We start from the raw sequence: 72089 nt of genomic DNA, 5'->3' as shown, positions 1-72089 counted from the left end.
GATCGGCTGAATTCAAGCTCCCATTCGCCTGCTTCCCACAAACAAACAGCTGTGACTCAGCACTAATCCATCCGGCTGAAACAACTGGTCAGCCCTTCTGATCCTACGGAGGTAAATGCCAACCGAGCCTTCATAGGTAGTGGCCACAGGTTTGAAACGGGGCTTGGGAGAGACAGTAAGGACCCACCCGTTGCATTGGTCACCCGGCAAAGGGAAACGAACTGTCGCCATTTGCAAGAGATACCACCATGGCAGAGAACTGACGTCATTAGACTGCGGCAGAAGAGATAACTTCATTGAAACCTGTGGCTACAGGTGTGTAATTCCCTAGCCTTCCCTCTCCACACGGGGAAACCTTAAGGGTCCCTCCCAGCTCTCCCGTGAGCTCGATAGCCAGACCGAGGGAATCAGAGGTGGCGCGGGACCGTGGCGCGGAACTACCGCTCCCACCAGTGCTGACAGCTGAGGTCCCTTGCACCAGATACCGGGGGCGTGGCTACTGGAGGGCAAGTAAAATTCACTGAGGATTCTCAGCCCCAAGCTCTACAAACTTAGGGTCTGAGGGAATGGCAAACTGGAAGAGTGTGCCCAGTCGTTCATGAAAAGAGGGCTCCCGGGAGCAGCAGACCTGGCGTGTAGCCAGTATTGTGGTGAGCAGCACCCGTGAGAGGGGCCTGGCTAGAGGAAAAGTGGGAAGTGACTAGGCACAAGAGAAGGCCCTAGGCACTCAGGATTGGAGACTCGCCCAGACTGGGAGGAGCTGCTGCACAGTGATTGGTTCCCGCATATTGACAGGAGAAACTTGGCCTGGTGGGCACAGCGCCACCTACTGGAAGAGAAGTTAATCAAACTCTAAGACTGCATTTATTAGGTTTTTTTTTTTCTTTTTTTCTTTTCTCTTTTTTTTTTGATTTGGGTTTTTCTTTCATTTTCATTTTTCTTTCTTGTTGTTTTTTTAATTTTTTTTTACACTTTAAAAAAATATTTTTCTTCTAATTTGATTTTGAATTTTTTATTATTATTTTTTTAAATACTTTTTACTTTTTTTATTTCCTATTTTTTTCTTCTTTTGTCTTTTCATTTCTTTTCAATTATCTTATCCCCCCTTCCTTGAATTCTATCTGCTTACTCTCATTCTCTTTAGTGACTTCTTCCCTTCCCTTCTAATACCTTTCCTCCCAAGCATCTAATAAATTTATAGGAGTAAACAGTAACTCATCAGTCAAACAGAACAAGAATTAACATGAGCAGCTTCAAAAACCAAGGAACAAAAGGAGTACAAACAATGCAAGACAGCCTAAATATTCAGGAGGACCTAGAGTCATCAGAAAAATGGTTATATACAGAACTCAAGGAACACCTTAGACAGATGGAATGGAACCTTAAAGAGGATATAAGACAGCAAATTCAAGCAGCGAAAGAACACATTGAGAATGAATTACATAAACAGATAAAAGAAGAAGTTAAGTATCTTTATCAGGAGATAGAGATTATAAAAAAAAAATCAAACAATAATTCTAGAAATGAAGGAAACGATAAACCAAATTAAAAACTCAATTGAGAGTATCACTAACAGAGTGGAGCAAGTAGAAGCCAGAACGTTAGATAATGAAGACAAAATATATCATCTTGAAAAGAGTCTAGCCAACTCAGAAAGGCTGGTAAAAAATCACGAGAAAAACATCCAAGAGTTATGGGATAACATAAAAAAACCAAACTTACGAGTCATCGGGATAGAAGAAGGTACAGAGATTCAAACCAAGGGAATGAGTAACCTAATGAATGAAATAATTACAGAAAACTTTCCAGAAATAAAAAAGGAAACAGATATACAAATTGAAGATGCATACAGGACACCGAGCACAAAAAATCACAGTAGACCAACGGCAAGACACATTGTTATGAAGATATCCAATATACAGAACAAAGAGAAAATATTAAAAGCTACAAGAGAAGGAGACAGATTACATTCAGGGGTAAACCAATAAGGTTAACAAGAGATTTTTCATCAGAGACACTGAAAGCAAGAAGATCATGGAACAATGTATTTCAAACACTGAAAGACAATGGATGCCAACCAAGAATTCTGTATCCAGCAAAATTAAGCTTCAGGTATGAAAATGAAATAAAAATCTTTCATGATAAACAAAAGTTAAAAGAATTTGCAGCCAGAAAACCAGCATTGCAAAGCATTTTGAGCAAAACACTACACGAGGAAGAAATGAAAAATAATAACCAAAACCATCAGTGGGAATTGCCTAGGTAAAAACAGAGGGCAAGGGGAAAGATAATCATGGAGAAATAAACTAAATTTTTTTAAAAAAAGGATAAATAATCAAACATGGCAGGAAGTACAAACCATATATCAATAGTAACTCTGAATGTTAATGGCTTAAACTCTCCAATAAAGCGACATAGGCTGGTAACATGGATTAAAAAAACAAATCCAACAATATGCTGCCTCCAGGAGACACATATGATTGGAAAAGACATACACAGGCTCAAGGTGAAAGGTTGGGAAATAATATACCACACACACGGTCCTCGAAAGCAAGCAGGGGTGGCCATCCTCATATCGAATAAAATCGACTTCAAGACTAAGTTAATCAAAAGGGATAAGGAAGGACATTATATACTGTTAAAGGGAACCATTCACCAACAAGACGTAACAATTATCAATGTTTATGCACCAAATAATGGCGCTGCGACATTCATAAAACAAATTCTTCTCAAGTTCAAGAATCAAATAGACCACAACACAATAATTATGGGTGACTTCAACACAACTCTCTCACCATTGGACAGATCCTCCAAACAAAAGTTGAATAAAGAAACTATAGAACTCAATATCACAATCAATAACCTAGACTTAACTGACATATATAGAACATATCAACCATCATCAAATGGATATACTTTGTTCTCAGCAGCACATGGATCCTTCTCAAAAATATACCATATATTATGCCATAGGGCAACCCTCAGTAAATATAAAGGGGTGGAGATAATACCATGCATTTTATCTGATCATAATGGAATGAAACTGGAAATCAATGATAAAAGAAGGAAGGAAAAATCCTACATCACATGGAAAATGAACAATATGTTACTGAATGATCAATGGGTTACAGAAGACATAAAGGAGGAAATCAAAAAATTCTTAGAGATAAATGAAAATAAAGACACAACATATCGGAATCTATGGGACACAATGAAAGCAGTTTTAAGAGGAAAATCCATTGCCTGGAGGTCATTCCTCAAAAAAAGAAAAAACCAACAAATAAATGAGCTCACACTTCATCTCAAAGCCCTAGAAAAGGAAGAGCAAAACAACAGCAAATGTAGCAGAAGGCAAGAAATAATTAAAATCAGAGCGGAAATCAACGAAATTGAAACAAAAGAAACTATTGAAAAAATTAACAAACTAAAAGTTGGTTCTTCGAAACAATAAATAAGATCGACAGACCTTTCGCCATGCTAACGAAGAGAAGAAGAGAGAGAACTCAAATTACTAACATACGGGATGAAAAAGGCAATATCACAATAGATGCTACAGAAATACAGAAGACAATTAGAAATTATTTTGAAAACCTATATTCCAATAAAATAGAAGACAGTGAAGACATCGATAAATTTCTTAAGTCATATGATTTGCCCAGACTGAGTCAGGAGGATACACACAATTTGAACAGACCAATATCAATGGATGAAATTGAAGAAGCAATCAAAAGACTACCAACCAAGAAAAGCCCAGGACCGGATGGGTATACAGCGGAGTTTTACAAAACCTTTAAAGAAGAATTAATACCAATACTTTTCAAGTTATTTCAGGAAATAGAAAAAGAGGGAGCTCTTCCAAATTCATTCTATGAGGCCAACATCACCCTGATTCCGAAACCAGGCAAAGACACCTCAAAGAAAGAAAACTACAGACCAATACCTCTAATGAACCTAGATGCAAAAATCCTCAATAAAATTCTGGCGAATCGAATACAAAAACACATCAAAAAAATTGTGCACCATGATCAAGTAGGATTCATCCCTGAGATGCAAGGATGGTTCAATATACGGAAATCAATAAATGTTATTCACCACATCAATAGACTTAAAGATAAGAACCACATGATCATCTCGATAGACGCAGAGAAAGCATTCGACAAAGTACAGCATCCCTTTATGTTCAAAACATTAGAAAAACTAGGGATAACAGGAACTTACCTTGACATTGTAAAAGCTATCTATGCTAAGCCTCAGGCTAGCATCATTCTGAATGGACAAAAGTTAAAGGTATTCCCTCTAAAATCTGGAACAAGACAGGGATGCCCTCTACCACCACTTCTATTCAATATAGTTCTCGAAACACTGGCCAGAGCAATTAGACAGACGAAAGAAATTAAAGGCATAAAAATAGGAAAAGAAGAACTTAAATTATCACTATTTGCAGATGACATGATTCTATACCTAGAAGACCCAAAAGGGTCTACAAACAAACTACTAGAACTAATAAATGAATTCAGCAAAGTGGCAGGATATAAAATCAACACGCATAAATCAAAGGCATTTCTGTATATCAGTGACAAAACTTCTGAAACGGAAATGAGGAAAAACACTCCATTCACAATATCCTCAAAAAAAAAAAATACTTGGGAATCAACCTAACAAAAGAGGTGAAAGATTTATACAATGAAAACTACAGAACCCTAAAGAGAGAAGTAGAAGAAGATCTTAGAAGATGGAAAAATATACCCTGTTCATGGATAGGCAGAACTAACATTATCAAAATGGCGATATTACCAAAAGTTCTCTATAGGTTTAATGCAATGCCAATCAAAATCCCAACGGCATTTCTTGTAGAAATAGAGAAAGCAATCATGAAATTCATATGGAAAAATAAAAGACCCAGAATAGCAAAAGCAATTCTAAGCAGGAAGTGTGAATCAGGCAGTTTAGCGATACCAGATTTCAAACTATATTACAGAGCAATAGTGACAAAAACAGCATGGTACTGGTACCAAAACAGGCAGGTGGATCAATGGTATAGAATAGAGGACACAGAGACTAATCCACAAAGTTACAACTATCTTATATTTTATAAAGGGGCTAAAAGCATGCAATGGAGGAAGGATAGCATCTTCAACAAATGGTGTTGTGAAAACTGGAAATCCATATGCAACAAAATGAAACTGAATCCCTTTCTCTCGCCATGCACAAAAGTTAACTCAAAATGGATCAAGGAGCTTGATATCAAACCAGAGACTCTGCGTCTGATAGAAGAAAAAGTTGGCTCCGATCTACATATTGTGGGGTCGGGCTCCAAATTCCTTAATAGGACACCCATAGCACAAGAGTTAATAACAAGAATCAACAAATGGGACTTACTTAAACTAAAAAGTTTTTTCTCAGCAAGAGAAACAATAAGAGAGGTTAGTAGGGAGCCTACATCCTAGGAACAAATCTTTACTCCTCACACTTCAGATAGTGCCCTAATATCCAGAGTATACAAAGAACTCAAAAAATTAGACAATAAGATAACAAATAACCCAATCAACAAATGGGCCAAGGACCTGAACAGACACTTCTCAGAGGAGGATATACAATCAATCAACAAGTACATGAAAAAATGCTCACCATCTCTAGCAGTCAGAGAAATGCAAATCAAAACCACCCTAAGATACCATCTCACTCCAGTAAGATTGGCAGCCACTATGAAGTCAAACAACAACAAGTGCTGGCGAGGATGTGGAGAAAAGGGTACTCTTGTACATTGCTGGTGGGACTGTAAATTGGTGCGGCCAATTTGGAAAGCAGTTTGGAGATTCCTGGGAAAGCTGGGAATGGAACCACCATTTGACCCTGCTATTGCCCTTCTTGGACTATTCCCTGAAGACCTTAAAAGAGCATGCTACAGGGATACTGCCACATCGATGTTCATAGCAGCACAATTCACAATAGCTAGACTGTGGAACCAACCCAGATGCCCTTCAATAGATGAAAGGATAAAAAAAAATGTGGCATCTATACACAATGGAGTACTATGCAGCAATAAAAAATGGCAAAATCATAGAATTTGCAGGGAAATGGATGGCACTAGAGCAGATTATGCTTAGTGAAGCTAGCCAATCCCTAAAAAACAAATACCAAATGTCTTCCTTGATATAATGAGAGCAACTATGAACAGAGCAGGGAGGAAGAGCAGGAAGAAGAGATTAACATTAAACAGAGACATGAGATGGAAGGGAAAGGGAGAGAAAAAGGAAATTGCATGGAAATGAAGGGAGACTCTCATTGCTCTACAAAATTACATGTAAGAGGTTGTGAGGGGAATGGGAAAATAAACAAGGAGAGAAATGAATTACAGTAGATGGGGTAGAGAGAGAAGATGGAAGGGGAGGGGAGGGGGGATAGTAGGGGATAGGAAAGGTAGCAGAATACAACAATTACTAATATGGCATTATGTAAAATTGTGGATGTGTAACCGACGTGATTCTGCAATCTGCATTTGGGGTAAAATTGGGAGTTCATAACCCACTTCAATCTAATGTATGAAATATGATATGTCAAGAGCTTTGTAATGTTGTGAACAACCAATTAAAAAAATAATTAAGAAAAAAAAAATAAAATAAAATGAAGACTAGCAAAGACCCCATACCCTGTTGCTATAAAAAAGGAGAGGAAATGGTTACCCAAGCTCACTACAAGAATTACAAAAAGCTGGGTTTTTTTTCCCTTAAAAAGAAGAAGAAGAAGAAAAAGACAAAAGTCGTGAAATAATAACTCAAATCAAAATTAGAGAAACTTCAAAGCAAAATTACTAAGAAATCAGAAAATTTAGAAAAGAGAAGAAAGAACGAAGAAAAGGATTAAATTTAAAAAATGCGTTGAAATATAAGAATGATATAAAGAGCACCCACTGAATAATGTATGACATCTTAAAAGGTAGTAAAAGGAGAAAAATATTTAATATCAAAAAGAAGACCAGCTGGACTTGAGGAAATTGCTCTGATGACATGTGATCAGATTTTAGCCCTTCCTGAAGATTTAGCATGAGGTTCTAGTTCTAAGAGAATTAAAAGTTAGATGATAATCACATTTTCAAAAGCTAATATCTGAAAGATATTTCATTTTTTTCACATATTCATACCCATGACTTTATGAGTTACCCTCTCTTGGCTTCACTTTACTTATAAATAGGAATAAAATAGTACCTATTTCAGAAAGCATTTGGTGAGTTTGTTTAAAATAGGTTGATATAGGAAATCGCTTATAATTGCTCCTGACACAAAGGCACAAAAAACAATGATAGCTCTTGTTACCTAATCTAATTTTAGTGTTGTCCCTTTCACAGAATGATGTAGATTTGTTCTTCTACTAAAAATTCAGGCAGAGATGGCATCTTACCAATGATGGGTGAAGTAATTCATAATTGCTAAAAGACATTTAGTAAATTACATTCAATTTTTGTTTCCGGTCATACTTTTATATTATCTTTTGCAAATGTATATAAATAGGCTCCTGTTCTTGTTCAAAGACATGAAAAGCAATGCTTGGTAAAGTACAATTGGAGCTTTATGTAGAAACAATTAAGTTAGCAATACTGAAACTTCTGCAATGGCTAATCAATATTTTAGTTGCTTCAGGGTCCAAGGCTGCTCTTAGAGATAAGAAAAACAACATTTCATGTCAATAAAAAGAACAAAAATTACAAACTTGTCGAAAAAAAACACAAAAGAAAAATTCTAACTACCATTAATGTGGTGCTTTGTGCCTTCTACATTTCTTTATGAATCTTTGATTTTATAAGTACATAACAATATCTAAAATACCCTCTATGTGTTTTCTCATTATATTATTGTTGTCAAATCCTTTTGTATCACTTATTTAAAAAAGGCCTAACTCATTTACATTTTAACCTAGTTTCAAAATTTTCCCCAATATTTGCAATTGTCATGTTCCTTATTTTGAGTTTGTCCCCAAAATAAGGAATTGATTTTTGTGGACTTACAAGGAGTGAGAAGCGTGTGACACTAATCTCACTGAAGGACTGTGGTTGGAGTTCAGAGCACAAAGGCCTCTCCTGGTGACCTGCATTCCTTTACAGAGAGGACAGCTTCTTTGCCATTGGATGCTTCTTCCCCCTTTGGGGACTCACTGAGTGTTAGAGACACCAAGAACACCCTTCCTTTCATAAATACAACGGGTTGTGGTGAGAGCTTCTGGGAACCCTGCTCCACCAATGTCCCTGAGAGTAAGCTCTGGTGCCACCTGGTTGGTCCATGAGCAAGAACGCCCTTTGTCTGTGTCTGGCAGAAGACAGCGGCCACCACAATGCTGCCTTTCTCGTCACAAACCTCAAAGTGTACAGAAAAGCAATCTTGCTCTTTCCTGTGCCACTTTTCCTTTCGTGGGAGGGCTCTGATCATGACTTCACTGTAATATCTATTGAGGATAAAAGCTGTCTCTGTCAGGAAGGGAAGAACTTTTATTAATGAAAACATTTTGAGGCAAAGCAAGCTAAGCTAGAGCAGTTAGGAGGAGGCACTTTGATGTAGTTTTCCTCTATTTTCAATGACAATAAAGATGGAAAGCTACTGGCAGGGAGACTCCCCTTGTGTCTGTGAGGGTTGGTGTTGAGACCGAGGTATTTGTCAGATGTTTGCAAAGTTCTTTCTCCATTTCAAATTCTACTCTGAAAATTATTTCACCTAAACAAATCATTGGGAGCTGTGCTTGGGAATCCTAAGAGTGACAAATATTTAAATTATTAAAATTTAGCACTTATGTTTTATGTATGTGTGTGTATGTATGTGTATGTGTATATATATTATATATAATATATATATTATATATACATACATAATCTTTTTCTTGTTTTGATGTCTTAGAAAACATGATAGGAAGACCCAAGAAATAGATATAATATAGAACTATCAATTCCCTTGACTTAAAAATACAAATGAAATTCAAATTATAAAATAGAATAATTTTTATCATATGTGATAAAAATTCTGTATGTACTGGAAATCATGAGAAAGAATTTCATAATGATAAGGAAGCAGGGGATGAATTAGCTGCTTTCAATATGGCAAGAATATGAAAATGTAAGTATATGAAGAAAAAATAGTATATTTTATTACTAAAAAATGCATTCTAATTTTGTGCTTCTGTATATGCTTGTTTCTTTTTTATCCATAAATATCTACTAATGTATAATTAGGAATAGATATTTAATATAAAATATTTGTTATTTTAAAACGTTAATTAACAACAATTCTCAAAATGTGACCTTCATAGAACACCATATGATACTGTTGACCCAATCACATTGTATGACAGAGATCAGCTAAATCTTTTTCTATAAAGAAGAAATGGAAAGTATTTTAGGGTGTAGAGACTATAATCTTGGCAATCACTTGTCTCTATATTTGAATCAACTTTAAGTAATATAAAAATGAATGGGTATGACTATATTCCAGTAAAGCTTGACTTATAAAAATAATCAGAGGGCCAGATTTGTTTTTCAGGTCACAGTTTGCTGCTTCTGGTTCTACAGCATGTGTTTAAAATAGTCATGTGGCATGTGATTTGAAATCATATAAATTTTGGGGGGATGATCTTTTTTTGTGAATGAGCATTATAAATTAGGGAGAAGGTTATTTTTATTTTTAACTTTTTAAAATAAAAATAATAAAATTGTAAGTATAAATTATTTAGGAAAGTGAGTATTTAGGATTAGAAATAATATACTGAATACTACGACATTTTGCAATCAGTAAGGTGAGGCAGAATATCATGGCAGAGAGTGTGGCAGAGGGTAGCAGCTCACGTAATCATCAGGAAGACGAGAGAGAAACTCCACACTCCAGATACAACATATATACCCCATAGCCACACACTCTCAACATGTATACTCCAGCCACACCCCACCTGCCTCCAGTCCCACTCAGTTAATGTTATCAGGGAATAATTCACTGATTAGGTTGGGGCTATAACCCAATCATTTCTCCTCTAAACCTTCTCCATTTTCTTACATGTGAGCTTTTGGGGGACACCACACCTAAAATGTAACAATATTACTAAGGCTTCTCTCAGGGATCTTGAAAGTCATTGTAAAAAAAAAAAAGCTTCTCAACATCAAATTTATCCATAAGACACTAATTTTAAAAAACAAATAAATAAATTGCAGAAAGATCAGTAGAATGAAGGGAGGGGAACGGGAGAGGAGGACAATGGACGTACCAGGAACTGAATTACAGAAAATTATATTCCATGCATCTGTGATTATGTCAAAATGTATCCTAAATTTTTATGTAATTGAAAAGAATCAATTAAAAAAGTAAAATATTATTCACCAAAGCAAAAAAGAAAAAGAAAAAAGGCCTCAAAACATTATAAACTCATAGTGTATTCACTTTCAGATTTCCTTAATAATGGAGGCCTCAATCCTTAACCCGAATCTATTGACTATGAACTACTTGGCTTTAGGATGTGAATTTTTAACAAGCCAACCCTTCCAGTATGGTCTGAAAGCACTATCTAATTATTAGAGAAACATTTTCCTGCTAACCCTCTCCAAGAGCTCTGACCCTCTTCTTGTATTCTGGGTCAATAATTTTTTTTTGAAAAATTGAGGGTGTATTGCATTCTAGATTATTGTTCAAGCACTGTTATTATAGAAAAATTATTCCTGATTTGAATCAGAATAAATTATTAAATTTGGATATGAGTGGTACAACCTTGTATTTTATCAATGAGTTTCATAGTGATTGCTTATACCTTTAAGCTTATGTTGGCATTTAAGTAACCATTATACATTTATATAAAAATAATTTTTCAAAAATATTTAATATCTATTGGATATTATGAGTAATGGGTTCATAAGGAGTATTTTTTTCTTTTTGCATATGTATGTATACATATCACATATATTTAATTATGTAGAGAGAGAGATTTCAGCATCACCTTCTATAATGCTTCATATATTATGCCTTGTGATAAATATTGTTTAATAAATGAATAAATGAATTACATAAATTATTTGAACATAAAATATCTTTGAGATTACTGTATTGCTAATACCTATATTTATAAGTAAAATGGGTTCAGCATGAAAAGAACTTTACTATGATGCCAAAATTATACCACCAAATTTGATCTGCTCCGCAGATCTCTGGACCCCTACTTCTGTTGACCTGTTACTAGTCACCTTCTTAGTCATTTGAACAAGGAGCTTCTATGTCAGGTTTCAAAGGCATGAGTGCAAGTTCAACATTTTATTTATTTTTTAGTTATCAAAGACTTATTGTACTCCATGTCATATATTCAAAGCAATCTCCTAAGCCCTTTACACATAGGGACTTACTCATTATAATGCCATATGGTAAACCCTCTTGCTATCGAATGAGGGAATGGAAACTCGGAGAGGTTTGACCACTTCCTAAGCCCACTCTACAGGATGTCTGGCTCCAGGTTTTATGGTGTCTTTCACCTACCATGCCAATCATATCTTCACACACAGACCCAGGCTCATGGAAAATAAAAAGCCCAGAGTGTGAATTGCATAGATGAATAAGGTTTATTTGATCCTCAATTGCTTATGCTACCCAAGAGCTGCAATATCTCAAGATCTAAAATGTTCAGGCAATGCCTTCTCACACTTATTCTACCAAGTCAGCTTTTTGAATATTGTCAAAGTCAACATAGGTCTTGTCCATCTTGGCTACTAACTATGCTTTGGGGGAAATTTTCTCTTCCTCTCAAACATCAGTTACTTTATGTCTAAAGTACATGGAAAACAGAATATATTTTATAAACTGTCAAGGAGATAAAATGACCTAAGGTAAAATGAACTGTCTCTAGAAAGGTCCCTGCTTTCCAGTGAATGGCAGTAAATAAGAGCTATTCTTAGTATTCATTGGGAGTTTTCCCTTCACTTATCATGGAATTATGTCTGTGAGGTCTCAAGTCATTACAGGGCTATTTTTAAATGCCTCATCACTTTCAAATTGTTTCCCAATCAGACTTGGGAACACTCCTTTAACTTTTAATCTTTTTTGACATTTTTTTGACCCTGCCTGTGTTTGTGTTTTCTCACCATAAATCATCTCTATCTGCGTGAAGCCACTCATCAGTCAAGACCTCACTGCATTTTTACTCCCCCAAGGTTCCTCCTATTTCCTAGGATTAGAGCTAATATCGCCTGAGACCATGTAGATAGTTCAATAAACTGCTTAAAAAAACAATCCTGCCCTTCCCTTACAAGCCGATCTCTGGCCTTCATTTCTGCACAGTTGTTATCCCAATCGATACTGGTATCTGAGTAATTAAAGGCTTCCAGGTTGAGTTTTGGCCTTCTCGCAGGCCCTCCTTATCTGCAAAAACACTGCCTTCTACATTTGCTTCAACTGTCCTTGACTGTGATGCACAATTCCATTGCTGTTTTTTTTATTCTAAATCCACTGCTTTGTCAAATGCCCTATTTAAATGATCTTTGCTCATGCAATCATTGTTGTGACCCACCCTAACAATGTTTGACAGTGACATTTGATTTGTCTTTCTTATCTGAGTACTAAACTAAATTCCTCTCAACTCCTTATACATTTCTTCTCGATAAATAAATACATTCTCATTAAATTATGCTTACTATTTCTTAGCTTTCTGACAAAGCGGTCAGGAAAACACCTTCCCAGGTTCTGCTCTTACCCATCATGGAGATCAGCATCTGCATAAGGAATGAAAAACCTCAGTCAAATGCAGGAATGACTGCAAACACATGACAACGAGATATTACATGTACCCCAGTGTTATGGAAACAACCTGCCTTACTTTACATTTGGTGGCTAACAGTAACTCTGGAGTTATGTGAAGATAATGAGAAGATCTTTGATTTATGAGGCCTTGTAAGAAGCGGAAGAATTCTTAAGACACATTTACTCAGACCTCTCCACTCACAGAAACTGGAAGTTTCTTATAAATTGTGCAAGATGGCAGTGAAATCTGATTGAATTTGCAGAGGCCCAGATGCCCTTTTCCACAGAACTTTTCTGGAGTCTTGCTTAAGAACCATAGGGAGGGCAAGAGGAGGGAAAGAGAAAACCATAAGAAAAATAAAAAAAACAAAAAAGCAGAAGATCCAAGTAGTCAAGGGGAAGGTGACTAAAGAAAGATATCAAACATGGCTCTATAGTTTTATGGTGAGTGATCACCACCCATGCCAACTATCACCATTCACTACTACCAAAATGACCATCCACCACCCTCCACAATCATCACTACCACCACCAATCAACCACTACCAAACACCATCACCTACTAACTCTTTCCACTACCCTCCTCCACTACCAAACACCGCAGGTGCATTTCTGTTAAGAAAACAGACAAGAGTTGGTTCCTACTTCCTGCTTCTGACTTCTCCAGGATTCTTCTGGTTGGAGAGGAGTCCTTCAGAAGTCAGAGAAGGAAGTCAGAAGACAGAAAGTCAGGCAGGTGATGGAGTTCCAAATAATGTGCAGAAATCCATCAGTGCTATCAAGGAGAAAAAAGACCAAACTGGAAAGTTCACATGTAGGAATCCACTACAGAATACATGAAAGTTGTTGTTTTATGTCTTGAAAACAAACTAATTCCAGAAACAGCATAATGAAAAACAGTATAACCATTGTGGGAAGTGATCCATTAAAATTAGAAGATATTAGCTGGGCACAGTGGTGAACGCTTGAAATCCCAGTGCCTGGGGAGGCTGAGACAGGAGGATCACAAGTTCAAAGCCAGCCTCAGCAAAGGTGAGATGCTAAGTGAGAGCCTGTCTCTCTCTCTATATATAATTTCTGTTTTTACTATGATGCAATTCCAAGCCAGTAGACTCAAAAAATAATTGCAGAGGCAATTTACTTGAACCTCCTTTGTATAGATAGGCTCAACAAACCATGTGACCTTCACAAAGTCACAAAGTGTGCTAAAATCAGTGCATTGACCTAGATAACTCTGCTAAATCCCAAAGTGCTTTCACCACCCAAACTACCATGGGTTTATTTTTTAACGGAAGCTATCTGCATGGAACAAAGAGTTAAAACAATCTGCTTTGGGTGAGTGTAAATTTTCCATTTCCATCCTCAACAATCTGAGAACTGCCCAGGTAATTGTACATAATACGAAGGGAGAAAGAAGAAAAAGAAATCAATAAAAGATTATATAATTGTATTTCTTATCTTCCAGTGCTGAAGCTATCCATAGAAAATCTTGTTATCAGAAGACATCCAACCTTGACAAGGTTAGCCTGGATTTGCCATAGAGCAGTTTGTGATTTTTAAAGTATTATTATGATGATCATCATCATTATGGAGTTGTAGCATGTACCTTTTAATTTGGTTGTCAAGGGAGACAGGGAGCAATAATTAAGGCTAAAAGATGGAGAATGGAAGCCTTATTAAAGGATATATTGAAGATGGGAATTTGATCTGAGAATTAGATTTTGATGAGAGTTGCTAATGCAGCTGTGGCAGTCTTGAGTGACAGAGGAACGGAGCAGGCAATTATAACGACAGGCGTCTCCCCTAATCTCCACAATCCCAAACTCACAGTCACATCCATTTAAATTAATTTTTATGAAGCCTGCACATTTATAGCTTCAACAAATTGGAAATTTGTTGTTTATTGTCCACAGGAAATATTTTTGGGGGAGCAAATTGTACTGGAAGCCATTACATGTGTCCTGCTTGTCTTTTTAACTGGTAAAATTAAGAATGTGAGATTCATGTGAGGGATGCTGATTGACCCTCCACAGCCAAATATTGTTATGATTACCATGGGGAAGGTCAAAGGGAAGCATGTTAAAGTCACAGCTGGTTCAGGGGCTCCCTACATTGAGCAGAGAGGCTTTTGGGGAGAGAAAAAGCAAGCTTGTGTTGTTCAGTATTATAAGGGAGAAATCAGTCTTCCTTGCTTTGCTGAAACTGAAATTTTCAGGAAGGATTTTAAACAACTTTAGACATAGTTATTTCAAGATGTCTGTTCGGTAGAGATAGCAATAGTTCATTACCATGAATGCTGAAAACCTATTTTAAAGAGTACTTTGCTGCACAAAGATTAATTTACCACATCATATTTTTTTCCTCCCAGTAACGCTAATGTAAATAATTGTTGTACCTTAAATTGGCATTATATTTTGATAGCCTAGTTTTTAATATACAAAGAACTGTTCAGCAGAACTGGTTGGAAACATGGAAATGGAGGCAGAAAATAGGAGTCTTTGGAAACAGCTCTCAATTTAAATCCCATTTATTGTTCTGATAGAGTGTGTTAGCTGAAGATGTTTCACCATGGCAATAATGATGAGACCATGATTGTTTTGCAAATAAGTTTCAGAAAATATTTGAACATTTTAAGATTTGAATATGGAAAAATCTAAAAAGTGTTCCTTTCATTACCATCTGTTAATATACTATTATTTCCTCTTATATTTACCTTCTTATATTTACCTTTACATACACACACACACACACACACACACACATATATATATATACAAACATACACATATATGCACATATACACATAAATATATATATGTGGAGATACCAATATAGATATGTAATATATTGTATAGATATAGATACTATATATAGACATATAGACATTAAATTAGGCCAAGCTCTATGATTTTACCACATTGTCATTATTTTTTCATAAGCTTTTCCAGTAACAAAAGGGTATTAATGCTATCATCACACGAAGTAGATGCCAATAGATAGTAGTACCTATGCATAATAGAAGACAAAATAAATGTATTATTCAAAGTGAAAGTTGCAAATACTAAAAAAGAGCAAGCTATTTGTATTTTGAGGAGTAATTGGGGAAAATGAAGAGTAGCCAGGTGGTCAGTATAGAAGTATGTTATTATAAAGTCAAAGATGAAACAGTCTAAAACTATTTATCTCTTTTATTTAGGGACATGGAAATTTAAAACTAGAAATACTTGAATGATTTAGAATATATGTTTCTTAAATAGATTCTTAAATGGGAGCTCCGAGTGGGTATGAAGATGCTTCAGAGAGAGAGAGAGAGACAGCAATTACCTCTCTTGACTTTAAATGATGTGTCTCTACTTCAGTGACAAAAGCTTAAAATTATGTATATAAATAGTATTGTTTACTGTGATAAATGTACGGTCACTATGTCAATTGATCTGCTTACTATTTGTGCATGTGTGTGAAAGACGACGTATTCGGTAAAAAAAAATTGTGAAAATATTATATTTTACTTTTTGTAATTTTTAGTATGATGAAGAATAACTCAAGAGATCATTTTAGTTCATTTCCTGCACACGGAATTCTGGTGACAATAAGCCTGTGTGTTGATCTAAATCCATTGGACATATTTAGGAATGAAAACATAGTACCTTATTCTGGGGCTTGTGCTGAAACCCAGTGCTCTAGGTGTCCTGCAGTAGGAAGCACTGTCCTGCCCCATTGGCTGAGTTGTGTCTCCGGGTAAGCGATCCTGCACCATCTCCTCCAGCACCATCAGGTCAGCCCAGAGGTAAAGGACTTTGATAGACAGCTGGTGAGTGGCTCCAAGGAGGAACCCAAGACAGTGGGGTCATCTTCCACTGTCCTCTCAGGACCACCCTCTATCTGTAAGGCTTACTGTTCGATGTCTGTAGCAGCTATCAAGCATCCTTAACTGCATCTTGTTTGGATTCGTGCTTTTAAATAACTCCAAATTCTCTGTATTTGTTCAAAAATATTGCATGGAAAAACATATTGCATGCACATTGTACTAAGGCTTAATTGTTTGTGATTTATTAACCTTTGTCATGGCAGTTTCTCAAATCAATCAGAGAATTAATACTATTAAAGTGTGATGGGGAAAATTTGATGTTGGGAAGGTCTTAGTTTTGGAAGAGACAAATATATTATTTTTCACTGTGCATTTAAAAAGATAGTAAACACTAAATTGAGAATCAGGAGACAAATGTATCTAAACTCCACCAATTGCCAGCCCTGTGATCCTGACAAACTTATTCACTAGAGTGTACTTCTTTCTGATATCTATGCCTGTTTTTACCTCCCTTCATCTCATTTCTTTGTTCAATCAGCCAAAAGATGTCAATACCCACTATGTGCCTAGGCAATGAGGATATGATTGTAAGGAAGTCTGCAGCATTTAACTGGCTTCTTGAAACTTAAAATCTGGGAGAAAGTCAAACATATAAAATAAGAGCTGGGTGACTGCAGAGACAAATTATTTTCTTCGTTGAGAATACCTACTTCTATAAATACTTTAATTCATCCTTTTCCAAGATCTGAAGTACAAAAATCTAAATAAAACTTCATAATTGAGCATAATAAGTGAATTATAAATATTAGGTGGAAGAAAATAAGAATGAAATTAGTCCATAAAATATCAAAAAAGGTAATAAAATGATTTGATATACTAAATATGAGAACATGCCATTAAAATAAAAAATTAAAGTAGTAAGCATCATCATAAACTTTAAAGAAAGAAACTGGAGTCAAAAAGAAATGAAGGATTATTCATGAGTTAGGACAATTAAAACATCTGTCAAAATTTATAATAGCAAATAAACACGAATATGCATTCACACACACTTACACACCACATATATGTAAATGTATGAATGAAAAGGAGACAAATATATAACATTAATATTTCAAGAAAGAATTCCTGATGTTAATATAGGTGATGCAATTGTAAATAAATACTGCCTGTTATTTCATCCAGTAAAATTGCATACATTGGTGAGATATTGACAATTCTAATTTTAAATTGGATTTTAAAAGCTTAACAATCAGTAAGTAAAATTGTTAAATTGATAAATAAAATTGTTGGAAACAACTGATTTAAAGAAACTCGCCCAAGCATATGAACCAAGGTATTTTACCAAAAATTCTCTTGAGTCTTAATGAGAGATGATTATTTTAGCAAAACATTTAAGCTCTTCCTAGGGCATAAAAAACTAGATACAAGAGTATAGATGTATGTGTGTATGTATGTGTGTGTGTGTGTGTGTGTGTGTGTGTGTGTGTTTCTATAACTATAAATGTATATATGTTTGGGAGTATATATATATATATATATATATATATATATATATATATATGGGATTATATGCATACATGGTCTATATGTGTATATATAGTTAGACAATAGCTTTTACTAAAAAGCTTATATAATTAATAACATGGAAGAAGTTTCATTATGTTTGCTGAAGGAAACTAGAACAAATGAGTAAAAAAGGGGATGGGGAAGGGAGGAAAAGGGCAACTACTGGGGCCTAAAATGGAGAAAATTACATTATATGCATGTATGAATATGCCAAAAGGAAACTCACTATTATGTATAATCCACTAATAAACATATTTGAACCCGCCTCAAATAAAACTAAACATCTTCCCATTGATGTGGACTTAGAATTCCTTGTTAAATTATTAGAATTTCAATTTTGTAGTGCTTAAAAAAATGATACCTGACTAGGAAATATGAAGATTCTACACACTAGAATTTTATAAATAATATTAGTAGTAAATTAAGTAAAAACACACATAATTATCTTGATAGATTTCCAAAAAGCATTTGAAAAAAAATCATAAAATTTCAAGTGTATGTCTGTTATAATTATTTAACTGAAAGCATAAGTCATTTTTATGACATTTAATTCTGTTTGTTCTGTTTTGTTCCTGAAATTTCTAATAATTTAATGTCTTTGTCTACATATGTAGAGGCTCATAAGTTTCTTTAAAAAAATGAAGCATGATAAAAGTCATTTTGTGTGGATTTACTCACCACAGCTTCTCCAAGGCTTTTCTTTCCCTCCCTTCCTTCCTTCCTTCCTTCCTTCCTTCCTTCCTTCCTTCCTTCCTTCCTTCCTTCCTTTCTTTCTTTCCTTCTTCCTTTCTTTTTTTGTACTGGGGATTGAACTCAAGGGTACTCACTCGGCCACTGAGCCACATCCCCAGCCCTATTTTGTGTTATATTTAGAGACTGGGTCTCACTGAGTTGCTTAGTGTCTGGCAGTTGTTGAGGCTGGCTTTCAACTCTCAATTCTCCTATCTCAGCCTCCCAAGCTGTTGGGATTACAGTTGTGCACCACCATGCCCGGCTCCAAGGCAATTCTTTCTGAGGATCTGGTGGCACTCCCATGAGCTGTAAGATTTTTCAAACCCTCACAGCTTTTAGCTTACAATTATATATCTATTCACACACATTTGTACAAACACATATAGAACTTCCACTTTCTCCCCGGAACTAGTTGCCTACATAAAATATCAACTATACTTTGCGTCATGTAGAAGGAGCTCACAGGTAATCACAGAGCACATTTATTTGAGACAAGGATGTTAGTAGTTAGAGAGGACACTTTATTGGCTGCTTTGTTTTGCCTACAATATAAATCAGGGCTGCAACTCTAAAATCATCTTCTGAGAACTATGCACAGATTTTGTTATAGAAAAAACCCTTAACATAAAGAGAAAGATCATGATCTTAAAGTTTTAAACAATATTTACAAAAACCACCAAAACCACCGCCACCAAAAAAATAATATCACCTTTTTCATTGGATGGTAAGTATAAAACGTCACTGGTATCTAAAGCCTGATCTTCCACTTGTGTGTGTGCAGATCTTGTGTGGTGATTGATGATGAACTTTCCTGACATGTGCTATTATGTTCAGAGCATGTTTTAGTCAGTAGTGGTTTTAGGATACTCTGCTGGGTGTAGGGTCATTGTACATGCACTTATGGAAAGTAGGACATGAGAAAAATGATTTGTCCTTGGTACTTTTGTTCACTATCCAAAGGTTTTCCAAAGTGAAAGTGGTGTTGGAAGGTCAGAGTGGACAAGGTAAAGGTTTCAGTGAATTAATGAAGTAGCTCATCCACACGGTTGTTCACACTGAATGTCTGAGACCATCTGCTTCATCAAAGCAGCCTCTGTCAGGGGCACAGGATGCCCAGGTGTTTTCCAACAGTCCTCCATAATGCATGTCAATGGCTTGTGGGCTCTCCTGTATAGATAATCTCCTGATGAAGCTTCATTATTTTTTCATGTGATTATCTACATACTTTATTTGCGTATGTTAAAAAAAGGAAAATACTCAATTGCTAACACTTATTCACCATTTTTCTTGCTTCAATATTGGAAGAAAATACTTCAATATTAACATTTTTGCCTTATAAATGCCCCACATTAATTCTTACTTAAACAAGCAAATATTTTCCTAAATGGTTCCTAAAGGTTTGCCTACACTTGGGGAAAAAAAGTAAAAAAAAAAAAAAACAAATTAAGTTTGCTTATGCTAATATTCACAGCACATAAAACATTATCATTACATCTGTTCCCACTGGATGTGCACTGTACAATTCCAGCTTATAACTTATATTCCATATTGCACATAAAACTCAACTTACATATTTACCTTTTATTCAAAATTATTTTTAAGTAATTTGAATGTAGATGATGAATTTACATTCTATATCCAAACATTTGACACAATTGACTTTCCTCAACTTTTTGTTCCTCTTGTGTGTTGATTCCAAAATACCTGTATTGTATCACAGTTAATTATATTTGGCATTACACAAATAGGTACATATTGGAATTAGGCTGTGAGTGACACCAGTTTAGTCCAAGCACACACCAGACTTATGGAATTATTTTCGCTGAAGTATTTGTTACAAGAGAATAAAATAATTTTGCAAGAAATGAACTGAGCTTTCTGGTAACAAATGAACTATGTTGGAAGAATCTGGACTAACTAACATGATCAATACAGAATGAGAGAACAGATATTTCAAGCTTAAAGCCAGTGCAGTTCAGTGTTTGGTCTTGGATTTGTTCCTTCTGACTAAAGTTTGTAGGTTAATTTAATATGGTTAAACACAAAATAGGCAAGAAGAAAAAACTTGCCCGACTCTAAGGGGTTTATCCTGAAGATAAGAGGAGGTCAATTATGAGAAGGAAGGGATGGAAGGTATCCTGGAGAAAAGCACTACAGAGTGACAGTTGTGCCATGGCAAGTCAAGGACCAACCTCATCTTGTCAGAAGGACAAGATAAAACTACTGCATGTTCACAAATTCAATGATCAGGCAGGCTGTGTGGCCCCTAAGCATACAGGGAAAAAATGTGGATTGGATGTCATGTGTCTATGCCTTGAATGTGTTTATGTCAAAGCTGGTAAGTAGCCAAACCTTGTGAACTCCTCTTCCAAGGGAGTTAGCCTTCCTCTCATTAGGAAGTGGAAGACTGCTCAGATTTCTACTTGGAGCTTCCCGGGAAGCCATGCACTAGTGACACCTGGATAATGTATGGTCTCATCTGTACACTTCCATGTTCAGAATAATGCTTTGTCTTAGACTGCTTCTTCGTTCTTTGCCGTCTGGGAAATATTTCTCATCTCTAGAAATTATAAACCTCCTAGAAAATTCTTTGTAAGTCATCTTATAGAAGGAGAAATTGCATTCACTGGAACACATCTAAATCTTGACAGAATTTTAGATAGTAGAGAAATATTTAAGCATGAGCTTTGTAGGAAAAGCAAATGGATCAGATACTGGCCCTTTTCCTCTGGTGTTTATATGACTCTGGACAATCAATTCAATCCGTCTTATCAGATCAGTGTATGTGGCATTTCCAAGTAAAGATACAGAGCCCATATCTCAATCTTCTTTATTACATGTAGATGAAAAAGGTGATTTATTTATCTATGTAACAGCTGTAAATGTTGTACACAAAATATAGTATTCCACTTGATTTAACCATTGTCAAAAACAAAAGATGATGTCTAAATGTATATAGAAGATAATGGGACAGAATTTTTCAATATAATTCAGCCATTTGATAGTTAACATGTGTAATGTGTATATATTTAAATTGTAATTTCCTTAAGTAGATTCTTTAATTAAGCCCTTAACACATTTTTCACCCACTGAAATTATTAAACATCAGGTTTGTGCACAATCTCATTAGACATCCTTAACAACAATTTTGTTTACTTTGCCAATACATAAAGATCGGTTACTATCATTGATGCTGTATTTTTTTAAAAAATAAATTTTATTGCATATATTTAATGTATGCAGCATGATGTGGGATATACAAAGATAGTAAAATGGTAAATATAGAGGTGTAAATTAACATATCCATAATTGTCATATGTGAAACGTTTTTATTTTTATTTTTTGTGGTAAGAGCAAATATAATCTATTAATTTATCATGAGTCCCACATTTTGTACCAGTTTCTTACCCACAGCCCTTATGTTCTCTTGTTAGGCCATTTCCTTCTCCCTGGTGCTAGATCTTAAAAGTAGACCTTCCTTCTCTTTTCACAACACCAATTATTTCTAGTGCATGCTATTTGCTTTTTGAAATTTAAGCTAGTAAAATTATAAAACCTCTGTTGTAATATTTAAAGAAAAGATGGATTTTTATGCTATAGCAAATTATATTGTGTATGTATTGTGTGTATGTGAAAGGACTTTAAAATGAATTTGTGACAACAGAAATCAGTCAAGTAATATAAGTGATATTAATAAACATAAGTTTTTACAAAGGTTGACTGAAATCATGTTAAATTGTACTTCTTGCTCTGCTCAGGATTGAATATGCGTGGATGATATACTAAAAACAGAGATGTCACTGCGGGTTTCTGGAAGGTTTAGAGAGAAACCTCTTCAAATTCACACCCCCAAGAGATTTCTTAGTAACAGTGGATCTGGGAAATGGTTTACACTCCCCAAATCATGATTCAGTGGTGACATTTATTCCCCCCCTGTTGGATCAAGATCCCATGTAGTGCCATGGCAGCTAGGATAAAATGTGACTTTTCACATAAAAGGGGCAGAGGATTTTGAGGTGCGGTTTCAGGGTTGGACTTGTAATTTGCTATGAATGGAGTCTGTGATCACCTGCAGTTAGATCAGCAACTTCCTGAAGAGGGATGATATCACTGTTTTTAGAAGGGATTTGAGAATTTACTGACCTAAGGCACAACCAAGTGCCTCACCTATTTTAAACTGCTATTTATTGTCTTTCCTTTACACTCCTACAAGTATACATCATATTTTTAATTATCAATGACATATTTATAATTATCGAGCTATATCTTAAATGGAGCCCTAGGGGTACACTTGTCTTTGGATTCTTTTGTCTGTCTTTCTTACTCAGAAGAAAGACATATCTATTGCTTCCCAGAGAGATATGTAAATTTGCATATGTAAATACATATATAATTTTTATAATTTTCTGTTTTTTTATAAATTTAAATAAGTGGTATGCTCTATACATTACCACTAAAATTATGTTGAAGTCTAACCATACCTATTTACTAATCTTTTATTTTTGATTCATGTGCTAATAGCTAGTCATAAATATAAGATATAGTTTCTGGACACTTTCTCTATGATATGCTTTTATTCAATAATAACATCTAAAGATTATTATCTTAGTCAACAAACAAAATATACTACTAAGCATCAAACATGTGCTGTGTTTTAATACTATATTAGTAGGATTGTAAAGTTGCGCATGTTGTGTGTCCATTTTCACTGTCTTCCCATTCTGTAGGAGAGGACACACACACACACACACACACACACACACACCTACTCAAGAGTAGCTTTGAAACCCATCACAAATTGTCAAAGGAATGTAGGACAATGTCCACCTCCTATTAGTATCCTCCGCTCCACCACAGGTAGAGGGTAACTGTGTTGACAAAATTTCTCATTTTCTCAACTGCAGTGACCCCAAGGAACGCTGACATTATGCCCTAAAGAAAGATGTGTGGGTACAGACACTGTCCTCAGTAAAAACTCTCTCAAGCATCAAGGAAATTGGCTTGTGTAATGACTCATTAGCTGACACAATGCACTTTTCTTAATTTTCTGTTCTAAATTTGTTTTAAAGCCAGAAATTGTTCTATGATGAGAATTTCCCCAGGTACATTGTTCAGATAGTGAGTGGGTGCAGGAGATCCAATAATTCACAAATAAATATTCTTACTCATTCACACATGAACCAGTGGTTCTCAGCTGAAGGCGATTTCCTCTCAAGAGACATCTGGCTATATCTGATGACAGTTTTGATTGACACCCTTGGGAATGTTCCTGGCATCTAGAGGGTAGAGTTGATAGATGCAAGTAACCATCCTATGGTGGCAAGACAACTTCCATAACAGAAATGACCCAGCCCAGGATGTCAGCAGTGCCAAGGCGGAGAGAAGAGAATCTGCAGTTAACCACAAGGGACAGGGGGACACAGGCAAACCATTCACACAGGACTTCTCTTTTATCATTCCCAAGCACTTCTGCTGCTGATAGCGAAACACACTACTGTCATACTTTGTTTTTCATGTGTCTAGTCAATACAGAAAGCACAGAAATTGAAAACTACAGTTGAATAAAATTTGTTTCTTTTGTTTTGTGGATGAGGCAAACTCAAATATTCCAAATTAAATAGCACATAAATTGTAGTCAAAACTTTATGTCTCTGGACTCAAACTTTTTGAGAATTTCATTTAAAACATACTTGGATGGAGTGAACCCTGACATAATCCTGCTCCATGGGGATGTTTACCTAGCTTGCAAGCTCAGGCCACTGGGTCCTGGCTTGCGTGTGATGCAGATGGTTCCAATGTTGCTCTACGGAAATACACACCCACCAGATGGATGCTGCTGGGAGAATGGATCAGAACAGGGTGAGCACTGGAGACAGCCCCAGTGGAGTTGTGTGTTTTGTTTTTCTGTTATCACTCCTGTACAAAATATGAAGGCTGCCTGCTACCAGGTGCATTCATTTATTTCATCTTGCTTGTTTTGCTTCTAATTCTCTGCTTGTTTATTTATTTTTAGTTGCTCAAATAATGAAGCTCATTTCTCTGTGTTCTGTGCTACTCCTCCGGCAGACCATATTGCTCTACTACGTTGCTTCTCAGTGGTATTTTAAGTTATGTAATGACTAGGGTCAAATTTCAAGTAACTGTTTTTATAAGTGCTATTCAAAAATAGAATTATTTCCTTCTAATAGCTGAAGAGTGGTGGTTGATTTTCCCACCAGGTTGATTTATTTTGATGGTCTGAAACTTTCTGCCCTTTTTACATAGATGTTCTGAGTCTTTTGAACAGCTCCTTCTGTTTTCACTCCAGGATGTGATGTTGAAGGGATTTTTTTCTGTTTTACCTTACAGGGGGTATGTGCCAAATATAAGCAACCTACAATGCAGAAGAAAGTTCTTAACATAGTCTTCAGAAGATAGGAATAATCAACCTTGCTTATTGCATCTTTTTTTGGGAGGTATCAGGGATTGAACTCAGGGGCACTTGACCACTGAACCACATCCCCAGCCTATTTTATATTTTATTTAGAGACAGTGTCTCACTGAGTTGCTTAGCACCTCCATTTTGTTGAGGCTGGCTTTGAACACTCGATCCTCCTACCTAAGCCTCCCAAGCCACTGGGATTACAGGCATGTGCTCACCTGGCTCTGCACACTGCATCTTAATGTCCATATACTTTATCACTCTCAGTGTCACAGGTTTGCTCTGCCACACTGTGATCCCAAGATCTGGAATGACTTACAGAGCCTCTGACCAAATTAAAAACTTGAAGTCCACCAATGTTCTTTTTATCTATACTGTCTTTATTTAATGATAAAATTTGATGATGAGTTAGTTACATCACTTGGAATGGAAATTGATTTTTCAGAACTATGGGAACTTGATGTGGAATTTTGCAGAATTACAGGTACTTCTGTCTGAATCTGTTCCCTAAACTTCTTGGATAACAGGAATCCTATCTTAAGTAAGGTGCTATAGAAGCCAAGACAGGAGGCTGAATTCACCTTTTTCACTGTCTTTACCATCGTCTACCAACTATCTATTATGAATGGAACTCTCCAGTCCTATGATTGCTTAATTAAATATGGCTTGTTTCAAAATTATAATTATTTTGACAATGATACTCCAACTTATAATAATTTAATTTTGAGGTCAAGTGAATACTATATTAAAGCCTCTGATGAAGGATTATTGCATAAAATAATTCACATGAAGCTTATTGACTCTGGAAACATTTTAACTATTTTTATAGGAGATAGGATCCTAAAGAAAATGACTATTATATGCATGGACCTTAAAGATTTATTAGGTTATGAATCTTCCTAGAACTTCCTCTGATGATGTTTATTATTTTGCTTGCTTTGTAAAATAAATAAATAAGAAGCATTTGAATGTGTAATAAAAAATTCCATCGATATATACAACTATAATGCACCAATAAAAATGTGGAAAAGTAAATAAAAACAGAGAAACAAACAAACAACAAAACAAAACAAAAAAGTATTTGATTGGAGCCAGTTCTTGAACACCAACTGGGAATAAATTGAATTCACTTTTCAAACAGCATGAGGTAGCACAGCAAATAGACACTGTGTCTGAATCAGTTGAATGTAAAATACCCATGACTTTCCTGGACATAGGAACCTGTTACCAACTTATGATGTTAAAAAATACTTTTTATTTTCAATTATACAAAATCCATAATAACTTCCCATCTAATTTTTTTATTGACTTGTACTTCTGCATTAATTTTAAGAAGTAGTTGAAATTGGGAAGCAATATACAAACTTAAAATACTGGAAATATAAAATGACATTCATCAGTTGGATGGTTCATAGTCTGAATTAAAGATGTCTGTAAAGAGCAGTAAAATGAAAGATTCTCTCACTCTCTCTCCCTCCCTCCCTCCCACTCCTTCTTCTTATCTCTCCTTTTCTCTCAATTTTTGTCCTCTATCTTCTGTTTCTGTTCCCTCTCTCAATGCTCTTCCTCCTCATACCCTTGGCGTTGGCCCTAAGCTGTCTTGGCCCTGGCCATCTTCTCCCAGATGTTCTCTTGATGTGGCTGCATTTGTTCTGAAGGTAACGGAGCAGCATGTCTCTTTCCCAACCAACCTACTTTGGATTTCACCACATTCAACATGAGGTGACCAATAGAGAGATTTGGCATAAAAGGAGTGGTGATTTGTGAAAGGCAACATTTATGGTGGTTTCACTGATTATAATGTGGAGAGTTAATAATTAGTATTTAATTATAGCAATTTTCCTTTAGCAAAATGCAAAATGTAGAGGATACCCACTGGTGGCCAAAACAGAGTAGCAGGGACTGGATTTTATCTCATGGCAAAAACAATGAATATGTGAAACCAGGAAAAAAAAAACAAAACAGAAAATCGATGTTTTTAAGAAGCAGCCTACGAGGCAATAAGGATGTGCTGTCAAAGATAAATAAAGCACCCCAGCCACTTCCTTAGAATTTTCTGGCTAGAGTGAGGGAGATAAAACCAGGAGAAAGTCAACAGACTCCCCTGTGGAGAAGATGAAGCTGAGACATGGGAGGAATCAGGGCACCCGAGAAGCACTGGGAGGACTCTCGACAGCTCATAAGTTCCATTAGGAGCATTCAGCAGAGTCTTAATTATTACACACGTTTAAGGAGACTATCTAGGACTGCAGAAATAACCATTTGAGAGGGCTGGAGAGAGCAGTGTGCAGCACTCACTCAGAAATGAAAATGGCAGCTGTTCTAACAGACAGACTAGATACCCTTAGCATTCTTGGGCATTGGGTAGGCAGGATGAAGAACATCCACTGAGGGAGGTGATCAGACTGGAATATGATTAAGTGCTCCAAATTTTCCTGGTACTAAAGAGTAAAACTCTTGCCAAGAAACTTAACTGTGTTCTAAACTAAACTACAAGAACATTATATAAAATAAAGTTACTCAGTACCCAATAAAATAAAAATTCACAATGTCTGGAAGCCAATTAAAGATAACCAGACATTTAAAAAAAAAAAAAAAACAGGCCCACATTTAGGGTAAAAATCAATCAAAATGGAAGTAGATCAGACACAAAAGTTAAAATTAGCAGACAAATTCACTGAAGCACTTATTTTAACAGTATTTTGCAGTTTAGCAAAGACATGGAAGACAGGAATGAAAGGCCTCAAAATGAATAAAAATTAAACCAAAAGAGAGAGAGAGAGAGAGAGAGAGAGAGAGAGAGAGAGAGAGAGAGAGATATTAAAGATCTCATTATAAAACCTAAAACTAGAACATTTTCAGAAGGCAAAGAAAATATTTTAAAATTTTGAGCTAATTGAAGGCTTTTTACCAAGATACCATAAACATGGTCCCTAAAAGAAAAATAAACTTGATAATCATAAAAATTAAGCATTGCTCTTTGGGGGAAAAAACTGATAGGAGGAATGAAATCATAAGAACAAGAACAAGACCTGGAAAGATATTTGCAAAGGATAAGATGGATAGAGGGCTCGAAACCAGGATATAGGAAGATATATAGAGGGCTCTCAAGACTCAATAATAATAATAATAATATAGAAAATGCAGTTGATAAGTTTTTGGAAAATTTAAAAAGAAACTCCACTGAATGTAGTGTGCTGATCCACTTCAAAAAAATTGCAAAATTATTAGCAATTCAGGAAATGCATACCAAAGCCACAATGCAATGCACATTTTCCTATTAGAATGGCCAGAATTTTAAAAACTGACCAGAACAAAAGTCCTCATGGAGGTCGAGCAACTGGCACTCCCAGACTCCCCCTGGTAATATAATATTGTACAGTAAGATGTGGAATAATTTGACAATTTATCTAAAAATTAAAATATTTACTTAACATAAGTCCCTGCAAATAGCAGAAAAAAGAAATAACTCAAAGATCCACCAACGAGTGAAGGGAACAAACAAAATTTGATATATTTCTATAACAAGATGCTTCTAGCAGTTAGAATGAATGAACTACTGAGGCATAAGATGACATAAATGATCACAAATCAATTATGTTGAATGAAAAACGTCAGGAAAAGCAAGTATATACTTTCTGTTTCAAATTCTAAAAATTCATTGAAAATAGAAACTGATCCACAAAGACAAAAAGTAGATCCTCATCTACAGGGGTGGGAAGGCAAGGGGGTGGGGTAGGGTAAGGGATAGGAAGTGGGAGGAGGAGCCTCAAGAGGATATCAGGTAATTTCCTGGTACTTCTGCAACCCCCTTTCTGAGTTTTGATGATTTTTTACAAATGTACACATATATCACAGGTTACTAACCTGTACACATTAAATACAAGCAGTTGAGTACGTGCAAATTATATCTCAGTGAGAGACAATCTTGTAACAGTGTGGATTATATGTATATGTATTTATTTCCTTAATTTACTGTGGATCAGAAAATGGCTTGATTTCTATATCTATTAATAACAATATTAGAGATAGGTATATAGAAAGTCCTTCAAAAATGTTGATTTTGAGGCGTTTTGTTCTTTTAATTCCCCCCCCAAATAACCATTTTGATAGCCACTGATTCAAAATAAAGGTTGGTTCTCTCAGTCCACGCTGTCCTCATCCCCACCCCACACAGACCCCAAATCCATTGAACTCATTTTATCCCAAGGAAGATGCACTGTATTTTATACATATATATTCAAAGGGTGGCTGATAAAATGGCAAATCACATTCTTATTTTACCCTATTGAAAAACCATCTTTAAATAATAATGCTCAATCTGCCACTTGACAAATCAGTTACAGGAGGGCTGATAATATTTCTAGATGACGGATCGGTTGTAAAAAAAAAAAAATCTCTAAATTGCCCTTTAATCAGAATAATACTCAGGGAGACTGAGTATCCAGGCAACCATGCTGAGACTGCTGGAACTGATAAGAAGGCATCCTCGAAACCTGGTGAGAAAAATCAGTCAATTCTCTCCTTTGTAATGAAAGTGTGTTACATTTGATAGCGTGTATTTTCTGGTGGTGAATATAAATGACAGGCATTGCCTTTTAAAGCATCCTATGATGCTCAGTATGCTAAAATGTTGCCCAGACATCCCTGTATGCAGGTGCTCCTGGCAATTTCTCTGAGTGCCAAGGGCACACCTGACACTTCCAAAAACTGACCACAGCTAAGCATCTGCCATCAAAGGACTCTGTGTAGGGGCTTCTCCATAGAGGATGTCAGATCATGTGAGGTATGTGTAAAAGAGACTACAGAAATGTGGGCAGAGTTTCTAGTGGAAGATGAAGAAAACAATTGGGTGGGCAGGGTAAGTGGTACAGGAGAGAAGTTCTGTGCTTTGGTAGCATTCATCCTATTTAGATTGGTGTCCCATCTTATAGCAAGGATTCTGCTTTGTGTGACTCACATGTTGCCTTTACTTCATCCAGGCATGTATATTGCTTAAGGCAAAAATTGCCCACTCCAAAGAGCATTAGTATATCCCCGACTTCTGAGGTGACTTAATGAATTTCAGTCATATCCCTTAAGGGTATAATTTCTTAACCAAAGAGAATATACCAGCACTGAAGTATTTACAATGAAATCAGGGAAATTCTTGACAGATTATGAAGCAATGCACCTTGAAATTATTTTGCAGCATTAGCCAAGTATTTCCTCCAGATAAAGCTAAACATAAATGGCATTACATTACTTAGAGAATGATGGCTACAGAGGTCCCCAGACATGGCCTCAGGCAGAGACTTTGCCACTTATTAAGTGTGAAAATCCAAACAAGCCATGCAAAGGTTATTAGTCTTGGTATCCATGCTTAGGTGTATACTATCTTAAGGGCCAGTGCTAAACTATGTACCTGCCAAACTTCACTTTTTCCAGGCCTTCCAACAATTTATTGGAATTGATAAATTCATTGATTTGGAGAAAATGTTAATTTAGTTTTGAAAAACGTTTCATGGAGGAACAAATTCACACATTTTAGCAAGCCGGGCATAGTAGGAAAAATAACTGCAAACTGAATAACAAGAAGGCAACCTTCAGTAAGGTTATTAAAATGTGTCAATGTCAACTTGTATCAGGTGGAGATGTGTAATCAGGTCTACAAACTCTATAGGACTGTGTGAGTAGAGCAGGCATCAAAAATATTTCAAATAATTAAATAATGTGGTCAAATACAATATAATCATGCATTCTAATTATCAGGTGCTGATTAATCTTTTTGTTTGTCCTTAACCTTAGATAAATATTGATATTTAAATCAGAAAATAAAGTTATCATTTTCCTACAACTGTATTTTAATTTATTTCTTAACTTTCTATTTGTATAATAACTTTTACTGAATTAATTATTTGCTTAGACAATTACATTGAACAAAATTAACACTAATGTGTTTTACCTTTAAACTTTCTCTTGGACTGCTCTTTGCTTGAAAATATTCACCCTCATTCATTCATTCATTTATTAAATCATGAAGTTCTATTCTGCACTGTGCTTAGGTGGGAAGAATATAGTAATAACTGAGCCAAATTTTAAATTTGGTTCAGTCATCACATCATTCACAGTCTAATGGAAGGCATGAACACTGTGTAATAATAATAAGCATAAAAGCAAATAATTGAGTGATAATTAGGAGTAATGCAGAGTGCTATCAGAATATATAATGGGCAGCCTCAATCTAGTATGAAACTGCTGAAGGTCAATTAGGAAAACTTCTTTGGGATAAATGATGGTGAGGACTTTGGTCTTACCTCTAGAGGCATCAGGAATCTATTACAGGACTTTCTGCAAAAGGCTGTAACAACCCAGTTCTTGTGGATTAGAATAACTTGACTGCTTTGTTCCATTAGAAAGGTGCCTGTGAATTCAGGTGAATTCAAGAATATGGGGAATTTATGTGAGTATTGGCTTAGAATAAAGTAGTCGAATGCAGAAGGCATGAAAGAGATATAAGAGGGTGCAGTGTGAACACAATTTCAAGTGGAAGATGGCAACTCCATCCATAAATATATATTTAGGTTGAAGTGGTCAAGGCACATGCAAGTGAAGAGTTTGAAAGACAAGTCCCTTTTGTGGTTTGGGAGCTCAGAAACCATAGACAATGGGGATTTTCTTAAGTTTCCCATGGATTTCGGTGTGCTGTTGTGGTTGAGAACACTGGTTTAATAGCAATGCTAGTGACAGCTCCAGATAGTTCTCTAAAATCTGTGGCAAAAGCTGCAATTAGAGGCCAAACAAAGGCCCTCATCTTCCTACATGGTAAGGTTTTTTTTTTTTTTGTATGCCATGTTCTACTTTTTATCTTTTTTTCTGACAGTAAGCACCCAAAACAATTGGATTTCAGGAAAGATTTTAATGACACCATCCCTACTCCTCTTATTTGTGATTTTCACTATTATAGTCTAAAAACAAGGAATAAAGACAATGAAATATAGATGACACTATCAGTAGCTGGGAAGTGTTCAAAATCTACCCTCCACCCTAGTGCAGGAAGCCTTTGACATGTGACAAGTGGAGATCTCTGTTGCTTTTCAAATTTGTATTATTTACACTTACTACCATGGTCTTCAATCATGGGCCCATTGAACAGTATTGGAACAGCAGGGCACTGACCAGTAGCCAAATATGGATCATGACATCAATAGGTCTTTAAGAATTTGTAACAATGAGGGGTAAGAGAAGAATAATACAAGTGGAAGAAAGGATTTACAGTAGAGGGGGTAGAGAGAGAAATGGGGAGGGGAGGGGGGATAGTAGAGAATAGGATAGACAGCAGAATACATCAGACACTAGAATGGCAATATGTAAATCTATGGAAGTGTAACTGATGTGATACAGCAATCTGTATACGGGGTAAAAATGGGAGTTCATAACCCACTTGAATCAAACTGTGCAATGTGATATATTAAGAACTGTGTAATGTTTTGAACGACCAACAATAAAAAAAAACTGTCTTTGTAACAATAAAAAAAAAGAATTTGCAACAAAAAGGATGTCTTTCTGTATACCCACATATGGGCACAAATATTCAGAGAACCTTAGTTCATTTATTCTCCATCTTCCTATGACATTACCAAACCTGTCCCTAACCATAATTTCTTCTAAGGTTCTTGGCATCTAACAGAATCATTAATATTTCTCACATACCACTAGATGCTCCTTCAGTCAAAATTTAAAACACACTTGGCTGAGTGTGGTGGTGCATGCTTATAATGCCAGTGGCTTGGGAGGCTGAAGCCTCAGCAACTTAGTGAGACCCTGCTTCTTAAATAAAATGTAAACAAAGGGTGGGAATGTGGCTCAGAGATTAAGCGTTCATAATAGTAATCGTTTTATTAAAAATTATCCATATTCTCCCATTAAAAGGTATTTCCTTCTCCATTCTCCTTTAGTGTCTTTTTAGAGCATTCTCCATGTAGTCTGATCATCTGATTTCAAGTCTGATTCACTTGAAGACCAAGCTCCCATTGTTTGCCTCCTCAGTCAGCTCAAAATTCTGTATGAAGTCACAGATGACTATAGAGAAAGGGGTAGCAATGAGGCAAATCCAACCACATTGGCCATGCAAGATGCCTGCTTGTGCACCTTGTTTGTGCTTTAATATTGATTTAGATCCAGTCATGACCTATATGATGAACAAAACACTAAATAAATTAGGAGCCATCAAATTCATGGTCACTGATGGCGTGCCAGTCCAACATGACTCCCTCTTAGTATACACTAGCAAGCCAAGGCTCGCTTACTAACATAAGCCTGGTTCTTAATGAAATAAATAGTGCAGCAAAATGCCTGAGGTCTCCATATGATTCTACTGGGGCTTCCCAGAAGGTTCACAAATGATCCCAATCTGTCACAGAAACTTGAAGTCAGTTGGCAAAGCTTGATTCTCTGCAGACAATACCAGATGTAGATCTTATCCCACATTGATGTCTGCTAACTGAAAGTTTTGGGTTGCTGAATAAATACATATTGCTTCTAAAAATTTCTTCTCAAACAAAAGAGACCCATCATGTATTGAGCCTTATTTACTTAGTGGTTGGAAATAAGAGTTGTAATAATTTGTCCCAAGTAAGTAGACCTCAAAATTTATTAAAGAAATAATGAGGGTCTTTATCTGTTTATTCATTATATGTTTAACTTATTATATAAGTATTTATTTAATTGATAGGTAACACTGTATGTATTTATTGTGCATATCATGATCTTTTGCAGTATGTATACATGTGGAATGCCTAAATCAAGCTGTTTACCGTATGGATTATTTCACATATCATTTTCTTGTGCATGGTAAGAACACTTAAAATGTACTCTCAACAATTGTCAGATATACGATACATTGTTTTTAACTATAGTCACCAGGACATATAATATATATCTTGAACTTATTTGTCCAGTTGAATTTTGCATCCTTTGACCAATATACCAATTTTCCAGCCCAGATTCTACTTTGTATGTCTATGGGTTGATGGTTTTGAATTCCACATATACCCAAGGTGCTGCAAGTTTCAGTCTTTTTGCACTTGACTTATTTCACTCCATGTTCATCTATATTGTTACAAATGAAAGAATATTCTTTTTCAAAGCTGAGTAGTATAAAGAAAGTTTTTCATGTATTCTTTATCCATTCATCTGTGGATGGACACTTAATTTGATGCCTTAACTTGGCTATTGTGAAAAATGCTTCCATGAATGTGGGAGTGTCAATAATTCTTCAGTATACTGATTTCATATTATTCTTTGATCATGTGCCAGTAGTAGGATTGCTGGATCATATAGTAGTTCTATTTTTAAAATTTTAAAGAACATCCATTCTGTTTTCCATAATGGCTGTACTGATTTACATTCATCCCAACAGCATTCAAGAGTTCCCTTTTCTTCACATCCTCTTTAACACTTCTTCTCTTATTGCAATGAAGATTATCTCTCATTCTCTAGCACACTATGTGTATTACCAATGATCTTAGGAAACTAGGTATTTTCACTTTCTAGGTAATATCAGTATCTTATCAATACATTAGATCACCAATCTCCCTTGGAGAATTTTGAAGTTACTGATAATCCTTTGGGATTTATATAAAAGAGAGATAGAGATATGATATCACACCCTTGAGTTCCATGCTGTTGGAACAAGAAAGGAAACAAAACAACAACACAACTCAAACATAAGTAAGATAAATAATTACTGTATGACAGGGATTGTACTAAATAAACCGGGCCACTGGACACTATTGAAGTAATAAATGGATTAATCACAAGGTAACATATTTACTATGTATTTTATAAATACCCCTTCATTCCATATATGAAAAGTGGATTATGGAAATGCGAGTGCAGTTTTAAAAAAACTAATAAGAATAATCAGGTCTGCTTAAGACTTTTTTGGTGACAATGAACTTTACCGCTTCTCTTGGACAGTGTTAAATATTCTGTATGGTTATTTATCTATTTATTTATTTATTAGAAAGGAGTTTTAATTTCAATAATAAATGAGTCTTTTTTTTAAGTTCAGGAGGATAAAAGTGGGAATTCTCTGAGTTCCAATGCAAAAATTTTGTAAATTGAGAAATAGCCACATGACAGGTTAAGAATCTACTGGGTCTACAATGAGAAAGATTGAAAACAAATTTCCACTCATTTTCTGCAGTCCATAAGCAGATATTCTGATTATATGGGACACAGTTATGTTTTTCTTTAGCATTGTTTATTTTAAAGTTCCTGTGCAATAATTTCTAAAATGCCAAATATTTCTATTTAACAATGATATATTTTGTGTATTTGATAGGTTGTCTTAATCAGTGACCCAGATGAATGAACACAAGCATGATAATCTGCATGTGCATGGCCTTATGCCCCTTGACCCCCATATGTATGCATTATCCTTCTTTGACTTCTGATATGATATAGATTTGGGATTTGAGTCTGTGAATCATTTAGCAAATGGCTCCAGCCAAGCCTCTATAGATTGATATTTTGAAATATGAACATCAAGTAGGACTTTAATAAAACACCCATTTGCTTTGGAATATTGCTTTTTGTAAATCACTGAGAGACATTTCCTTTCTGTTGAAAACCCACCTATTCTCTGATAAGTACGTCATCCATGATCTCTGGTGTCCACTTTATGTCTGAAAACATATTTAACTTGAGTGTTTCCTGCCTGCATCCTCTACCTTCCTTAAAAAGTAAGGAAAAGCATTTCTCAAGGATAATGGACCCCCACTGAACAAATATTTACTTCTTAAAGTATTCCTGAGAGAAGTAAGTTCTAGGGACTCTTGGAGATAAGAGATGAATATACACCTTCTATATGATAAAGCATTCCCATTTTCATTTTTGGCCACATTCTGCACTTACATCAGCAATCTCCAACATCTCAGGTTAATTTAGCCAACGGTACCACTCAGTACAGATTCCAGTGAATCAACTGACCCCAAATTGCAGCACACATGGCAATTTATGTTATCAGATTTAATCTAGAATCTTCCAAAACTCCATCTCTGTGAGCAATTTCAGCTACATCTTAACTATCTTCTTTCCTCCTAGTAGTGCACACTCCTAGTATCTATTACTAGACACATTCTTTAGAAATGTATGTAAATAAATAAATTTAAAACATTGGAGAGGTTTGGAAAACACAGCTCTATCCCCCAAGTTATGTCAGCAGGTAAGGGGAGAAGAGAGCAGCAGAGGAGCAGCTAGGATTCGAGGAGGACTCTGAAGTCCAGCTATGTTATTTAGCTTGGACTTTCATGATAATGTCAGTATATTTTCATGCCAAAAGAGTTATTTACAGATGGACACAGAGAGAAATTAAAGGAATAAGAGGGGATAATGTTATAAAAATTGCAAGGAATCTAATAAAATATGTGAAAATTTGAGTAAGAAAGGAATGGAGAGAAAAGGATGTGTGAAGCCAGATTAGGTAGGGACAGGGACACCCTTCAACACTAAGCTGATGCTGCAGAATGGGTTATTGTTCAATTCATTTACAAACAGCAATATTTATCTAATCCTATGCTGCTCTGGATACCACATACAGCAATGTGGATACAGTGGTGGTAAAGACAAGGACTAGATCTGTCTCGAGTTTGCATGTATCTAAAAACAGAAAGAGGAAAACATATTGCATATTGATGGGGAAAGACACAAAGATATTTGGTTCCCCAGTGAAAATTTCACAAATGAGCAAGTGTCCTAAAGAATGAAGGAAGCCTGAAATATGTTTGCTTGCAGTTTGTTTGTTTTTCCAAAGTAGTAGAGAAATATGAATGTGATAGTAAAGTGATTCCATCCTGGGCCATTCCAACTGTGCTTTCAGTTCCTGAGTACACAAGGTGTGAAGGAATGAATGGCACTGATATTCAGGTCTTTAGAAGGGTCACAGGATGGTGGCAAGGGAGGGAGGAACAGGCAGGATGAAAGGAGCTTGGGTTTGGAGATTAGAACACTAGTGGTGATAGATTAGAGGGCCTATTTTGTGTACTATCCCCATGGATTCAACCACTTTTACAAAGATCAGCCTGCAGACATCAGAAGATTTTCTGTGCTGAGATTCACTTCCTTGGGCATAATGATTTCATGATGCCGTCACACTGGGCTTCTTTGTATTAATCTCAGATTCGTGGAAGGATTAGACTTTCCCAAAGGATGTTACAAGCAGGAGGGTGTCTTATAACAATGTCCAAACACACACATATTGATTTACATTTATAGTCACGGCTCTCTGCCAGATAATTGTATAATTTTGTCCAAGTAATATGAGTGTATTATTTGAAAACATGGGGGAAGGGTGATAAAAATAGAAATTACCCAGAGTGAAGATACTTTTCTCTAAAAAGCAAAATTAATGTGTATGAGGGGAGGATAGTGTGGCATGTGAGTAGGTGGAATGAAAAACTCCCCTTTTGCATCATATGACTGATTTTGAAACTGTTTAAATATATATATATATATATATATATATATATATATATATATATATATATAAACATAGGCACTATGTGGACAAATTAATGAAATGTAATAAAGTAATAGCAAGCAAAAAAGTAACAAAAATCTGCTCCACTTACAAAATATATAAATTGAGCAAGTTTGGGCATATGGAAGAAGGATGGAGTGCAGGGTCAAAAAGGGTACCTTAGGACATAATTGTAAACAAGGCAATTGGTTCCTGATCCTGTAGAAATTAATGTTTATTGGAGAAAAATCAGCATGTTTGCCTTCATCCATATTGTTGTGGCTTTTACTAGACTCATTTCTCACTAAAAGCAAGTATAAAATAGCTGAATAAGATGTACAACTTCCAAATACCTGAAGTTTTTGGAAGCAATGAATGAGTGAGGACTGGAGCAGGTGTAGTCCTGGAGAAAAGAACCTACAAGGTCGTGCACTTGAAGTTCTACATGGAATTCCTTCTCTGAGCACTTAACCAAACCCCTAAGAGCTAAAAGGTGAGTAACTAAAACTTGAAAAGGAAATAGTTTCTTAAAAGCTAAAACCTAAGCAAAGAAGAAAAGAAGTCTGGTAAGAACTATAGTTTTCTAAAAGAAATTCTTTAAGGGCTTCATTTCATAAGTGAATGGTGAAACTAAAAATGACAAACTGTCACAAATTCACATCAATCTCTGATTTCATCAAAATGAGCTTCTGCCATTGAAAATGTGAATGTGAACTAGGAGAAAATTAAGCCTGACCTGGGGAAAAACAACTCTATAATAAAGCATTTTCTATTTTTAAAGCCTGATGTTCAATAAAAATCATTTTACATCTCAGAAGCAGAACTACAATTAAATCAGATTATTGTTACTAGCCTCAGATCCTTAAGTATGATTACTGTAGTATAAAACTTAGGTGACAAAGATGAATTTATTAAAGAGAACCAAATGAAATTTATAAATATTCAATATCCCAGTATTAAATCTAATAATCCAAAAGAGCTATTTAATAACAGAGACAGTAGAAGAGAATATCAGTAAACTGGAATACAAACATTGAAAAAATATATAGAACAAAGCACTCACAAAAAAAGAAAAGAATGGGAAAACCAGAAAAGTATTTAAAGATCTATATAAACATAATGTTCATGTATTTTGATTTCTAGAATGAGGAAGATGTTGAGAGAGAGAGAGAGAGAGAGAGAGAGAGAGAGAGAGAGAGAGAGAGAAATGAGACAGAAGACATGTTTGAGGAAAAGTAGCTCAACATTTCTTAAGCCTGATGAAATCAAATATTCAAGAAACTCTTTCACTTCAAGATGAATAAACAGAATATTAATACCTTGAAATACAATGATTAGTTCTATAAAACAATGGTAGAGTTGAAAAATGCTTTAAAGTCATCCGGATATATAGTCAAATATTATTTTTAAAGCAGCTTAAATAGAAAAGTTGGGAATCTACACAAAATAGAATGGCATTTCACAGTGGTGATAATGATAATGATAAAATTATGAAACTGGAATTTTATACCCAGTGAAAACAGTCTTTAAAAGATGAAGGCCAAAAAAAAAACATCTGTAGGCAAACACAACTTGAAAGAATTCATCAGTAATGGACCTACACAAATAAGTATATCAAAATAAAATTTTTTGCAGAAATGAAAGTATGACAGAATTTTGATTATCCAAAAATAAGTGAAAAATGTAGCATGGGGATAATATTAATGTATAGTGTAAAAAGACAATAATGCCCACCATTCTGTGTCTCACTCATGGAATAGGAGGGTTGAGACATGAGTCTCAACAGGAAAAGTCATACTCCTGCCCTTCCCACATGCCAACATATTCTAGCTCCACTTTAAATATGCTTGGCAGAGTCTCCTTTTCTAATGTGCCACACTTGATGGAAATATCAGAAGAAATACAGAGAATTGAGAACCCACAGCTTCCTCACCAGCTCCCAAGGGGGCCTGCAGTCTTGCATTCTGCATTCCACTCCACCTGTTTCTTCCCTATAAAGATGAAGTACAACTTTTGAGTAAAAATCTTCTACTTGGGTTTTAGGTTTTGGCACTGTTCTTTATTTCCTGTCACTGATCTCCCTTAACTAAATGATCTCCTTTGCCCAAAATGGGTTAAAATTCAAGAACTATTTCTTTTATCCTCTTACCTTTCTTTCTTGACATCTTCTTTTTTTTAAATTTTTTAAATTAGTTGTTCAAAACATTACATAGTTCTTGAACAGTTCATGAGACATAAAACTAAAATAGAAGTGCTGAGATATAGTACCATGTGGTAGAGCACTTGACTACCCTGTGGGAGGCCCTGGGTTTGATCCCTAGCACTGAGAAAATAAATAATAATTTAATGGGGCTGGAGATATAGCTCAGTTGGTACAGTGCTTTTCTTGCATGCATGAGGCCCTGGGTTCGACCCCTAGCACCACACAAAAAATAATAATAATAACTTAATAAATAAATTTTAAAATAAATTGTGTGTAATTAATGATCTTTCATCTTAATCTTTTGCTTTGAAATTCGCATTACCTTTTGTTTTGTGATGCTTCTGTATATTATTGCAAGATAATAATAGTGTTACGATCATGGCTGGGCTTCCAGTTCTACTTTCAATTCTACCCAAGGCATTCATTCCCCTCTAGTCATTCAGGTGATTACAGTTAAAAACCCTGAACAAAGTATAAAAACAAATATCAGAAAACACTTACAGATACAGAGGGAAAAAAAGGAAACTAAAGAGACATGAGATAGGGCACAGCAGTGAGTTCAGTTTTTCCCCTACTAGTGTATCTAGTCTGGAGAAGCATTTAATGTACAAATGTATTACATAGAAATGAACATGAGGGCCCAAAATAAGACCTCTGTGTATACAGAGGAAACTAAATAGCTGACCCATCAGGTCAAAATCCTTCCACAGTATTTGTCCTGCCCCAGCTGAACACCATGATAATGGGCACTGTGTCTGGCTGGGGAATTGGGTGGAGCCTCATCTTCTGTCCCTGCCTAGCAGGGGTGAGCCTGGACATAGGAGGAAGGTTATGCAGAGGGACTCCTGCAAAGCAGTACACAAAGTCTGAGGTCGCTACCCTCTGAATCATTCCTGTGTGGAACTGGCAAGAACCAACACAGCAAAGGTCCTGAGAACTGAACATTAGTATTTGGGCAGCCTGCTAGCAGAGAGACCAAATAGCTCTGCCAAGGTTTAGAAAACCAGCATGTGCTCTCCAGGGCATTAGGTGGCTAGGATGTGTGGACAAATGGACCTAAGAGCATGATAACCTGCTAAAGCAGAAGATTTAAATAGGAACTAAGTGTCATAACAATGCCCCAAATATTCAGGATATGTAGGAAAATAACTTGCATACCAAGAACCCAAATACCTCAATTCCAATGAGAATAAGATAACAGACACCAAAAACAGACAAAAGTATGTTTTAGTTATTTGACAGGATTTGTTCTCTTCAAGTACCTGCTGGGTGACTTTAAAAAAAAAAAAAGAAAATCCTGAATAATAGAAATGATAGGTGGTGAGTTTTGTTTGGGAGAAAGTACTCTGCATATACAAACAGCCCTTGTGGACATTTGATTGGACAGCATACACATAAACTAAAAGGCTCTTGGTAGTTTAATTTCCATTTTAAACATTATTTAATAATTATTTATTCAACAGGGTCTCTGATAGATGCCTAATGGGGAGATATATCAGAATATTCATCTCTTAAGAACTCGTTCATCAGCCAGAAGAGCGAAGACCCATTCCTTGATTGCCATAGTTTTGGCAGGCCCTAGATTGTGCATGCCATATGCACACCCATGTGAAAGGGTGAGTGAGTAGATAGGAGAGATCAAGTTTTATCTTCTGCTGCAGAATCCAGGTGGGGGATTGGGGTGAAGCTCAGTGGGTGGAGGTGAGCACATGATCCATGTCTATATTTGTATTTCCAAATGTGCACAAACATCCTTCCTCTCTCTTATGTCTGTTACTGTCAGAAGAAAAGCAGTCAGCGGGGAAAGCCATCCAGTTATGACAATATATGCTAACCAAAACACAGCGTGGTTATTAATAAACCAGGGTATTTTCTATATTAATAATTGTAAGACATATCTGCCACCCAAGTAACAAAATGTGGTTATTTTAAAAATTATATTTTTTCCCCATACAAGTAAGACTATGGTCACTAAGAATCTGGAGAATGCATAATTTAAGAAAATAAAAATTAAATAATTACAACCCAAAAGTCACAGTTAACCTGTTGACATCTTTTTCAGCAGTGTATTTTTTTTTCTGAGTAATTTTTCTATTCTCTGTTGACATCACTTAATTAATCAGACACCTAGGAAATATTGTTTGGCATTTCACAGAAAATGTCAGCGTAGAATGAAATGGGAGGTACATTATAAGCTTCAATTTAGAAATGAAGAAGCCCAGAGCCAGAAGTGACTTCACCTTTGGCATACCCCCACACACCCAAGAGAGGCCAACATAATGGGCTCAGATTTCACTATGACTTGAAGCCTAGTGTCCTCTCAAAATCTATGTTAAAATAAGAGCCCCAAGGTGATAGTCTTAAAAGACAGGTGAGGCCTTTGAAAGATGATCAGGTTATGAGGGCAAAGCCCACAAGTATGGTATTAGTGAATTTATAAAAGAGACCCCAGAGAAATCCTTCACCCTTTCCACCATGTGAGGGCACAGGTAAAGGAAATCATCTGCCTCCCAGAAGAGGACCCTAGCTGGAAATCGACTATGTTGATACCTGACCTCAGCCTTGCAGCTTCCCAAACTATAAGAAATATATTGTTGTTATTTCTAAGCTACCCAGTCTAAGGTACTTCATTACAGCAACCCAAAGCGGACTAAGACACTACAACATCATTGCAACCATTTGAGAAATGTGCATTTTCAAACTTTGAGGTCCATCTCCTTCAATGCTTCTTGGGATTTTTGTTTGTCTGTTTCCCAGTAAGAGGTTTTCAGCTGTGGATAAATACAGCTGGTAAGTTGTTGCCCCAAATAGATTGAAAATAATAGTGCATCTTGGAGAATTCTTTGCTAAAACCATTACTGCTTTCTAGGACTCTGAAGTGTAGTCAAGAAGGGCTTTGCATCTCCACTACAAGACACTAGGACCAGACGGTCAGGATCAGAGACTCCTGGATCACAGGGCAGTGTTGAGTCTTTTTAATGACATCTTGTCTCTTTCAGAGCCCTGCAGCTACAAGTTCCTGGGACCTCAGCTCTGCCACTCTATCTTTCTCTTGCTTTCTCTGTTACTCCCTGTGAATATACCCACAGCCAATTTCTACAACTATCTGACATTGAGTATGCTTTGACTTATTTTCATTATCATCTTTCTTGCTAATTAGATTCTATTCTCCTAATGTGGTTGCATCAGAGTTTAATGATACCATGTTTAAGTCAACTTCTTTTAAAAAAAATCCACCAATATGCATGGTAATATTAATAACATATTAATGCTAAACTTTCTTACCTATTTGTTATTTTTCTGAGACTAAATTCCTGAAATAGAATTATTGATTAAACTGGCTTGAATACATTAATATTTAAGGCTATTGATATTTTTAAAAATCATTTTTTTCTAAAATAATTTTCAATTAATCATTTCTGCCAAATTCAGCTCATTTAATTCTATCATCACCAGTACTAAGTATTAATCTTTTAATAAACTTTATAATCTAATAGGTGTTTTCCTTTCAAATTTGCATGCACTTACTTGTTGGAAGGAATTTTCTGTGTGTGTGTGTGTGTGTGTGTGTGTGTTTTTTAACCAATAGATTTCTACTGTCTTAAATCTTCTTTCATTCATTTTCTCCTTTTTCTAAATGAAAGTTAAGTGTGTTTATTAATTTATGTGAACCTGTTATACTATAAAATATATATCTTGCTGTGTGCTGGCACATGCATATGTTGATATATATTTATATACACACATATATATGTATACTAAGTTTTCTCCAGATTTTAAGAGCTATTAAATGTGACATTAGTTTATAGAGGGAAGGTAGAGAACACAGAGTAAATTTGATACTATTAACATTATTCTTACCCAATAAAATAAAATGTAGCTAAGAATGTAAATGATAGACAGAAATTTTATCATTTATCACAAGAAACACATAACCACGTTTATTTATTACTATTATCTTAGCTAATGTCATCAGTGACATGATGGTTACTGCATGATGATGTGATATGATTTACTTTAGGGTATTTTATAAAATTGAACTGCTCTCACTAAATTTGGAATTTATTTGAATTTTGCATTTGGATAATTCAGAAGAGAGAATGGAGGAAAAAAATTCAGAAAACAAATCAATAATTCTAATAATATGTGTTTTATTTTGTTTGCTGTTTGCTTTAATATCACAAATAGCCAAAACTTTATCTTTTCTCTCTGTGATTCTTGGAATTGATGCATAAGCACTGCAGGGCTAGTGTAAAGAGGAGAAGCATATTTCACATTTAGTGAACATCTACAAAACCAAATTTATGAATCACTTGTTTCTTACTTCTCAAGGACTCAGATCTGGAGATGAGGGTGAAGTGAGGTTCATCTCAGAGAGAACAGAGAGAAAAAAGAATAGAGATAATAAAGAAATGCATGTGAGGAGCATACAATGACATCAAGAAGAAACAAAGCTAAAGGGAACAGGATGGACAATGGGTGGCTGGAGAATGAATGACTTGTGCTTGGTCGGCGTGGTCACAGTGAAGGGACAGGGAAGGTCTGGCAGAGGTTACTGATGAGTTACATGAACTCCAGATGGACTGGTGACATTGTTGCTATCAGAATTGAAAGGAGAACCTTAAAGCCAAAGATCAATAATCTTCTTTACTCTAGATTCTGAGATTTCAACTTCCTCTATTTGTTTTGTAGAGCACATTTTTAGTCTTGTTGACACTGTACATCTATTATGAATTGAAGTCCACGTCCCCCAAGTTCATAAGTAATGTGCAAACCCTCAATGTGATTACATTTGGAGATGGGGCCTCCCAAGGAGGAGATTGATGAGGTTGACTGTGTCATGGGGCAACACACTGATTGGACAGGATTAGTGTTCTTAAACAAAGAAGAGGTCAGATCTCTCTCAACTCCATGCACTGATGGGGGACAGGTCATGTAAGGACACAGTGAGAAGGTCAGCCATGAGAACAGGTCCCAGCTGAAATTCAATCAGCACCTCCTTGATCTAGGATGTCCAACCTCCATAACTGTGGAAAGTAAATATCTGTTGTTGAAGTCATCCAGTGTGTGATTTTTTTGATGGCTGCATGGGCTGACTGAGCCTTCATAAGCTGATTGCTCCTTATTTTTCTAGATATGTTAATTTATTCTTTCCTCCATTCTTCTGTAACACTCAAGTTACAGGCACACTGCTACAATGTTCAACTTTAAAACTCGAACACTGCATGCATTTCTTATCTCTGAGCTCTGAACTAAGGACTTTGTTACTATGATCTGCATTGGATGCCCCAATTATTTTTGGAATTCATCAAAAATATGATCAGAATAATGCATGACACCTTTTCTGTTGATTTTTTATGATGCATGTGAAAAGAATTAGCCTTCACTAATCATTTAAATATTGAATTAGTCATTTTATCACTAACTAATAGCATCCAGAACCTCTCTGTATTATAGCATTGATAAGCTGCTTTTTTTTTTTTTTCAGAAAAGCCCTGAAAGAGCATTTATTGATAAGGCCTCACCTTTCAAGTGCACAAGTAAAAAGTTCTCTTTCAATCAAGCCTTCCATCTAGGTGGCACAGAAAGGGGCATCAAAACCTCTGGTATTAAAGTTTGCAGGTCTTCAGGGTATAACCCTGTACAAAATCATGTTCAGGATTTGCAAGAGAGAGCCATAAAGCACGAAGGTCTTGAAGTATTTCGTTCCTTAGCAGGAAAGTGCTTTTTGTGTCCAGGTATACATAGGAGACATTTGTTCCCATTAATGGTTATGATTTGCTCGTGGCCATAGTGTTCCATAGACTCCAGTGCTAAGTTGTGGTTTACAGAGGATTCAGAGGATAAGTTAGGCAGAGCCAGACCAGAGACCACCAAAGACCTCTAGTGTGCTGTCAAGGTCTTCCTCAAGCAATCTCTCTACCTGGGAAGGCTCATTGTCTTCAGTTAGGCAAGAAAACATATGCTATCAATAAGGTAGGTGAAGGTCAATAGTGCTACATATCATATCTGAATCACTGAATAATGTGAGAGACAGGTGCTCGCCTCCTAAATATCTTGAAGACTAGACACCTTTAAGGAATAAAATATAAGTCCTGCACCTGTTATCACAGTTCATGAGGGTAACTTAACATTCTGTTGGCCAGTTAAGCATTTAAATACTTCATAAAAATTTCAGTGCCATGTCTAAATCATTGGAAGTTCTTCATATTCATTTCTTCATAATTCTTTTACCAGTGGTTATTAATACCACTTGCTAGACATTGTTTTAGGTGCTGGAAATGCAGAATTTTAAAAAGAAAAGATCATTTGTCTTTGCTCAAAGGAATTGTATCTTAGTTGAGTAGAATTGGATTACCAACATATAGACTCCTGTGTGTATACACTGCAAGGAGTATTCCAGAAAAGGAAACAATGCTATAGCAAAAAATGAAGCACAGTCTGACCACCTTGGAGAGCAGGCATAGAGCCTTTGTCATCTTATCAAGGTGTTGAATGGGCCCTTTGGTGGGAGGACTTCAACTGTGCTTCTGATTTACTTGAAAAAGTGGCAAAAAGTTTTTGAAAAAAAATGTGATGTTTCAACACCATCTGTGACAGACAAGATGGCAGAATATGACAGTCAGAGTCAGGAGGTTCCAAACAGAAGTGGTTGTGTTCTCAGAGAAGCAAAACGATGTGGCTTGCTCTATAGGAGCTTCCTGAATATTGGACAAAACACGAGAGCAACAGTCATAGGAAGCTGAACCTGCAGGCTCCCACCCCAGATCCCCAAAACATCTCATGCAGGGCCAGAAAGACACTGAGGCCATCAAGTGTGCTTAGCAGCCAGATTGTGCCCCTACCTGTGAGAAGGAGAAACAGTGATTTAGACTTAGACTTCCTGACTGTCATCAGCGCAGCAGGACTTAGTGATTATGGTTGATGAATTGTCAACAAGCCTCCATTTTTCTTTTCATGGATGTGTCTTGGCAGCGTGAGCTTGTCCATCTTCCCATCATTCATTCTTCACCTTCCATGAAGTACGTTGCTAAGACAGCTACTAAGACATGTTGAGACTCAGCATGAGAATTGGAGGAAATCATGGTAGTAAACAAATTTATGAAAAATAAGAGACAGTAGAAAAAAGTAAAAGGCTTGGCTTTTCTCTCAGTACCAGTTTTTACATTGCTTAGTTGACCATCAGAAAATTATTCTTTTAGAAGTTTCAGTCTGACCTTATGAATTCCAGCCTTGGATCCCACATGTGACTCTTCAATATTTGGGGCTTCGGTTTTCCATGTCCTTCAAAGTACTTCTACAACCTGCTGTGCTGAGTTGGTTCACCTTTCCTGTGAAAGGCTTGTTTCTCTGGGCCTCAGGACCCAGACAATTTGGAGGAGAAACAAGCAAGAGAAGGTACTGAAACCTCGCTGAACCAAGGCTTCTCTCAAAGCAAATATGTCAAAGAAGTAGTTTCCTTAATCACAGATGAAGACTTGTATTGCACCTCTTGATTCGTCACCATCCTGCCAGACCTGTAGCCTCATTGGAAGGGCCATCCTGCTTATCCAAGTCTTTACTCATTTAATGACAGTACTCTTTTCTCCTCTACAGCACTGGCCTAATGTCACTCATGTACAAGAGTCCAGATAACATCTAAGGAGAATACACCAGTAAAATATCTACACACTAATTTCCAGGTTCTTTCATTAAAACCACAGTTTCTTCTATGGGAACTGTAATGACACTGAATAATTGCTTGTTGAAAACTTAAAGAAGAGCTTTCATGTAAAACTGTAGTGGACATCCAGATACAGCTTGTCCCTCTAGTCCCCTGCCTTGCATATCTCACTCTGAACAACTGTGACTTGGCTTCCAACATACATAAAGAACAAGGTCTGAGCTGATATGTTATCTCATTTGGAAATTATTTGTAGTGGTCTCACCAAAGTCTTTCTGTATGTGTGTGTGTGCACGCATGCACAAGAGAGTCCTTAAGACCATTTGTGACTGATTACAGGACATGGGTTTTTTTGGGAGCAATATTTACCCAAAGTTTAAAGAAAAATATCGATGTATGGGGTTTTATTTTTTCCTTCTGGGAGGATTCTTTAACAACTTTATTTTAAATAATATATATTATTTTCTTTGCTGAATGAAAACTCATCGTGGAATTTATTCTAAAGCATGTCTTTTTATTGTAATTTTAAAATATAAAAAAGCACAAAAATAATTACTCCCAATATTTATAAATAAATTATATCACTGTGCTACCAGTGACATTTTGGCAATCTTTTGGATATGAGTGTGTGTAAATAACATGTGGATTAACTCTACGTTATATATTATGACCAATTTTTGTAACATAAAATATTTGTAAAATAATTCACATCATTAAGCAGTGTTTTTAAAATTCCTACTTGTTAATAAATAATATTGCTATTAAACAGAGGAATTAGTGGTTTACCAAATCCTTAATTTTAAGCTCAGGAAAGTCCCATTATGGAGTAGATGTGATAAGGATGCTCTGATCCACGCAGATATTCATGGATCCTAGGCCAGGAGAGGTTCTCCCACCTTTAGCAGCCCCCTCCAACATGCAGGTATGTTAACACTGCAGTAACCGAGGAAGGGATCAAAGCATGGGGGGTTCTTCTGCCCAGGTGTGGAAGCTCTGCCCTTCTGCCTACCTTTAATTAGCCAGAATTGAATCTAAGGGCCGTATCTCACAGCAAAGGGGACTGAGATGCAGTCTTGCAGGTGTGGCAGCCCCATCCTCTATTGGATCTTAGATGCCTGGCTTACACCTTAGCTGTTACTTAAAAATTTTCTCAATTTGAACTTTTGCTTCTTGGGGTACCCAGGCAACGACATTTTCTAACCTTTCCATATCTCACAGTTTTGGTCTGCTCGTTCCCTTCATTTGTAATCGTATCTACATTCACTTCCTTTTCCTAATAACATGCTCAATTCGGCAACCACCAGCCTGCATGCATCAGAAGAATTTGGTCTTTGAGCCTCTTCCCTGAGAGTTTGAGACCTGGCAGGCCTCTGGATTGCCTGCCGAGTTCTGCCAGCTCTGCAGTTCCAGCAAATGAGTTTTCACTGAGCAATATAGATAAGTTATCATCTTCTGAAAAGTTTAGTCCCCTTGGCATTGGCAAATGCCATATATTTCCAGATTTTTTTGATGGCAGCACCTTACTTCAAGTACGTATTTTATATGAATTGAAATAATTCTAGCTGCTCTAATAAATAAACCCTGAAATATGAGTGCTTTAGTATTAAAGTAGTTAATAAAGTCCTGCTGATGGCTTTGATTCTGATGTCCAGGCCAGTGGCAGTTCTGTCAGCTGAACTCAGGATTCAGGATGACCCCAGTTAAAACATTCAGCCGGCAGAGGAGGAAAGGAGAAGATGGGAGATCTGGCCATTGAACTCTTCCCTCCATAAACCCCAGGGACATTCCCACAGCCACTCCTAACTGAAAGGGCTGGGGCTGCTGCTCCTCTCAAACAGACACATCCCAGCAAGGATTCTCAGTACAGAACAAAATTTCTGTGGACAACCAGCCATTTCTTCAACATATGAATTGCAATATTTAAAGATAATTATTTGGAATGAAAACGGTATGGTTTATAATTTTTATGTTAGGTCAGTTATTTCCCAGTGAATGATGCTAACATTGTTCTATGCTCACTGAACTCCTAAGTCATAGTGTGAAATGTATTTTCTACAGGGTCTACATGGGGCTCATCCAGAGCCTTCCAGGCTGATGTGAGGGTTTCATGCTTAAGTCTCAGAGTAAGCCTCTCTCTGAATTTCCCTGCCTTGTGCTCTTACTACCCTATGTATCCATGATTTTTTAAAAATCATAAATTCTGGGAGGATGTATATTATTTAACCAAAGATTTTTTTTACTGAATGTTATAGGTAAAATAAAGTCATTTTGATTTTATTTAATCTTGATATTTCCAATAAGTATCTCTAAGATGGGAATGATTATTTTGTAGAGCTATAGAGTCGCATTCCAATAATCAATGCAGGCATGAAATAATTAAGTATACAGAACCTTTAATCCCAAGTTACTATTTTATACCCAGAGTCTCAAAATTATAAAATGTCTGATGTAAAAAGCACTTTTTAAAGCATTTCTAGTGAAAAATATTAATATAAAAACCAAAGGAATAAATGTATAATATTTTGACATATTTTGACAGTTTATTAATATAGCTTATTAAAATTCTAATAAATTAAATTATCCTGAAATTGAGTGAATTTTAGAATGATGATATCCACATAAAAATGATGTGCACTGATAGCATTCGTTGTTCATTTTATATCAACTATTTCTATATATAATATAAAATACAAATCTATCGCCATAACAGGTTTTTATACCTATTTGTTATAATACAAAATATATGTATGTGGAAAAAAATTTTAGTTGTTCTTCAATTATAAAAATTATAGTAGTTGTAGGAAATACACCAATTATTAAAATAACAAAATGTGCAAAATATAAAATATAATAGTAAGTTTAAAAAATTACTTCTATCTCTGTATTTCTGTTTCAATGCTTTATTCTTATTAGCAAATAATATCACCAACTCTGCATTTTTCCTAGTGACAAATTATCAGATTAAAAAAAATCTCATTTTTCTCATGTGAGAAGCCCACACCCACACCTAAGTCTTCACCCACCTCTTCCTTCTCAGTGTCTTTGTTGGAAACCAGCTATCAAGTTAGAAAAATACATCTTCCTGCTCTTTTTGGCCATATACTAAGGTACACATAGGTCCCACAGGTGATAATTCTTGCATTTTATCATTTTAATGTTAGAGCTGATTGAAAAAAGACTGGGCAATGCAGCTCCAAGGAGCCACTCACACCTATCTGTCTGTCCTTGTTTAACCTCAAGCAAGAGTGCTTCAGAGAAACTGAATGAAGTAAAGGGTGCAGATTCTCCCCAGGAGAGTCTCAAGGCAGTCTGCGGATTTTAGAAACTGCAAGTCAAAGTTTTTTAAAGGAATGTTCTGGTAAATCAAGGTATTTCTCCAGGTTTTGTTCCATTACTAGTCACAAGGGATACAGTTCTAAATTTGGATTTGTAATTATCAGTAGGCTTACCAGAAAGTAAAAAGAGTTGTCTTAGGGTGGGGGGAGAATTTCTGTTAACATGTGCTCAGGAGAAACTCCACCTAAGTTGGTCTCGGGATGCAAAGTCCAGTAAAAGACTAGATTAGCAATAGGCCAGGAAATTAGCAGTGGGCAGTTAGAAAATAATTAATGTGAGGTTTATTGCTTAAAAATACTTTAATTTTAGAGCCATTTTATGTTCATAGGGCAGCCTTCCCTGTGATATACACACCCCACATAGTCTACATTTGTTACAAGTGATGAACCCAGATTCACACACCTTTATTTCATTAGGGTTCATGTTTGATGTTGGACTTTCTATGGGTTTGGAGAAGTGGGTAGCATGGACCCATCATCATAAAATCAGACCAGAATAGTTTGACTGCCCTAAAAATTTATTGTTTTTCTCCGATTCATAACTTACTTCCCCTTGATGCTTGGAAACCAATGATTTTAAAACTGTTTCTATAGTTTTGTCTTTTCTAGATGGTCGTAGAGTCATGGAGTGCAAAGTCTTTTCAGACTGGCTCTTTCACTCAAAACATGCATTTAAGTTTCCTCTACACCTTTTCATGGCTTGACAGCCCATTTATTCTCAGTGTTAAGAATATTCATTCATTTCAATGCATCAAAGTTTATTTATTCACTCACCCTCTGAAGGACATGTTGGTTGTTTCTAAATTTGGGCAATTATGAATAGAGCTGCTATAAACATTGAGGCTGAGTTTGTTGTGTCCACATATTTCAAGTGTACTGGTCAGTAGCAAGGAGTTCAATTTCTGGATTCTAGTGTAAGAATGTGTGCAGCTGTGTAAGAAACTTCTAAACCGTCTCCCAGACAGGCTGTGCCACCTTTTGTTTCCATCAGGATGAATGAGCATTGCTGTTTTACCACGTTCATGACAGCATTTGGCATTGTTAATGTTCTGAAGTTTTGCCATTTAATTGGAAATGTAATGATATTTCATTGCTGTTTTAATTTTAGTTTTTCTGATGATGTGATCTGTAGCAAATTTTTCATAGACTTCATTGCTAACTGTGTGTCTTCTTTGCAGAGGGATCTGTTCAGATTTTGGGCCAATTTTCCATCAGTTATTGGTTTCATTATTGTAGAATTTTAAGTGGCATTTGTATAGGTGTTGGACAACAGTCCAACCTATCAATTATTTCTTTAATGGATCATGGCTTTGGTCTCATATCTAATGAAGTCAACTTCATATCCAATTTCATGATGATTTTCTCCTATCTTCTAATACTTTTATTATTTTTTTTTCATTTTACATGTAGATAATTTGAGTTAATCTTTTGTAAAAGGTGCACGATCGATCTCTGTTTAGGTTCATATTTTTACAAGTAATTTTCTAGGAGTGTAAGCACAATTTGCTGAAAAGATTGTCTTTCTTCCATTTTATTACTTCTGGTCCTCTGTTAAAGATCAGCTGATTGTATTTGGGTGAATCTATTCATGGTCTCTGTATTATGTTCCATTAGTCTATTTGTGTATTTTTTAGTCAACTCCACCCTACCATATTGTCTTTATTACTGTCATTTTATAGCAAGTCTTTTTTTAATTTAATTTTTTTTTAACAGTCCTGGGGTTTGAGCTCAGGGCTTCACATGTGGTAGGCAATGGTTCTGTCAGTGAAATGCACACTCAATCATTATGGTAAGTCTGGAATGTTTATTAGATTTTTAATAGTAATACAATTCTGAGATGTGAGTTTTGAAACCTTGAAGCATCTTTTTTTTTTTTTTTTTCTAAATAATTGAAACTCCATCCCTTGTTGTTCTGATTGGTGCATTCTTCTTGGGAAAGTTAAAACACTGCAGGGAATCTTCTTTGTGGTGCTGATGCTGGGCAGGGCTAAGTACACAGTACAGCCCAATCCCTGGAGGGAGGTCACTGATCAGAAGAGTAGGAAATGTCAAGCGACCCAGCTTTTGTAAACGTCTTTGCATTAAGTTGTTACAAAGGCCACGGTATTTGCTTTACTTGATGGAATGATGGATGCTGTAAACGTGTAATGAAATCGTATTTTTCAGCAAGGCAAGGAATTGGGGAAGTCAGTGACTTTAAATTTGGCTCCACTGAAATAAAGAAGTTTGCCTGAAGCTATCTGCACAGCACCATGCTGGAAATTTTGAAGAAATTTAAGCAGACACTTCTCAATACAGATTTCCTCACATTATTTACATATACACTGCATTTTACTAAACATTATATTATCATATAACCCTGAATGATATCTCAGGTAACAGCATGAGAAATTGATTTTCGACTTCTTTTTTCTCTAAAGAAAGAGAAAATACATGGAAGTAGTTTCTCTTATCAGCAGGCGAGACCAAAAAAAAAAAAAAAAAATCACCCTAATACGCCTTTCCTTTTAGAAAAGATGTATTCACCTGCTACCATTTCTGAACTTCTAAAACATAAAGTGACAAATACGAGTCTTATAAAATATCCTGTTTCTGATGAGCAAGACAGCAGAACCTGATAACAAATACTGAATGGGAACCACAATAGCAGAACCACTCAGCCAGAAACTCACACCTGCCAAAACGCTCTTTACAGCGGCAGGTAGAGAAATGTTCTCCATCGCGGGTCTTTTAACACTGTCAGAGGCCATCCTGTTGTTCTGCAGAAATGCAAGGGAGACAGATTGTGTTTCCAGGCTTGGATGTGCCAAAACTCCTGCCCAGAACACAGCCTGACCGTATATCATTTACAGGATGATGCAGCCCTTACTTTTTAAAGCAATGGTGTTTTTAATAAAAAGAAAGTTATTGTCAAATGGCAATTGATGGGTATAAATGTTACAAGTTCATTTGCATTGTCTCAAAAAATCAGACCAAAGATCTATTTTAAGGGAAGAGGACCATTGTTTTTCAAATATGTTCTTCCAGTTATTTTAGTTTTATTTTTCCTGTTAAATTCCTCAATTCTTCTTTAGAAAAAGCATAAATATATATTTGGAACTGGGAATTGAACCCAGGAGTGCTTACCCAATAAGCTACATCCCCACCCCTTTTTTTGCATTTAATTGAGAGGGCCTTGTTAAGTTGCCTAGGACCTCACTAAATGCAAGTGGATATTTGAAGAACTATTATTCCAAATTTCACTTAACGCTTCATTTAGAGTAGGGCACAAATAATGTCTACCTGCAGGCTTCTTTTTGGTTTACATTTAGTCATTAAGATTTTAGACTGTTGGCTTTTCATCTGAAAGATATTATTGCATATATTTGATTCATACTAACTGTTGCTAAACAATAATCTACATGAAAAAAATTGCAAGTACGATGATCAAGGGTGGAAAGAGCAGTAATCACCCAAATCTACCCAAATGTTACTTTCCATAAATGATGAACTTACAGTGGAAAATGGTAATAGATATTTAACCATGGAATTTTTATATTTATATAAAACACAGAGGAGCAAGATTTATCTAATGATAAGCTTAGTAGATAATGATTGTTAATCTTAATATTAGTAGTCATTAAAGAGCTCATATCAATTGTTGAATTGGCTTAATGACAGTTTAAGGAATATGTGACCAGCTCTTACTGAATACATTGCAATTACAAACTTGTGGCAGGTCTTTAGCCAAACTGTGAAGTCAGTTCCAATCCTACCATCCAATGTAAAGTGAGCCTTCTTTACTTTGCCTTCATTCCTTTTAAACAATAAGTGTGTTTTTGCTTTTTGGAGGTACCTTTTGCCCTTGATCAACATTCCCATTCCATGTCCTCCTTGCTTCTAGTTAAAATTCACAGTTTTTGAGAACAATTTGCTTATGGTTCTCTTCTCAGCTATGTAGCAAGGAAAGGTCAAAGCTAATGAGAGAGGCCTACTCCAGATAATATCACCACATACTGTTGGCACTTTCATTTCCTTATGCCTCTTATCTATCAGTTAGTTAATGATAATAAACTGATAAATTGATACATTCAACAATGATACTTTCACTAGGTGTAACATAATTGCAAAGTGGAAAAATAATTAGGGGAAATATCTCCTTGGTTAAAGAGTTTACATGTTTCCTGCAGCAATAACCCAGTGCAATTGAAATGCTAGCAGAAAATGGAATTCTGTTTGCATTTCTCTAATTACTAATGTTAAATATGAGGATCACTAAATAAGAAGGAAAGGAAGATTAATGAGATTGGAGAATCTCATGTGTAGAATCAAACTGAGGATCAATTTAACTTTGCACAAATTGGAGATAAAAACTGCAAAGACTTGTGAAAAAAAATCATAAGAGAGGATGAAAAATAAGACTCTAACATGGGTCCTCTTGTCTTAATTGCATTTCTTTACTTCTAAACTGTAAATGGGCAGTGAACTGCTTGGAAAGATGAGACCTGAGCTGAGATTTGATCAGGGAAGTTTTGAAATGTAGGATCTTAGAAAGTCCTCAAAAAGCAAGTCCTTTAGAATAAGTAGTGATGGCCACTGGTCCTGCATGCAGGGCAGCAGTGGAAAGAAGGATGTCTCTCTAAAGGCAATGGACAAAACCCCTAATTTCAATGTCCACAGATGGATTTGTACATCTGACTCCAATCACACATGGGCTCATGTCAGTGGAGGTCTTGTAGCTCTTCCCTGGCTGCCATTCTTCCCCAGGAGACTTCTCATTTGAAAAAGCACATTTTTAGGTGGCATGTGCTATTCTCTTGGCAAAGACAAAGCCATACCAGACAAGCACATTTGGAGTTTCTGCTCAGGTATGGCAAATGCCATAGTGACCCAATCCTTTTGTTGAAGTCAAACACAGATCTACCAGTGTGTGTGTGTGTGTGTGTGTGTGGGGGGGGTGCTTCTGCACATCCCAAGACAATGGGTGAGAGATGAAAACCCTTATAAGGGTGGAGCAAATGGTTGCATCAACCAGTCTGTCTAGCTCAAAACCTATCAAAATACCTACCTTTCTATTTTACTTTTAGTTAATGCAGGCTCTGAATTTACTAATAAAATAACAATTTAAAATCACTAATATTTATTGTGGGCATTTAGTCTATCTGAAAGTCCATGCTATAGAGAGAGGTAAGAACACATAGTTGAACATTTTTTCTATGAATATGTTACTTAATCTAACTTATTTTTGCAGAAAAAAAGTTACTAGTGAATTTCTCTTACACTCTTGGAAATTTTGGAATGATGTTCATAAAATATAGCTTAATTTTAATACTGTCGATTTACTTATTCTATACCCCCTTTTAAGAATAAAACATACTTACAAAGTCCACTATCTCTGCCATGGCATGCTGCATCGAGGGCACTAGCCACTGAGCTGTGGCCTTCTGACACTCACATTACTGACAGTCCTGCTTTTTATCAGAAAACATAGTTTAAACAAGAGTTGACTCATGCATGACAAGATTTAAAAGTAGAGGAGAAAAATCTTAAATCTAAGTTCAACAAAAAAGTCAGCAAATAACAAAGAAAGAAGGAAAGAAAGAAAGAAAGTGCTATATACAGAGAAAAATAGAGAAAAAAAAGGGGGGTTTCTTTGACAAGTGCCTGGCATTATTCTCATGGTTTCGTTTTCACAGAACAGTTCCTATGTCAAATGATTCAAAGTCTTGACAACTACTAAGTTCATGGTAACCTAGGAAACATAATCAACAATAGCCTTTTTGGCAATCATGGAAATGAATTTATATTAAAAAAATACTTCTTCTCTTAATGTCTAAGCAATTATACTAATTAGATTGAAAAACCCTGACATTTCCAATTAACATTTATAACAAAATGTATATCTACAAATACAACAGAAAGTAAATAATGATTTCTGAAACTAGGACAAATTGCATGGCCAGCAAATATAGAAAAACTATTATATAAATTCCACCATTTTTTAATTGATATAGTCATTTGTAATTATAGTTGTTAGTACCAGTGTAAATAAAATGCTTGGGAATAAACTATGTGAAGATAGGCTCAAAGGAAACAGAATGGGAAAAAAAAAAGTTTTTTTTCCCCCAACAAGAAAGTGGTGAAACTCATGAAACATAGTAATTCATCAATGATTACTCAAGAAAGGTATTTCTATGCCTCCCTACCTACTACTCCCACAAACTCTGATGATCTTCATGAAGAGCATAATGTTCACTAGATTTGGTGTTATTTTTAAGTACGTATTGAAAAGATGGCAGCCTGCAACACTTCGACTAAATTGTCACAGATAAGGGGTATCTGTTTCCCAATCCTAGATTTAATGGCAACTTAAATACAGATTTTCATCTGTGAAGTTCTATATGTCTGAATGAATACTCTATTGAGTTTCCTTTTGCCTGTTTGTGGCCACTGAGATGCCATGTATACCATGTTCATGGAGAGCTATGGAAACCTAACATCTACTTTGCCAGTGACCACTTTCATGATACTCGCCCACCATGGCACCTCTAGTTTTTTGACTTCCTGTGATAGTTGATTGCCGCAGTCCAGCTGCAGCAAAATAACCTGGGGGATGATGAGCAACTTGTGTAGATTGATACAGCAGGAGTGGGAGCCGTTTATTGTAGGACCTGAGGGGTATATATATTCCACACAGCTTATCTAATTAACATAAACTCCATACAGCAGTCAACCAATAAGGAATCTCCACACTTAATGGCTCACTGGCGTTACTTCACAAACCACTCCCTCTGGCATTTTGCCAGGCACCATCCAGACTTGTTTACAGACTCTAACATTTCTCTGGCAAAATGCCAGGCGCCATCCTGACTTGTTTACAGACTCTAACAGTTGATGGCATTTGTACACCCTTCCTTGGCTTGTTTCATTCCAAGTAAATGTTGGTTAGATGACCAGAATGATTTTAGCATTTGTAGTGAGTTGTTTCATCTAGTCTTGAAAATCAGGGATCTGAACCTCCACTCATCTACTCTTATCTACCATATTTTCCTAGTTACAGTGGGAGAAAATTCAAGAAAATGAATTATATTTTTTAAACTCTATTTTCCAAGATAATCTATTTTCATAATCAGATATTTATTGTAATTGAGGCTGCATTTCCTATAAAAAGAGCTCTTTTAAATTATTTTTTATTTATATATGACAGTGGAATGCATTACAATTTTTATTACACATATAGAGCACATTTTTTCATATCTCTGGTTGTATACAAAGTATATTCACACCAATTCATGTCTTCATACATGTACTTTGGATAATAATGTTCATTACATTCCACCATCATTTCTAACCCCATGCCCCCTCCATTCCCCTCCCATCCCTCTATCCTATTTAGAGTTTGTCTATTCCTCCCATGCTTCCCCTTCCTACCCCACTATGACTTCACCTCCTTATATCAGAGAAAACTTTTGGCATTTGGTGTTTGGGAATTGGCTAACTTCACTTAACATTATCTTCTTTAACTTCATCCATTTACCTGCAAATGCCATGATTTTATTGCTCAGTAATATTCCATTGTGTATATATGCCACATTTTTAATCCATTTATCTATTGAAGGCCATCTAGGTTGGTCCCACAGTTTAGCTATTGTGAATTATGCTTCTATAAACATTGATGTGGCTGTGTCCCTGAAGTATGCTGTTTTTAAGTCCTTTGGGTATAGACCGAGATACCTGGGTCAAATAGTGGTTTAATTTCCAATGGAAAGAGCTTTTTTTAAGCTACACAGTATTAAATATCTTATCTTTTAAACTTAATAAGCCATAGCAATAAAAGACCAGATCCCTAAGAAAACCATTCCACTGTCAATATGATATTCTTGTCAATATGATATCAGTTTGTACAGAGGCATGTTGAGAGTTTAATTTTTGGCATGAAATTTTCCTTCAATTTCCTTTCTAACTTTGAATTTTTGCCTCCATCTCCAATCTGAATATGCACAATACACCATACCTAGACACAAAGAGATACACACCAGACTCACTGGCATAATACAGTGTCAGAAAAGTTTAGGTTGCAGTAATAACACTCACTGTCATGGCTGGACAAAATAAAGATATAGATTTTACTCACAGATATGCCGACAGGTGTGCATAGTACAATCTGTTCCACAGTCTTTCAGGGACAGGCTAGTAGATGTTCCAGTCTTGATGGCTGCAAGTCGGTCATCAGAACAAAGGAAGACATAGCCAAAAGGTCCAGAAAAACACACACTCTTCTATTCCTCATCCACTGACTAAAGCTAGTCAAATGGCCCCATATAATCCCAGGAAAGCTGGAAGACATGGAGAAGGTGAGGAAATGTTAGGTGACCAGCCAGGTCAAGTAGTTGGTAGTAACTTCCTACCAGGAGTCTAAAAAGTATCAAAGACAAACATCACCAAAGAGAAATAAGCAACTTGAAATAACAAGAATCAAATCATAATGCTAAATGTCAAAAATCCAATTGGAATTAAAGAAAATCATTTAATCATTCCATGACTCATTCATGTAGAGTCTTGGGGTAAGAGGGAGCTACTATGAGTCTGTACAACCATAAATTTTCTGCAAATCCTGCAACCATCAAGATAGCCTTGGAAGGACTGCAGCACAAAATTTTCTTATTCCATGTGTCCATCACAAGAGCCATCTAGAGCATTACTAGTCACCCTCAAAGTGGGAAGGGGAGGTGCAGAAGATAGTGGGCTGTGCCCTAAGTCTTCTAGCTTTGCTTATGTTGCCCACATGATGACACGGACTCCAGCAGACCACAGAAGGGCACTTGGTCTTTCCATGAAGGACATAGAAATATGATAATCTGTGGAGTTATGTAGATAGCAGAATATTTACATATTTAAGTATTTTAACTAATTTCTTCAAATGTCTGTTTATATCTTCCTTAAAACACACAAAAGCAGTCAATAGATTCCCATAGATGCACTTCTAGGATCCTGAACCCTACTATACTACATTTGCAAAATTTCACTTAAATGTGTTTTTTTTATTCATATAAAAATATGGAAATACACATCTATACCTCTTTTCATTAATATTCCTACTTTAAATCTTCTAGCTTTATTGTTTTTTGCTTTTTCAAGTTTAACTTTTAAGAAATGTGGAATAAACTGCACAAACCTGACCTGGCTTTACCTTGAAAAGAAAAGGGATGTGAAATCAAGAACTGAGGGGGAGAGGTGAGCAGACGGACTTGGAAGAAGTGAGGTGATTGTCATAATGAACAGGAATCCTATGAGCAATCCTCTGAAATAAAAGTAAGATGTGAAGTCATATTAAGCATCCTACATGGGTAAACATTTATAATTCATGTGTATGAATTATGAAAATATTTTAAATTTCAATTTGCGAAGTTTTTAATTGTCAAATTTCAGTAAAATTTTGTCAAGTCATAAATAATAAATAAGCAATGTTTATTAGGTTTTAACTGTTTTACTTCTCTGTGTTCTTATTTAAACAAAAAAATGATAATTATGTGCAAACATATAGAACATTCATCCATATAACCGCCAAATTCCCATTTTTTAAATTTTTTCTTTGGTTTTCCATTGTTAAAATATGAAAAGCATTCTTATCTGGAAGTTATATCGGGAGGGGGAGTGACTTTTAGTGGCATGAGGATTTACAAAAGAAGCACTGACAGATTGAGCATCAACAGTTATCACAATGAAGAAATATGAAATTTGAAAATTTAAAAAAAATGAAAAAAATCTGATGACCCAATTCAGAAAAATAAATTGAATTGTTATTGCTAGTGCCTTGTTTGCTATTTATACTTTTGTTTGTCCCCCAAATAATTAAACTACTCTCTACTAAATTAAGGTAAAAATATGCATATAATGGATATAGCACACAAATTTAGTAGATTTTATTAATGTTATTTTTATTATTGACTTCTAAAAATCTTAGCTTTTTTTCAGAAACCAATAAGTATTTTTGTTTTTCACTCATAGGAAAATTAAAAGTACACATGCCAGATTTGTAAGTCTGCTCATCTGTACCATATGTGTTGAAATTTCATCACAGACTAAGTCCAGGGGAGTCTTCCTACATCATGTTCCAGTATACATGACAATGATAATGTAGGGACAAGTGGATGGGGTGGGTGGAGAAAGTCTTTCCAGTGAGTACAGAAAATAAACCTTGACTTAGCCATCAATCAAATATGTCCATTTAGGCAAGTCACTTATAACCCATGGATCCAGATATTTAATGCTCTCATTTCCCCGAAGGAAACCATATTTGATAAGTGTTTCTCTTCCTAACACTTGATTTTGTGACTTCATGAATTGTTCCTTACAGAATATCATGTCACTAAGCTAAGATCTTCCAAATGTTGACACTTTTATTAATAATATCAGAAAATCACACATCACTGATGTCTTTTCTATACACACTAGAGAAATGTTGAGAACCTATCAAGACATTTAAATGTCATCATTAGCCACAAATAGCTTCATTTTTTTCCTCCTAAGTGACAGATACAATGTGCTCATTTTGAGAACATGTCTGCCAAATACCAAATAACCACAATAATTTGTCAGGCTATCAGTAAAATGGGAATTTTAAGGGATAAAAATCGTGCCAATTTGGTTCAAAGTTCAATAAAGTAAACAAATAAATGCTTTTTTAAAAAAAGAGAATCATTGTATTTTAGTATGCAGCAACAGAAATTTCATGAATATGTTCCATTTCTTTCCAAAAATATTTTTAAAAGGTGTGCATCAGGGTCAACATTCAATCAATTAAATAATTTGACCACCTTCACAAGACATTCCTAAATGACTTCACTATTATTATCTTGAATGTGGGTGCATTATACTGAATAATACTGAGTTGGCTGGTAGCATTCAGAGCTGCTGCCTTACTTGAGCTAAGGAGGAATCTATTAACATCACAGTGTTTTGCATCAAAGATGCAGGTATTAATAAGTCTAAGATGGTGCCAATGGTATATTCTTATTTTATGAATGGTTTTCAGAACCCAGAAAATTGTCTCAGGAAACACCCCAGGAACTGAAAACTGTACTTTGAGAAATTCTGATATACATATTGATGATATTCAAAAAGAAAATAACCAGGTTTTATATTACCTCCCACCTAAAAATTTGCAAAACTGAGTATTAAATTCAGAAACTAAAATAATAGTAAAATAAAATGATTAAAATAGAAAATGTAGGAACAATAACTTCAGGGAAACCTAAAGTTGTTATCTCTTAGAAACTCTATAAAATTGATAAATATTGTAAAGCTACATTGATTTAATTGTATATTGAATATTGTGAAACACAAATTGCCAAACCAAGAATGAAAGAGGTACTATAATCAAGGACTTGAAACACTGGAAAATATGATAAAGGAATACTTAAAATATCTTTGTATTAGTCAATTGAAAACTTTAGTTTAGATGAAGCAGAAAAAAATTCTTGGTTGATTTAAATGAAGAAAAATGCCACAAGAAAAAAATAGAAGAGTTGATAACAATCAGTCCTAATTCAACTGCAGAGGTCTAATTCATAAATTACATGTTTCTCAAATGTAAAATTTCAACTTCATATACTGTGCAGGTGAATTTAATCAAATGCAAAAGGGTAAAATAGTACCATCCTATGAAATTTATTTCAGAAAACAAAAGAGGAAGGTATTAACCATTCCTTAAGCCCAGCATTACCCATACTCCAACAAGGCCAATCCATCATGCAAAAAGGAAATCAAAAACAATTTTAATTAATAGAATCTAAGAGGGAAACTTCAGGAAAGAGTCCAGTCTTCTGCACAGGGAGACAAATTTGTGAGTATGTATGGTGGACAGCCAGGAGTATATACTTCATTTGAACCTGCAGAACCATGAGTCTCAAAGCCCTAGAGAAAGAAGAACAAATCAACAGCAAAAGCAGTAGAAGCCAAGAAATAATTAAAATTAGAGCTGAAATCAATGAAATCAAAACAAAAGAAACAATTGAAAAAATTGACAAAACAAAAAGTTGGTTCTTTGAAAAAAATAAATAAAATTGATAGACCCTTAGCTACACTAATGAAGAGAAGGAGAAAGTGAACTCAAAGTACCAGCATATGTGATGAAAAAGGTAATATCACGACAGGCACTACAGAAATACAGAGGATAATTAGGAATTATTTGGAAAATTTATACTCCAATAAAATAGACAATAGTGAAGGCATCAACGATTTCTTAAGTCATACAACTTTCCCAGACTGAATCAGGAAGATATACACAATGTAAACAGATCAATATCAAGTGATGAACTAGAAGACACCATCAGAAGCATACCAACGGATGGATACACAGCCAAGTTCTACAAGACCTTTACAGAAGAACTAATACCAATACTCTTCAATTTATTTCAAGAAATAGAAAAAGAGGTAGCACTTCCAAACTCATTCTATGAGGCCAATATCACCCTGATTCCAAAACCAGGCAAAGACACATCAAAGAAAGAAAATTTTAGACCAATATTTTTAATGAACATAGATGCAAAAATTCTCAATAAAATTCTGTCAAATTGAATACAAAATCTTATCAAAAAGATCATGTACCATGATCAAGTGGGATTCATCCCAGGTATGCAAGGTTGGTTCAACATAAGGAAATCAATAAATATAATTCATCACATCAATAGACTCAAAGATAAGAATCATATGATCATCTCAATAGATGCAGAAAAAGCATTTGACAAAATACAGGCCCCTTTCAAGTTCAAAACACTAGAAAAACTAGGGATAACAGGAACATATCTCAACACTGTAAAGGCTATCTTACGCTAAGCCCCAGGCCAACATCATTCTAAATGGAGAAAAATTGAAGGAATTCCCTCTAAAAACTGGAACAAGACAGGGATGCCCTCTTTCACCACTTCTGTTTAACATAGTCTTTGAAACACTGGCCAGAGCAATTAGACAGATGAAAGAAATTAAAGGGATACGTACATATAGGAAAAGAAGAACTTAAATTAGCACTATTTGCTAACCATAAGATTCTATACCTAGAAGACTCAATAAGTTCCACCAGAAAATTTCTAGAACTAGTAAACAAATTCAGCAAAGTAGCAGGTTATAAAATCAATACCCATAAATCAAAGGCATTTCTGTATATCAGTGACAAATCCTCTGAGAAAGAAATGAGGAAAATTACCCATTTACAATATACCCTCAAAAAAATTAAAAAACCCTGGGAATCAACTTAATGAAAGAGGTAAAAGATCTATACAATGAAAACTACAGAACTCTAAAGAAAGAAATCAAAGAAGACCTTAGAAGATAGAAAGATCTACCTTTCTCTTGGATAGGCAAAATTAATATTATCAAAATGACCACACTTCCAAAAGCACTATACAGATTTAATGCAATTCCAATCAAATACCACTGGCATTCCTCATAGAAATAGAAAAAAGCAATCATGAGATTCATCTGGAAAAATAAGAGACCCAGAATAGCTAAAGCAATCCTTAGCAGGAAGAGTGAAGCAGGTGGCATCACTATATCAGACCTTAAACTGTGCTACAGAGCAATAGTAACAAAAATAGCATAGTATTGGCACCAAAATAGACTGGTAGACCAATGGTACAGAATAGAGGACACAGAGACTAACCCACAAAATTACAATTATCTTCTATTATATAAAGGTGCCAGAAACATGCATTGGAGAAAAAAAAATAGCCTCTTCAACAAATGGTGCTGGGAAAACTGGAAATCCATATGCAACAAAATGAAATTAAACCCCTATCTCTCATCATGCACAAAACTCAGCTCAAATTGGATCAAGGACTTAAGAATACAACCAGAGACCCTGCATCTAACAGAAGAAAAAGTAGGCCCTAATCTTCACCATGTCAGGTTAGGCCCCAACTTCCTTAATAAGACTCCTACAGCATAAGAATTAAAAACAAGAATCAATAAATGGTATGGACTCAAACTAAAAAGTTTCTTCTCAGCAAAAGAAACAATCTGTGAGGTGAATAGAGAGCCTACATCTTGGGAACAAAGTTTTACCCCTCACACATCATATAGAGCCCTTATCTCTAGGGTATATAAAGAACTCAAAAAACTAAGCACCAAAAAAATAAATAACCCAATCAATAAATGGGCCAAGGACATGAGCAGACACGTCTCAGAAGAGGATATTTAATCACTCAACAAATACATGAAAAAATGTTCATCATCTCTAGCAATTAGAGAAATGCAAATCAAAACTAAGATAGCATCTCACTCCAGTCAGAATGGCAGCTATTATGAAGACAAACAACAATAAGTGTTGGTGGAAAAAGGCACACTTGTACATTGCTGGTGGGACTGCAAATTGGTGCAACCAATATGGAAAGCAGTATGGAGATTCCTTGAAAATCTGGGAATGGAACCACCATTTGACCCAGCTATTCCTCTCCTCAGACTATACCCAGAGGAATTAAAAACAGCTTGCTACAGGGACCCAGCCACATCAACGTTTATAGTAGCACAATTCACAATAGCTAAACTGTGGAACCAACCTAGATGCCCTTCAGTGGATGAATGAATAAAAATACTGTGGCATATATACAAAATGGAATATTACTCAGCAATCAAAGAGAATAAAATCATGGCATTTGCAGGTAAATAGATGGCCTTGGAGAAGATATGCTAAGTGAAGTTAGCCAATCCCTGCCCAAAAAAAAAAAAAAAAAACAGAATGTTTTCTCTAATATAAGAAGGCTGACTCATAATGGGGTAGGGAGGGGGAACATGGGAGGAATAGATGAATTCTAGATAGGGAAGAGGGATGGGAGGGAAAGGGAGGGGGCAGGGGATTAGCAAGGATGGTAGAATGTGATGGACATCATTATCCAAAGTACATGTATGAAGACATGAATTGGTGTGAACATACTTTATATACAAACAGAGATATGAAAATTTGTTCTATTGTATATAAGAACTGTGATGCATTCTAATGTCATGTATTTAAAAAATAAAACTAATAAAAAATTTAAAAGGAAAAAGCTGTCATTTCAACTATGCCACAATTATGCATGAAAATAAACACATATTAAAAGGAAAAAAATCTATATTCAGTCAAAAGAAAGAAGAAGAAACAAAATAGAGTTCCTTCAATCTGGATGATATAAATATAATTTAACTTCTTCCTATGTACTCATTTCTTACCCTCATTTTATTTCCTACATTCCCCTCTGTGACTGCCTGGTCACTGGTTTCCAAATTCATGCTTCTATGAGCAGCATACCCCATTGAAGCCAGAGTTATCTTCTGCAGAAAAGCACAATGGTTATCCATGGTAACCCTGGTCAGTATCTACTCTTGATCTTCATGGAGACAGAAGATCGCTCCAGTGAGTGAGGTGAGTTTCCTCCAGGTCTGCACCTTCAAGTTCACTTCATATGGCCTCATTGGTTTGTCACTGTGCTTCACTATGCTCATTTTATCAGTTACTCAAATACCCCATGGTCCTTTCTGCCCCCGGACATTTGCTCATGTTGATTTCTCTGCTCCCAACTCATCCTCTGCTTTCCTAACCCTGTTTCTCTTGACAGTGACAGATGGCACTTCTATTACCTGTTCAAACTAAGGTAAACACTTGTAAATGTCACACTACCTAACTTCCTTTCTTAAAATTCAAGACAGTTCATAATCAAGTATTTCCTAGTGTCAGCCACATTTCTTTCCCTCTAAACAATACTGTTGAGAGTAATAGACAACATTTATTGAGGCTTCTTATGTGTCATTTCCTGCTGTCAGTAGATTAATATGTATTTTATCTTGACAACATAAAAATATAAAGTTATAGCTGACAAATTCTGTTACATAAAATAGGTAGAAGAAGGGCTAAAGATGATAATCTTATATTACATGTCAACAGATACTGTCAGAGTCAACGGAAGGTACTGGAGTTTCATGAAACAATGGATGTTCCATCGTACAAAGTCACAAAGTAAAAGCAGATTCTTAAAACAACAATTAAATGATTAGTCTTTGGAAAGGGAATTTAAGCTAAATCCTTTTACATCATAGCAGATGGTGCCCACTGCTACATTAGGGGGTATTAACATCATTTCCAGTGGGAAAGTCAAAGTCAAAGCAGTGTTTGAAAGGATTAAAGCTTTTGGCTTTTAGGGTACAGGACTAAAATCACATATTATTTTATAATAAAATTTTTAAGTATTATCATTTTGAAATTCTCATACCTTTTCAGTGTTCAATTTAAGAAATGATCTAAATGATATTTTATTATAAATATATGCTTTATTTTATCAAAACAAATGTATTGGTTGGGAAAAGAACTAGAAATTTTAAATCATTGCATCATACTATCAAGGGAAACAATATTTTTCCATTTATTTGTCTTCAGTCCGGTTACACAAATTTATTCCTATATTTTTTATAGAAACCATGAATTTTATTCCCTAGATATATTAAATGTTAATTCTATATGGATATGTTTCTAATATGCTTGTTTTTAAAGTGTATATTGGTATTTTGTTCATATAGGTAATGCAAGTTATCATTTTGATGCTACTTATTCTATAAGAAAAGCCAGTGATTTTCATATATTTGTCTTAATTATATTGAATCCTATTATTACTGATTATATTTTTATAGATGATTTTTATAGATTTTTTATAAAAAATAACTATCCATATATATATATATATATATATATATATATATATATATATACTGCACATATAGTGTAAATGCACACTACATGTAGTATAGATAATGTATATATAGACCACTTTTTTATCTATGGATTTTCTTAAAAAATTATTTTGTGAGCAGGTGCTGTCATTGGCTGGACATCAACTATGATTAAGACACAGCTCAAGGCTATTCAGACTAACAGGGAACACAAATTAAAATCAACTATGAGAACTCAGTGTCCTAGCTGTAGCCTGACTGGCTTCCATGGTAGCAGTTTGGTGGAGCTACTCCCAGGAAGTTGTTCCTAAGCTTGAAACACAGATTGGTGGTGGGAGGGTTGGGTGCAGGACAGTCCACCTGCCTTTATAAATTACACACTATTCAGAAGTTTACAAGCACATAGGCAGAATCGAAGGGTGGGCAGCAAGAGAAGAAGACACTCTCAGAAATAATTTTTTCAAAACTCAGAAGCATAGGCACAGATTTTGAGCAGCCAGGTGAATCCTGAATCAAAATGAAATAGAAGGGGCATTTGATGATTTTTTTTTTCCTTCTCCTACCATTTTCTTTTTGGCTCAGCAACAGTCTTGAAGATGAAATCTCACATTCCCATTGTGGGGAGGGGGGGGGCGGGGCGGGGTTCCAGTCTTCTGGTTCCTGAGAAAGCACAGCATACCCTTGTCACAAAGTACTGTGTGTCTCACTTCCAACCTGCCAGGAGCCACCTGAGAACACATGCAGACTCACCCTTCCTTCCTTCCTTCCTTCCTTCCTTCCTTCCTTCCTTCCTTCCTTCCTTCCTTCCTTCCTTCCTTTCTTTCCAGTCCTTTTTTATATTTTATTTAAAGTCAGGGTCTCTCTGAGCTGCTTCCACCTGGCTTTGAACTCGTGATCCTCCTGCCTCAGCCTCCTGAGCTGCTGGGATTATAGGGATGCACCATGGTGCAGGGCTGGATACAGACTCTCTGTTTTGCATGTAGGACCATGGCAAATAAGGGAAAGCCATCATTCTAGTTTCTGTCTACTGTCACTTGACAGTCCTCATCACATGTCAAGAAACTTGAAATAAATAGAATTCCAGGCCTTGCTTACTCCAAAGAGACAAAATTATCAGATGAGGTATTCACCTGGTTCATGTTGACATTATTACGAGTATTTTATTAAAAAAAAAAAAAAACAGCAATAGCAAACTGTGTTTCTTTGGGAGAATATGAGAATTTCAAGTGTTATTTTATCTTTTAGGATTTAAGTAGATTTTAAGCATTAGGAATTGCTATATAATTTTCACTGTGAGGATTTGTAAATGTTTGCTTTTAGTCATATATTAAAGATTTTGACAATACCTATGTCTTTTTTTTCTGAAGGACTAGGTAGCGTAAATGTTCAGATTCTTATAATAACGTAAGATGTGTTGATTACATGTTTTGCTGTTCTTGAAATCCACATCCATTCAATTTAGGACTAAAATGCGAAATGTCTCAGAAGTCTAACTCACTGATAAGTCCAACTTCTGAACTGGGTGAATGGTATGTAAGATTTCTTGTAAAATATCTCACATTAAAGAAGACTCAGTTCCGTTATCCTTCTTGTCTATTAAAATAAAATGCAGTTTAAATTAATGTATTCAAGTAATTCACAGACACTGTATAAAGAGATTAGTGTTTAAACTGCATTCTTCTTCATAGTGAACCTAAAACAAAAAAGTGACAAATACCAAAGTAGCAACCGATTATCTAAAGCAATAAATTGGAGAAAGCCAGGAACCAAACATTTAAATCAAGTCTTCCCTTAACTGATTATGAGAAATTCAGTGCTAACCAAATATAAACAAATAAGGATTTTACTTTACTTTGATTTGTTTTATTTTGTTTCACTGCACTAGGAATTGAACCCAGGGATGCTCTATCACTGAGCTGCCTCCACAGTCCTTTTCATTTTTTTTTTTTTTTTATTTTGAGAGAGTATTGCATTGGGTTCCCCACATTGGCCTCGAACTTGTGCTCCTCCTTCATGAACCTCCTCAGGGTGACAGGCAAGGTACACCTTGTTCAGCTCCTAAATTTTATATTATATTATTAATTAAGGATTAACTGGCTTAGCTTTCCTTTTATTGCCTGATTTATTGATTCTCAAAAATTTCCTCAGTCCTAAACCAGGCGGCTTGGGAGGCTGAAGCAGACTAGATTGCAGGTTTGAGGCCAGCTTCAGCAACCAAGCAAGGCCCCAAGCAATGTAGTGAGACTCTGTATGAAAATAAAAATGAAATATAAGGGGCTGGGGATGTGGCTCAGTGTTCAATCTCCAGTACCAAAAAGGAAAAAAAAAATACAACAACAACAACATAAAACCTTTCCCAGTTTTTTTTTAAGTACTCCAACTTGATATTAATAATTTTACCAATGCCTGTTGTGGGGAACAGAATATATGGCCTTCCAGCTTCTCCTTGTCCATGCAGTGTAAAGAAGACAGTAGGAAGATTTCACTTAGCATGGTGAGAGGTTACAAAGAATAAGGGACATGAGAGGGAAAACAAGGGTGGGTGCCAGGATTTGCATGCAATCAATGACATAACTTGGCACTTCTCTGTGCTTCTGTGTTTCAAAAGTAAACAAAGGAAGATTATTAGAAAACCTATATGCAGCATATAATAAGCACATACTGAAGGAGGTAGGTATTTATGATGACTATTTATTTTGCATTATGAATCCCAAGACATGGGACATTGGGATATTGGAGAATATGATTTAGGAAAAGGTCAAGATCAGCTATGGACTTAGCAATCAAGGTAGTGTGTAGGTCACCTCTTAAAGAGGAGCATTAGGGGAGAAAATGAAGCAGGGTCTGGGGACAGGTATTTAATAATCAATGACTTTTAATATTAAAGATCAGTGATCTTTAATAATCAGTGAGGGAGAGTATTTCAGCACCTATACACAGTTGGCACTCTCTGTCAGTGTGCTGCAAATATACAGGCAACCAACCATGCATGGAGAAACACTTGAAACAAATGTCTGTATTGGACATGCACTGAAGGACTTTGCCTGTCATTATCCCCTCGATGATTAAGTGTAACAACTGTTTACCTAGAACTTCCCTTGCATTAGTTAATAGGAGCAATCTTGAGATGATTTAAAGTAGAGGAGAATGTACTTATGCTACATGCAATACCGTGCCATTTTATATGAGGCTTTGACATCTGAAGATTTTGATATCTGAAGGTGATCTTATCACCAATACCCAAAGATACCAAGACAATTATAGTTGTCTATTAATGTGCTTATTTGATAGCATGAAGATATAAACATATTTCACTTAATTTAGGTAACAATGCAAAAATCGCATTGGTACAACCCGTGTCATCTTAAGTGTTGGAGGGTGGTGTGAAAGCCCGAGAGTGTTGCTTATGATACTCTGCTGCTTACCATCACATGGTGCATCATGCATACCTGACTCAGGATGCTTTAGAGTTCAAAACATATATGAAATGAAAAATAAATTAATTTTATTTTTAAAAAGACTTAAGAACAACACTATACGGCATGGAATGGTGTGGATTTCAAATAAGGTACATTTTTTTTAAATTTTTTTATTTGTTTTAATTAGTTATGCATGACAGTACAATGACTTTGATATATCATACATTTGAATCAGATGAGATATAATTTCTCATTTTTCTGAGTGTACAGGTTGCAGAATTATATTGATCATGCAGTCACATATATACACACAGTAATAATAATGTCTGTTTCATTCTACTATCTTTCCTATACCTCCATCCCCTCCCCTCCCCTCCCATCACTTCTCTCTACCTAATCCAAGAAAAGCTATTTTTTTCTCACATTTTCATACATGTATTTTGTATAACAATGAGGGTCTCCTTCCACCATCCATGCAATTCCCCTTTCCCCTCCTTTTCCCTCCCATCTCTCTTCCCTATCTAGAGGTAATCTTCTTTCCATGCTCTTCCTCCCTGCCCCATTTTGAGTCACCCCCCATATCAGAGAAGACATTTGGCATTTGTTTTTGGGGGATTGGCTAACTTAACTTAGCATAATCTTCTCTAATGCCATTCATTTCCCTGAAAATGCCATAATATTATTTTTTAGTGATGAGTAATATTCCATTGTGTATAAATGCCACATTTTTTTTATCCATTCATCCACTGAAGGGCATCTATGTTGGCTCCACAGTCTAGCTATTGTGAATTGTGCTGCTATAAACATTGATGTGGCTGTGTCCCTGTAGTATGCTGCTTTTAGGTCCTTTGGGTATAGTCCGAGAAGAGGAATAGCTGAGTCAAATGGTGGTTCCATTCCCAGTTTTCCAAAGAATCTCCATACTGCTTTCCAAATTGACTGCACCAATTTGCAGTCCCATCAGCAATGTATGAGTGTACCTTTTCCCCCACATCCTTGCCAGCACTTGTTGTTTGT

Source organism: Spermophilus citellus (genome assembly GCF_964194105.1).
Source record: "Spermophilus citellus genome assembly, chromosome: 6".
Classification (NCBI taxonomy): Eukaryota; Metazoa; Chordata; class Mammalia; order Rodentia; family Sciuridae; genus Spermophilus; species Spermophilus citellus.
The sequence above is the reverse complement of the archived record's forward strand: the minus strand, read 5'-3'. Positions refer to the sequence as shown.